The sequence below is a fragment of the Mesoplodon bidens genome (genome assembly GCF_964165515.1).
Source record: "Mesoplodon bidens genome assembly, contig: HAP1_SCAFFOLD_960, whole genome shotgun sequence".
NCBI lineage: Eukaryota > Metazoa > Chordata > Mammalia > Artiodactyla > Ziphiidae > Mesoplodon > Mesoplodon bidens.
The window spans coordinates 28,715-100,527 of NW_027671442.1; the positions used below are offsets into that span (position 1 = coordinate 28,715).

The following is a 71,813-nucleotide window of genomic DNA, read 5'->3' on the forward strand; positions in this document are numbered from 1 at the left end:
CGGTTCAAGTGTGTCGCTACCGGACTGTACGCAGACTCCCGTCAGCTCAGTCGGGAGGAGCGGGCATTGCAGGTGAGCCCCCACCACCCGAATTTCAGGAGCCTGACCAGTTGTCAGGTTTTTTTAATGTGTGAAGAGGAGGGGCCGGGGGTATGATAGGGCAGGACACTGGGCTGATTTGGTTAATGAAGCTTAGGATAATTTAAATGTTTGAAATGTATCCAGTAAGGGGACGTAAGTGGATACTTTAAGTTATTCTGTAGATTTTAAGCGAACTCCACTCGAATGCTGATAACGGAAGTTTTTTTTTTTTTTTTCTTTTTGCGGTATGCGGGCCTCTCACTCTTGTGGCCTCTCCCGTTGCAGAGCACAGGCTCCGGACGCGCAGGCCCAGCGGCCATGGCTCACGGGCCCAGCCGCTCCGCGGCATATGGGATCCTCCCAGACCGGGGCACGAACCCGTATCCCCTGCACCGGCAGGCAGACTCTCAACCACTGCGCCACCAGGGAGGCCCGGAAGTTTTAATTATTGCAAAGGATGTCTAAAAGACTGCATGACATTTACCTATCAATCGCTTTGATTTCTCTGCCGTTACTGTACGTTAACAAATATACCTAAAAGCGCTGCTTAGAATGCCTTACGTGATACTTGGTGGAGGTGTGTAGCGGCCGCATGTCTGTGAGATTCGTGCAATTTTTTTTTCCACCCAAAAAACAAACAAACAAACAAAACAAAAACACAAACCTTCCTTAATGGGATAGAGTATGTATTTAACTTGCTAGTGAATGATAGATGTTGTATAGGAATTTCCTTAAGATATTTTACTTTTAATTAAAACACAAATAAAGCCAAATTGTTTTGCAATGTTAAGAAAAAAATTGGTTTATGCTTATAAAAATGGCTGAAGTTATCTAAATGATCCATTGAGTGCCCATTTTAATTACATAGATGGAAGGATTACAAGAGGACAGTATTTTATGTCTACCCGCTGCTTACTGTGAGGTCAATTCTTCAAATTTTTATTACTAGAATCTTCCATAAACCTTTTGAGTTAAATTTCATTTCCAAATATACAAAGGGAAGTTTGTGGGCCATGGTCGTCTTTATTCACTGTGCATTTGTTTTCTTTTCTGTTGTGTTTTTGTTTCGCTTTCTTTGCGTTGTGTTTTTGTTTTGTTTTATTTACCTTCGAAAGAGAATGTCTGTCTGTATGCCACAGTGTATGTATGGCTATATATACACACCACATATATCTCTACATACGTATGGCTTTACGAATAAAGAGTGTGTGACTAGTTACACATAGACACTCTTACGTTTTATCGTTCAATTTTAAAATATCTCAGTTGTATCATAAATTGTGGTTGGTTTTGGGCAAACTTTTCTTTGAAGATACTTTCCTTTAAGGTAAGGGCAGTGAAATAGCTTTGGTGGTAAGGTGTGTCTTTTTTCCATCTCCGTTCTCTTTGTAGCGTGCAGTGATGCGCTTCTCAGAGTTGGAGATGGAAGAGCGAGAAGGTGGCCACCCCTCGACCAAAGACTCCGAGGTGCGCAAATTCAGCCCCGCTGACTGGGAAAGGCTGAAAGGAAGTCAGGACAAAAAGCCAAAGTCGGTCACCCCGGAGGAGGCCATTGCCGACCAGAACGACAGTGAGAGATGTAAGTGAACCCAGGCGGCTCGCGTGTGGTACCACGTCGGTGGGAACGGGGCGGTTCCGCTCCCAGTGCCGAGGGAGGTGAGAGGAAGCAGTATGCTTCCGACGGCCCAGCGTCTGGGTGCTGGCTGTTCGGAGAACGGACTGCTCTGGCCACCCTTCCCAGCTGTGGATTGCAAGGCTGGCTGTCCTTTTGAGCGTTGCGGCATCCAGGAGTGAAGCACCTATGAAATGCTGTTCCTGGCACGCATCTCCTTTTTCCGGAGCAATGCTAGTCCTGTAGTTAGTAATAGTCTGATACAGTAGAGCAGAGGAATGGCAGTGCAGGACCTCCGGCGTAGCAGGTATGTGTTCTGTTGTGTAGCAGGTACGGACACGGGTTTTTGGTAGCAGTGGGATGACACTTGCAGCCAGAGCCAGACCCTCCAGAGTGACAGTCTCCTGTGGGAGGGAGTGGAGAGTACTCGGACTCTCCCTCCAGAGGCAGAGGTTTCGTTCACGTGCGATGAGGGCTGATGAAGGCCCCAGAGAGATGAGCATCATTGTGTTCTGTGGAGGCTCGTTTGCAGTCATGAGGAGCTGACACCACGCTCCCAGGCCGTGGGATCAGCGAGGCCGTTCTTCCCACCAGACGGCTGTGTTCTGTTCTGGAGGCCGAACTGGAGAGAAAGCTCGTGTTGGCCTCGAGTCACACTCTGCGGTCCCCTCGGCTGCTCCCCCACTGGGGTTGACTTCGGGCTTTGCCCTCGAGACTTCCTGGGCTAATGAGATGCGTTGGCAGCAAGTGGAGGTCTTTCTCCCGCTTTCTTCAGTGTGCGTGCTTGTGGCCTGTGGCCTGCAGCCTGCTCCGGACCCCAGAAACCTCACCGGTGATGGTGAGTGAGGGCACCTAGGTGAACGTCGAGGACAGGGTGGGCGTGCAATCCTCCTGAGACGGGACAGTCGGGGGTGGTGGGCACGTTTGGGAGGCCCAGGCCCTTGGACCCAGTCATAGGGTCGGCGTTGGCCCGCACGCTTAGGTCGTGGGTGCCTGATGCAGTTCGGGAAAATTGTGGTCAGCAGCAGCGTGTGCTTCTCTCTGCTGCTTGGAGCACTGCCCTCCCCCAGCTCATCTTTGGGGTCAGACAAAGGCCTGTGGCCAGGGTTCTGGGTAAGCCACACCGGGACCGGTGTGTCCCACGTGGCTCCCGTAGAAGGGGATTTCTGGGGCTAGTCAGTGGCGGCCTTACCCGAGGGATGGGGCTCTTGATGTGCCTGGAGTAGACGATTCCGAGCTCCTCCCCCTCGGGATTGGAATGAAAAACGGAGGGTCCAGGCCACCCTGGAGTGAAGCAGCAAGAAGGCCTCCCTCCTTGCCTGTGCTCACAGCTGACACGCAGCCCTTACCCTCCTGAGTGGCCTCATAACTCAGCTCCTAGGGAAGTTTCTCAGAGAGATGTGGTAAAAGTGGGCAAGGCCAAGTTCACGGGGATGCACTTTTCTGAGGAGGGAATCTGCCTGTTGCGGGTGGATGGTGAGGGAGGCTGGAGGAAGGGAGCGGGCAGTTAACCGGCCTCGAGTCTTCTCGCCCTTTTCTCCAGCAACGTGGCCAAACCCAGGGTGGCCGCTGCCCTTCATGTCTCAGTGGCCTCACCCACCCTTCTTCCCAGAGACGTTAGTGTGCGTCCTTCCCAGTCTTTCCTGCTGAGCGTGGAGACGAGAACTCGGTGTGGCTGATGGGGAGCAGGGCCTGAGCCCCAGATGATTCCGAAAGCCCCCTCCCCCCACCGCCTGCCTCCAATCTCAGACCGACCGACGGGTCTCTTCCTGGAGCACCCGGGACGTGGCCCAGTGAGCCATGAATCGCCACCATGGGAGGGCAGGAGAAGGGTTGGGGAAGGTGAGGGGCTCCGTTTGAAAGGTTGGGGCAATGGAGGTGGGTTCCCCACCCACCCTCTGTCTTGTAGAGACGTGGGGTTTGTAAATAGCTGGTCAGGAAAGGTCACCTGAAGGGGCCACTGTTCTTACTGCAGCCTCCACGTCCAAGGCCCAGCAGGTGTTCATTCCATTCAGCTGGATATGAACGGGCCTTCTTGTTCTTGGGCCATCACGTCTTCAGCTGATATGGGCTCAGGTCCTTCTCATGGGTGTCGGTGTGGCCGAGAGCCGAGCTGTGAGCACATGGGAGCTGGGGCGGGGATTTGGGGCGGGCATGGGTCCCAGAGAGGGTCCAGGACGCCTTCAAGATGCCTTCCCCCTTCTGAGGCAGCCCCTACCCATGGAGGGCCCAGGAGCTTCTAAGGTGGTGGGTGCTGTTTGCACGGCCCTGGTTGTCCTGGCGCGGGTGCATCTTGTTGCTAGGGGTTGTTTAAAAAAAGGAATTAACTTGAAAACACAGTGGCCGAGATACTCATTTATTCTTTATGATCACATGGGTGGCTGAGTGAAATTTTTATTTTGGAAGTTCACCAAATGAGTTTGGAGGTTCCTCAGACTTGGAAGTTCATCACTAGGAACCCTCAGTGGCATTTGAAGATGGGGCGGGGCAAGGAGGCATTGGTCCCTTCCTTCTCAAACTTGGAGTAACCATCTCCCTTGCCAACCACTTGGCTGGGACAGGCCTAGGTCCTGCTCAGTGGCAGTGCCTGGCCAGGAGCTGGAGGAAGCCTCAGTCAAGGGGCTTCATGAAACTTCTTTGCTCAGGGAACTTCTCTTCCAGCTGAGCACCTGCACGTTTGTAAACTACTTTGGAACAGAGATCCCCTGCACTCCTTCTGTAGCGGGTGTAACTTTGAACAAGGTTAGCCCTGACTGGAGGTGCTATTACAGTTAAGCTACAGAGAAGGGGATTTTAATCCTGGGGAGCCTTGCAGCGACTCAGAACCCTCTCACCTTGTTTAGGCCTCACTGGGCATGGCTCAACAGTGGTGAGGGTGCTTTGTTGCCACAGTGACTTGTAAATGTTGCTGTGGTGATGCTTCTGTGAGGTGATGCTATGGTACAACCATAATGAATTTGGGATATATGTGCTGTGAGTCATAGGACCATGCTGCAGGGACCACGTTCACATCTTGCTTAGACTGGGTGACCAAGGGCACATGGCTTCCCACTTTTAGAAGGGCCAAAAGTAGCAATGATGGCAAAGCCTGATGGTTAGGATCCCCGTGCATCTATTTATCTCCCCATCTCTTTTGCCCTCAAGGGTCATCCTCGTGTGGGTCGTGGTTAGAACAGTCTTTGAGAAGCTCCAAGTGACACGGAGCCTCTACCCCATAGCTGGTGGCCATGGGCATCTTGGGCAGTCGGGGTGGGTGTCCTTCAGGGTTATTACTGGCCTGGGTAAGGTCACACTAGCGTAAGGTCTTGGGGGGCCTTAGCTGAGGGGAATTGAGATCTTTGCCCTAAAAGGCTCTGGGGTTGGGGGAAGGGTGGATGGACCTAGTTTGGAAAAAGAAACTTTCAACTTGGACATGGGGGTTCTTACTGTAGCCCTTCCATCCCTCCATGGATCCCCTCCCACGGAGCTTTTAGGGAAGGCTGATTGGACCAGAGAAGTCCAATGGTGTAACCAGCAGGGCTCACCTCTTAAAATTTCCTACATTTCAGGCCTGAGATTCAGGCTGGTCTGAAAGTCTTGGCATCTTTTGGTTAAAGGGATTTTTCCAGCCTTTCTCTGTGCTGAGCCCGGCCCGTGATTATGAAGCCCACCCTGGAGGGAGGCTAGCAGTAACATTCCCACTTTTTTTTTTTTTTTTGCGGTATGCGGGCCTCTCACTGTTGTGGCCTCTCCCGTTGCGGAGCACAGGCTCCGGACGCGCAGGCCCAGCGGCCATGGCTCACGGGCCCAGCCGCTCCGCGGCATGTGGGATCTTCCCGGACCGGGGCACGAACCCGTGTCCCCTGCATCGGCAGGCGGACTCTCAACCACTGCGCCACCAAGGAAACCCAACATTCCCACTTTACAAGTGAAGGGGGCCGAGTTGTAAAGCGGCGCCATTCCTGCCCGAGTGTTTAAGAGGGTCACAGAGCAGCCCGAGTGAGAGTTGCAGCACGCCGTCTTCACCGGGCCTGCGGTAGCCTGGGCTGCATCACCCGTAAGCACAGGCCAGGAGTTTGGGGTTTCTCCTGCTGCCATGGCAGGAGACCCTCGCGGTTGGGGTGATTCCACCATTCCGGCAAGACTAGATGGGGATCTCTCCCACCTTGGGATACCCTTGGAGAAAAGCTAAGTGTGTTCCACCCTTGAGAACACAGGTCAGGCTAGCCCAGGCCAGGGTGAGGTTCATCCCCACAACTGGCTGCCATTAAATGCTGGGAATGCTCCCAAGAGAGGCTGATCAGGGGACCAGCCTGCTGAGCAGAAGTGGGAGTGATACTTGAAGTGGTCTAGGGAGAGGAGGAGGAATGCGAGCAGCATGTGAGGGGTGTGTCCATGATTTCATCTAGAAAAACGGGCTGTGGGAGCTTAGCTCAGGTGTTAACGAAATACCAAACTCATACACCCACCCCCACCCCCGGCCGGTGATGGACACAGGGTCATCTTCGGGGAACTCTTTAACAGCACAGTGATCATTATGGAATTATTTGTGTGTTAGAAACAATGTGACTAGCAAAGCAGTTGAACTGTTTCTTTGGCTAGAGCAAAAGTGAGGAGTGATGTTAGGCTGGGGTGATTGGAGGAAAAGCCCTAAGTGGATGCTAGATTGAGCAGAGGGGCAGGAGCAACACAGGCGGAGCTGAGGTGTGAGTACTTCAGCCCTGCCCGCCGCACCCCCCCACCCCACCCCCACGAAGGGGGTTGGAGTCTTGTCTTTGAAATGTCCTTAGATGCTTGTTGCCTGGGAAGGAAGGCGTGGAGACGTGCCAGGTGGGTGACTGGTGTCACTGTGGGCCTTCTTCCTAGACAGGAAATAGGAGCAGCCCCTCGATGGCAGTGAAATGCTTTCCCCCCACGGGTGTGGAAAGAGGACAGACGGACTTGTAGCAATCTGGTTGAGTTCTTTGAAATTGCCCTTGACCCTTGTGTGTGCACCAGGAAGCCTTTCCTTTCCCTTTGCCAGGCTCCTCTTGCCTTGGTCTCCCCAGCTTCCCAGCCTCCCACCATTCTTTCCCTACCCTTTTTCTTCACCCTCGCCCCTGCTGACCCAAGTGAACATTGGTGCTATGTCTGTGTAGATGGCAGTTGGGGGCTATTTGGTCTCTTGATGACATCAGCCTTTTTTGTTGACTAGCAGCTGTTTCCATAGTCATTTGTAGCTCTGCCCTGATTGGTTGGATCTTACTGTGAGGTCACTCACCCCCCGTTGTAGCTCTGCCCTGATTGGTTGGATCTTACTGTGAGGTCACTCACCCCCCCTTTAAAAGTAAGCCACCTTGGAGAGTTAAGCAGTTAGGGAGTGATCTCACATGCCTATAGACGGATGGTGTAGATGCCTCACCTTGACCCTTGAAGGATGGATTGTGAGTGGGCTACGCGCCTCATTTTCTGCTTTCTTTGCTGGTTGTGTTCAGCTGTCCTTCCTTTGGGACGTCTTTCTGAGGGTTTTGTGCTTGCGGCGTGTGAGGCCCCTGGTCTCCAAAGGGGGGTGGTCTGTTGGTAGCAGATTGCCTTGGGCGTGGGGGTCCTGCCTGCTCCTGGTGACCTTTGTTCCCTCCTTTCCGGGTTGTCTCCCCTCCCCTAGGGGAGTGTTATGATGGAAGCAAACCTGACCGCTTTGAAGCCCCAGAAGACAGTGATCTTCCTGAGGATATGGACACGGAGCCCCCCAGAGAGTCCCCCGCCGACCAGGCGGCCCCGGACGCGTCACGCAGCCCCACCCTCCGGCTGAACAGAAAGCGCAAGGTGTCTGGCAATAGGAACCACACTGAGACCACTGTGCTCCCGGAGGACTCTCTGCTGAAAGCCAAGCGGAGACGGGTCTCCAAAGGTGAGCTCGGTTTGGCTTCGGGCCCGCAGGGCACCCTACGGAAGTCCTGGAGCGGAGCAGTGGAAAGTTCCAGTCCCACCCTGGATCCCTGGGGGGAGCCACTCACACCTCCCCACCCCCCACCCCCATCCCACCCCCCACCCCCCCAAAGCCAGGTGGCGGGGCTGGAGCCCAAAGGTGGCCAAAGGCAAATAGACCCCCTCCCGAGACTTGGTGACAAGTTCCAGCCAACACAGTGAGCACACCCCTCCCCTCCCCCACCCCTGTTAGTGATGTGTAAGACAGTTTGTTCCCCGCACCACCACCCCCACCCCGGGGGGCTTCTTCATTAATTTGTAGTTATTTCTCCATTAGCTGACTGGCCTGAGAGGGAAATGACAAACAGTTCCTCTAACCACTTAGAAGAGCCACATTATAGTGAGCTGACCAACCTGAGGTGTGCATTGAATTAACAGGGCTCCATCCCAGAAAGCAGCGCCGCTTGCTGCACCTTAGAGAACGGCGGGAGCAGAGAGCAAACCTGGCCGGCAGGGCAGGAAGGAAGTGACCCAGGAGGTTCAGCCTGCGGTCACCCCCCAGGGCAATAGCATCTCCGAAGAGAAACCTGGCAGGAAAAGGGCAGAGGCCAAAAGCAACAGCAGCTGGTTGGAGGAGTCCCTTAAATGCAGTGACAATGAACAAGGATACGCACGGGGCGGGGGGCGCTCCTGGAGGGTGGATCACCCGCCCTCTGTGGGAAACGGCCCTGGAGGGGACCTGAGCGCCATCCAAGTTGACAAGAGTAGCGTGTGGCGAGCGGGGAGTTTTCTTCATGAGGTCCTTTCAGCCTGCACACTTCCTTATGGAATGGACAGTGAGGCGGGAGCTCGACTTCCTGGGCTGCTCCTCATCACCCAGCCCGCGGCTGGGCAGGAAGGGAAGTCTTGGGTGACCCCGGGCGCTTGTCAGTGCCCTCATTCCAGCCTCAGGCTGTCCCCAGTCGCCCTGTCCCGAGCACCCAGGCCCCCCACGGGTGGGGACGGGAGCGCACGAAGGGCTGGCTTCTGCCCTCTCTTGTGGCCCCTTGAAGCGACTTGCCATTTGGCGTTTCGTGGGTTAGCCTATTTGCCGGTTGAATGTGGGATGATTAACATATTAGCGCTTTGAAAACATAATTGGTATATCTTTAAAAACTGAAGCTGCTCCAACGATCAGTGCTAACAATGGGCTTTTCTTTCCTCACCGGCTACAACTGTGTAACGCCCGCTGCTTTTCCCCCTGACAGATGTGCTGTGCATGGACGAAGAAATGGATTGGCAGCCTTCGCCCCTGCCGCAGAAATACACCGACAACAGCGAGAAACCATCCGGGAAGCGACTGTGCAAAACCAAGCATTTGATCCCTCAGGAGCCCAGGCGGGGCTTGCCGCTGCCAGGGGACTCCTAGGTGGACAATGCGGATGGCAAGGTACCTCTTGCCCCTGGCTCTCCCCCGCCCCCTGGGCCCGTGCAGGCACATCCCGCCTGCCTGCTTCTCTGCTTCTGGGGACAAAGCTTTCCTTTTCCTGAACCCCTCCCCCCAAAACGTCCCTGCCCCTTCCTAGGGGACGTGTCTCCTGGGTGGTGGTGAAGTTTCCAGCTAGTAAAAATGCAACCCCTTCCTCGCGCCCCGCCTCCCCCAGACTGAGAGGAGGAAAAGTGCTTTCCTCCACTCAGGTTTGTAACTCAGGGAGGAGGCGAACCAGGCAGGTGGAGGAAGGACAGCCTGAAATGTGTGCGCTGCCTGGTTTCGTGATAGGTGACCGTCCGGAGATTTTGAAAGCGGCCTGAGCCCAATTCCGGCTATGATCTTTCGCCGGCCAAGCAGGACCAGAAGGCCTTGGACTGTTTGCAGCAATTGTTACCAGCTTCCCAGGCCTCGCAGCTGACATGGTCAAGCTCCCCTCCAGAGACCACCCAGTCCCGCCCGATGCCACCGGAAGCGCGGAGACTTATTGTCAATAAGAACGCGGGCGAGACCCTCCTACAGCAGGCCTCCCGGCTTGGCTACGAGGTGAGCATCCTTGTGGGTGCCCCGGATCAGGATCCACCGGCTGCTGCTCCTTGGGTGGGGGACACACTGGCTGGGGATGGGGGGCGGGTCTCAGAGCCCAGCCCCCTCCACGTGGCGGGCTGGGCTGGGTGTTCCAGCAGGGTGTTTGCGTTGGCTCCCGCTCACACTGCGGGCTCTTTGGTGGCTTGTTCAGTCGTGGTGTGAAAAGAAAGGCAGGCCTCTCTGATGTTCCGTTCCCGTTCAGGCAGGCAGGCTGCTTCGGCCAGTCTGGCTCACTTATCTCTGATATAAAATCTGACCTAACCCAGGGCTTGGCGACCAGGGGAATTTTAATGAGCCCTTTTGGATTCTGAATAGCAAGAAGGAGAGTAGGAGAGTAGTTATTAGCTCTACTAACTTGTGCTGTTTGGGGCAGAGTGATGCCCCTGTGGGGTAGCGGGTGGGAAGTGTCTGTGCAGAGTAGGGGTGGGAGTGGGGCAGACCTGAGCAGTCTCTTTCTGAGAGGGCACGGGAGCCGAGGGCTGATGGGCGGGGAGCAGGGCTTGAGCCTTGCACAAAACTCCCTGTCCACACTGCTGTATCCCAACCCAGCACGGCTGATGACAGTGATGGCCTCTATTGCTAGAGCAACATAGAAAGATAGCTGATATCTGCCTAAGCCCGTGTGATCTGTAGTAACTCCTTTCACCCTTTTAACATGTTCACTTGGGAGTAACGCGTACTAGCCCACTCTCGGATGAGGAAACTGAGCCTCAGAGGGGTTAGCTGATACCCGTACAGGTAGCAATCCAGCAGTGCTCCACAGCCCACCACGCTCCTCAGCAAGACTGGCTCACACTGGAATTGCCCTTTTTACAGTTCAAAACCTCTGTGAGACAGATGACTCTCCATGCCCTGTGCAGTTCCCCCACCATACTTGTCAGTAGCAATTGTGATGTAATAGCCCACAGGGCAAAGGCATTTTTCTGTGCTGGCATCAGCCCTCTGGGAGTTGAATGGTGACAGTAAAACACGGTTCAGCAGGCTGAGCGTGGAGGTGTGGCTGAGCACTGGGGTGGCAGGACCCAGGCTGGCCCGGAGCCCTGGCGCCCACACCCTCAGCCAGCTCTGTGCCCCTGTCCCCCGTCTCCCGTCGTGTCCCCCCACCCCGGTCCATAGTGCCGTGAGCCCTTGGAAGTGTGCCTGCCTTGGCCTTAAGGCATGACTGTGGGTGGGAAGTTGGAAACACTAGGGCTATGCTTAGTTTGGGGTGTTTTGTTGTTGTTGTTGTGGGTTGAATGTGCTGTTGTTTATATCTACACGTCTCTTGGAGACCTCTCCATTAGCTAGAGAGCACTTTCTGGTAGTTAGCGCAGTTACTTGCAGGTGAAGTCCAAGGAGCACCCAGTTGGTTTCCCAAGAGCTGAGAGCGGGCGCCTAGGAGGACAGAGCAGATGTTGCACATAGTGTTGAGCTAGACACCCCCGTGGTTGAGAAGATAGTCTCCTTGCTTCCAGCAAACGCTGGAGGTGGGGGGGAGACCCCTAACCCCAACTTTTGGGTTAGGGTTGAGAAAGTAGACTCCCGCTTCCAGCAAATGCTGGAGATGGGGGGGCGGGGTGCTGCTGCACCCGGCGTGGAGGGCGGGGCTCCGAGCCCCACCTGTGAACTTGGCATCATTTCCAGCAGCCTCCCTTTGGGACCAGAGAGGTCAAAAGACCCTCGTTGGTCCTCTAAGACAGTTTCCATTTTGGTTTGGTGGCTCTGAGGCCTGGACCAAGGGGCACTTGATGCATCCTTTTTTAGGTTACCTGGCCTTTGATTGCACAGGAAGCCTTGGGAATGTTTACGGTGGGATTTGTTTTTTTCTTCAAATGTAAATTTCAATATGTAGATTCCACACATCACCAGTGTTGATGCTGAACATTGTGACAAGTAGATGAACGCTTTCAACTTTGAATCCAACTTTCTGGGATTTCTCTGGGCAGAATTTTAAATGTTGGGATGAAGGCCCAGTTGGGAGATGTGGCAGCTTCAACCTTTTCAAATTGAAGGACAGTTTGCTTAAGCAGATAAGGGTGTGGTTTGGGAGGGTTTTCCTGAAGTTTTGTCTTCAGCATTCTTGGTTATTTTCTTCTGCTTAGCCAAAGATACCATGTGCAGTATAAAGGCTGTCTGAGCTTTATGTCATGATAATGTGGTTCTAGAAGTTTAGAAACACACTCTGGCTTCAGATCCGAGTTAAATAGATCACTTGCGTGGCCAAAGACCTCAAACCTTTCCCTCCTGGGAAAAAGGCTTCTATTTCTTAGGCTAAAACGCTAGTGTGCAACCACATGCTTGTGCCTTTAGCGGTGATGGTTAAATTTTCTATGAATTGAATAAGTCATGTTTTTTAAAAAGTTAATGAGGCATTTAATTAACTCACAACGTCGGGCTTATGGCCTTTATGGTTACATTTTGCGGGTAGTGGCATTCGGCTTATAGCCGCTGAACAGAGAGCTGTCCGACAAAAGCAGTTTGACTTTGCTCTGGAATGGCTGGGCTGCCCTTCAGACACTCCCGTTTATTTCTAGCGGAGAAAATAAACCAAGGAATGTGTTGCGTCGACAGACTCGCCCCGCCTCTTCACCTTTCAGTTAGAGAAAGTGCTGGTGGCGACGGTTGCCATCCATTTAGAGGCCATCACCCTCTTAGCTAGGAGAGTGTAGTTAGCCCACTTGACCCCCAACAGAGAAGGCCTGTGGGGTGCTCGTCACAGCTGGATTGCATCCCTCTAACTGGGGCCCTCTTGGGCCTTTTGAATCTTCCCAGCTGACCAGGTACCAAAGACCTGAGTTTTAGGTCTAGTACTTCATGTTAATTGAACTTGGGGTTTAATATCTCTGGGCCTCAGTTTCCAAGTGTTGAATGAGGATAGTACTACCTTCCTTTCCTGGTAGCTCCTGGGTTCCTGCGGGTGACAGAAGACGTCCTCATCTGGGGAATGAGAAGCACTGTGTAAACAGTGGGATCAACGTGGTTGAGTTAGGACAGCCCGTGGCAAAAAGTCTGACCTGGCCGTGGGGCTACTGCTGCCTTTGCTGCCATCTTCCAGGAGAAGAGAGTTGACTTACCCACCAGCTTGGACGGCCTTTCATTTCTAGGTACCCTTGAATCTGCCCTAGTAGTGATGAAGGTTTCCAGGTGAAGGCCATGATTGTCACAGCAAATAAACCCTGGGTTGAGTAAATTGATGTGTGCACAGCAGTTGGTGGCGTTCAGACCTGATCCCAGAGCCACGTGACAGGGCCTCTCCGTGGCTGGCGCACACAACTCATTAGCTTGCAGCCGTCCACTCAAGTCTGGCTAGTGAGGGCCTGCTAAAAGAGCAGCAGCTTCATGCGGTATCCTGGATACCAGGGCTCGGGGCAGGTGGCCTGGGAGCCCAGAGGATTGTGGGCTTTCTGGCAGGTTGGGATGTAAACGGAGAAATGCATTCGTGGGCGTGCCTTTTCTCTTCCTCCTCTTGTTTTGGAAGGGAGCTGCTGCAGTGACCTGAAGTAACAGGGCACCGATGGCCAGGTTTACCAGCATGCCCCATTAGGTTCACGTGGTAAGCAAATGGAACATTCTAGTTCGCTCCCAAGTGAGTGGTCACCTTTGATTGGCGTGTCCTCCAAAGGGCATAAAAGGTTTTACAGAACCCATCTCGCACTTATGGGCGGCTAGAATGACCCCCGTTTTAGGTTTAACAGATGAGTTACCTGAGAGATGTCACAAGGAGGCCTGTGCTGACCCCATCCCATCCCCCCTTACCCAGCAGACCATGTGTTGGGCCACATGCACGTTCTGCCTACTCCCAGCTCTCAGAACCTGACGGCTCTCTGCTGGGCACGACTTACCCAGTATAAACAGTATAATGTGTTTTCTGGTGGCAAATGCTTTCGATGTGTCTGAAAACTTTCTTAAGGTAATAAAACACTGAATAAGTTCCTGCTCTGCTTACTGGGAGTGGTTCATATTAATATTTTAACAAGCCAAAGAAATAAGGTTAATAACAGTGATTCTAATGCACAGTGTTGACACAGAACATCTCCGGGGGCGGGGGTGAATGTTTTATTTGATTCTTGAAATGTGGAGGTTGCAGCCTGTGGTGTATCAGGTTCCTGTCATTAACTTGAGTAAATATGAGAATATTAGACTGATTCTGCCCCGAGAGGGTGGAGTGAGGCAAAATAGAGGGTGGGGTTATTGGAGGCATTTTGTGTCATTCCTCGAGGATGGAGGGAGAGAGCTTCTCTTTAACTCTACTTAACGTACAGACAAGAGCATCTGAGGCCCAGGTTCTGATTTGGGGTCTTAACAGGGGGCGCGAGGATGTAGCTGACCTGTGTGTCCCTGCTTCTCTAAGCTGGGGAATGTTCTCTGGCTGATTTAAGCTCTCTTTAAGTGTTGGTCATCCATACTTTTATCTAAACTTGTGTTATCGTCCACTGCCACTGACTGAACAGACCCATCAAGTGAGAATGGTCTGTGCTTGGCAATGTGTCATCTAAGATGTTAGCAGCTGTGACACTTCTGTACTGGTCACGTCGGCCCCTGGGCTGAGGGCTTTCATCGCTATCCGAATGCGTCCTCTCAGCAGCCCTGTGGAAGCTTGGAGAAGTTCAAGGGTAACTTGCCCATGGCCAGGCCACTGGTGCAGCAGAGCCTTAGACAACACTGTCTGCATCTCCAAGCCCTTCTCACACACTCTCACCCCCGACCAGGATGCCTGCCGCCTGCCCGCGCTATGGTGGGCTTTTGGCCCCAAGGATGTATGCCTTTGAAAGTGGGCACCGCCAAGCTATGGGGAGGTCACCCTTACAAGGTTCACTGTATGGTTGACTGATGGTATCTCCTCTCCTCTCCTCTCCTCTCCTCTCCCCGTAGGAAGTGGTCTTGTACTGCCTGGAGAACAAGATTTGTGATGTGAACCACCGCGACAACGCGGGTTACTGTGCCCTGCACGAGGCTTGTGCAAGAGGTTGGCTCAACATCGTACGACACCTCCTTGAATATGGCGCCGATGTCAACTGCAGTGCCCAGGATGGAACCGGGTCAGTGGCGGTCTTGCTCTTGGCCTGGCCCTGCTGGGGCATAGGCAGTGGTTCTCAGGGTGTGCGGGGAACCCCAGAAGGAAAGATGGAGAGTGAGTGCCATGTAAGCACACTGGTGGTGGAGTCCTCTAGAATGGAATCGGACAGATCTTTCTGGCAAATTTACATAGAACTTTAAAACTCTGTGACACTCTTATGGACAGAGGTCCCTGAAAATGTTGAGCCTGCATGAATAATCAGGGGTGTTCTCTTTTAAGACCCTGGACTCTTCACCAGCGTCTGTTGAATCTCACTCTTGAACATATATGTGAGTTGAAAGTTGCAGGAGTACAGACAGGTCCAGTGGCAACTGGCTTGATAGGACCTGCCGTGTCCACCCACATCCCCGGGCCTGGCCCCCACTCTGTCCTTGACCTCGGTTTATTGGCCAGAGGCCCAGGTCTGAGTCAGCCCAAGCATCTTCCTGGTTGTACCTGGGATGCCACCACGAGGCAGGGCACTGGGGCTTTCCTGACGGTCATAACATTAGCAAAACTGTAAGGTATTTGGTGGTTCGTGGTTTCCAAATCGCATCCTTTCTGGATGGGACTGCGGACAGTGTTCCTGACCCCAGCGGACACGGGCAGGAGGACTCTGTATCCTCCTGAGAACTCGCCCTGCCTGTCGACTGCTTCTGGGCGAGAGGGTTGATCACTCATCTCCAAGTTGGTTTCAGGAGAGGTTCCACTTTGCCCCCAGTTTCTTTGACAAACTGCACTTTTTGGGTTTTGTTTGTAATGGTATAACAATGGCTTGTCGTATCTGCTTCCGTGATGCTGGGATTCTTCCCCCCACCCCTCCGTACGTTACCTTCTTACAGTCTGTCACTATTTAAGTTCATTGGAAACGTTTTCATCTAGGCCTGAGTTCCTCCTTGGGCCATGCATTAAGAGAGATTTGCATTGAAGAATTAGGCCTGAGATGGTCCCTTCACCTGTCCCGTAAATGGTTATGTGTTGAAATAACAGAGTAATTTGTCACAGCGACCGTACACTCACCTCCTCGGTGAAATAGCGCGCCTACGAGGCTTGGCCGCACACGCTCGATATTGCCCCGTGTCTTTAGAAGCAAGCGTCGCGTGCACGGGTGTAGTCCCCCGCACCTCTCCTAGGCCTCTCCACGATGCTGTCAAGAATGATCATCTCGAAATTGTCCGCTTGCTCCTCTCCTACGGTGCTGTTCCTACCCTGGCTACATACTCAGGTAGAACCATCAAGAAAGTGAACCACAGCGAACTTCTGGAGAAGTTCTTAACAGGTAGGGCAGAGGTCAAGACACGGTCTTGTTCAAGCATCTAGACGGTGACTTCACAGCCTTTCACCTGGGTTCCCCCTACCCCCACCCCCCCGTTTACTCTAAGTGACCCTTTACTGGGAAAAGCGGCCCAACGTTAGTCTGTCAAAGAAGAGATACGTACTTTGAGTTTCGCGAGGTGGGGGGCTGGAAAACTCTTAGCTAGCCAGGCTAGCTTTTGTTTGGCAGGCTGGGGCGGTGAGGCGGGCAGTACCTCAGGAAGGCGGGTGGACGCGTGGGGAGGTTTCAGTCAGATACCTGGAGGCGTGTGCAGTGGGACTTGTCAGGAGGTGACACCAGCCCCAGCGTGAGATGTTCCCGAACTCCAGCAGCATTTGCCTCTTACCAGCAGGCGTTATCTTGTTTCTCTCTCTCTCTCTCTCTCTCTCCCCCTCTCTCTCCACACTGTTGAAATAACCTGCAGGCTCCTGACGACGGTAACCCCGGTTGCTCTTCGGAGTTCTCTGGCAGCTGTGTGTGTGGTGAGCAGCCTTGTTCGTTTCAGTTGGGCTTGTGGGGGTGGGGGTGGGGGTGGGGGTGGTGCTGTGAGCAGGGCTTGCTTGGGAAAGAATTTTTCCAGGGTCCTTTTTGGAGAACAGCTGGAATCTTGCTCCAGCTTACTGACCTCTCTCTTGTTTGCCCCCCCGGTTAGAACCAGATGATGAAAGTGGTTACGATGTTTTAGCAAATCCCCCAGGACCGGAGGACCAGGATGACAGCAACGAGGCCTATGGTGACCTATTGGAATCTGAATTTTCCGAAGACCCCGTTTTGCCGTGTTATAACGTCCAGGTGTCCGTCGCTCAGGGGTGAGCGTGGCCAGCGTGTGGTCGAGAGCCAGCCCAGCTGCTCTGTGGGGTGGCAGGAGTTAGAAATCCCCTTCAGCAGATGAGGGTGGATGGGTTGGGGGGTGAGTGAATTCCTCACCAAGTGTCCACCGACCTCACATAATGCAGTGGAACTTTTCCAGAAAAGTTTGGGGGATGGGAGGGCTCCCCAGCCAACTGCCCTCATTGGAACACACCCCTAGAGCCCAAAGGACACGGGAGTCAGCGACTGCAATTGCACAGTTTCAGTCACTAAACTCTTGGGGAAGGGATCCTCCCCAAACGGCTACCATAGGGGCCTTCCAAGGCGCGTGAGGTCCACGGGACAATACTGATGTGTACCCTCTTCTCGTATAAGATTAGAGAAAGCCGTATGTGGCACCTGGGATCTTATGTGTCTTCAGATTTGCTTAGATCGAGTCTTGTCCCCACAGTCGGGCCACTGTGCCCCATGACCAACCCTTCGGAGTGAACACATCAGGAAACCTTGCTCTGCTGTGTGTTGACCCCGGTGCTTAAGGAGTAGCATCCTCCTTGGACTCTGAGGCTGGGACCGTGTCTGCCTTTGTGGTGACATTGTATTCGGGATAGAGATGATAAAGCGTGGCAGGGTATCAGGAAGGATTGTACCACCTCCCTTCTCGAAAAAGCCTCACTCCCGGCAGCATTGAGGGGCGGGTTGGAGGTGTGGGAAAGGCAAGGAAAGCCAGGTGACCTCGAGTGTTTCTCATGCTCTCTCCGTGAGGGCCGGAGGAGAGGAGAGGTCAAAGAGGTGTTTGCCATCTCCCTTGGGTTGGCATACAGACTGGTTTTCCCCAGTGACTAGAACGGGGTGCACTTACTTGGAGAGGGGTGACCTGAGTTGTGGCCAGAGCCAAGGCAGCACTGGGGTGGCCTGCAACGAGGCTGGTTCAGGGGCGCTGCTCCTGCTTTTGTCTAAGTTGGCTGATCTGCCCTAGGTGGTCTCTTAACACATGCACATGAGTCCAGAGTTCCCCCGCTAGAAGTAGATCTTCTGGGCTTCCCTGGTGGCACAGTGGTTAAGAATCCGCCTGCCATTTCAGGGGACACAGGTTCGAGCCCTGGTCCGGGAAGATCCCACATGCCACGGAGCAACTAAGCCCGTGCGCCACAGCTAATGAGCCTGCACTCTAGAGCCCGCGAGCCACAACTAGAGAAAGCCCGTGCACAGCAACAGGCCCAATGCAGCCAAAAATAAATAAATAAATAAAATTAAAAAAAAAAAAAAGTAGTAGATCTTCTAAGGACAGTGAGAAGTGGGGTGGGGGTGGGGTAATCAAAGTGGAAGTAGCAGGCCCTTTCACCGCCAGGAGACGGGTAGTTTATAGTTGGGAGCGCCTCTAATTTTGCCGGAAACTCAAACCACTGTCCTTTCTCTGGTGTAGGCCTCGTAACTGGCTGTTGCTCTCAGACCTGCTCAAGAAACTGCAAATGTCCTCCTGCATAGTCCGCTGCAATTTTCCAAATGTGGAAATTGTCACCATCGCGGAGGCCGAGTTCTACCGGCAAGTGTCAGCAAGTCTCTTATTCTGTTGCCCCAAAGACCTGGAGTCCTTTAATCCGGAAAGTAAGGAGCTCTTAGATGTGGTGGAGTTCACGAACGAGCTTCAGACTCTGCTGGGCTCATCCGTGGAGTGGATCCTCCCCAGAGACCTGGACTCAGACGACGCCTGGTGAGCTCGCCGGGGCCCGCCGTGTACAGTGTGTCATGGTGTTAATCCTTGTGCATATGTGTCCTAATACGACTATTTCTGTAAAGAAAGGACACGATGAGACACGACTCCAGTCGGAAGGACTTTGAAACATGTTTTTTTCTTTTTAAACTTTTAAGTCAGTTTTTATGAAGTTGTTAATAAAGTTTCTTTACTTTTCAATGTACACATGCTTCGGAATATGTTTGTTTTTACTCGGAACAATTGTTTCTTTTCTTTTTTAAGGAGAAAAAAAAAAAGGCAAAGGAGCTCCACACTTTGACTTAATTTCATACAAAGCTCCGACGACAGAGGCCATAACTGTTGAGAGTTGCTTTGGGGGCAAATTAAACCAGTAAAATTTTAAACTCTTCCTCCATATTAAAGGGATTGAATAAATTGGCCACTTTGGTGCACCTGTGTCCTGCGAATTGTCCAGTTGGAGATGGAGGTTTAGGAAGTGAGTTTCAGTCTTGTTTAAGTCTCTTCCCATCAGACTGGTGTCGTGATTTCCTACACACCATGTTACTTCCTGTCTACCTTTCCTTGGTGTTGTTCATGCCTGGATTATCTCCTGTACCTGCTCAAACCTTGGTCCATTCTCATTTGTACCATGGAAGTTTGTCATGCTGGATACTGTCAGAACTAATTTTACTTAAGTTTGTGTTAAGGTGCAAAGCACACGTTTTGTATATTTTCTGTTTTTTGTGTTTGTCTATATTTTATGGTTTAGCTTCAAGAAATATTATGGGAAGGGAAATAGCAAGATGTAAAGAGCAAAAAAGTCATCATTCTCTTTCAATTGTTAGAACATCTATCTGCAATCATAATTATGATGCACTGTGGTATGTGTTAAAATAGTAAATACATGTAACGTCCCGTAGGAGCAGCAAACTCTGGTGTTGGTGAGGGTGTGTCATGGAAGTAATCACAAAGCAGGTGACTGTTGGTTGGGGTCCTGAAACATTAGTGTGCCTTCCCTGTGTCCAGTAGTGGTCTGGAGGGGTCAGGAAGCCTGCCTTTGAATTTGAGGGAACAGAGGGTTTGAGGTCCTCTCTCTTCTATTGCTCTAGTACACTGCATAGCAGCAGTATACTGGGTTTACAGTTGACGTTTAAATCGCTGATTGATCATTAAGATTGGGATGTATCTTTGGAAATGAAAATAGGAAGAATCGTATGCTTTTTTTTTTTTTCTTTTTTTTCCTATATCTGAAAAGGTATGTAGTACTTTGCTGAGTGGTTGGGAATAAAGTTTGCAGTATTCAGTGTATTCAGTTTTAGTATCTAAATAGAATTAAACTGTTGCTGTAAAGTGGAATAGCACTTTGTTATTGACAAGTTTTAGAATGCATCTGTTCGTCAATTACCTGTTTGGGAAGATTGTAGTTAATGATTTTGAGAATGTGGCTATAAACCTCCAACTGACTCAAGAAAAGCAAATAAGTCAAGATTGACAAATGTATAGGCTCTTCATCTTTTGTGTGTGGGGGTTTTTTTTTTTCCTTTTAGTTATTTGTCAAGGTATAAAGAATTCTATCACACTTAAGACAAGTTAAGTAAACGTCACGGGGTGTATTCTGACATGGCATGGAGCAGATCACATGGCCTAGATCTTAAAGGTGATTTTATGTTTAAACTTTCATGAAAACATATGTGATTGAAACACATTAATATATTGATACAGAGGGCAGTTAATTTTTGTCTTTTTTTGTGTGTGTGTGTGGTACTGTTGTGGCCTCTCCCGTTGCGGAGCACAGGCTCTGGACGCGCAGGCTCAGCGGCCATAGCTCACGGACCTAGCCGCTCCGTGGCATGTGGGATCTTCCCGGACCGGGGCACGAACCCATGTCCCCTGCATTGGCAGGCGGACTCTCAACCACTGCGCCACCAGGGAAGCCCTAATTTTTGCCTTTTGATACATGTGAGCACAGCTTTCATTTTGCTGAAAGAATATGACCAGTTTTCAGTTTGGGATTCTACCATTTAGGAAAGATAGTCCACTTAATTTTAGAAATAAGAGATTTAATATATAATACCTAATAATACTTTTATGTATTTTTTTACTGAAAACATTTATTGTAATACTGTGAAGAAACTATGCCATTCTAGTCTTCAAGACTTAAATGAATCAAGTGTTTATTAGCTGTTGTAGTTTTTAAACTAATAAAAGTCAGTACATCAGCAATTTGTAAATACAGTTTTTGAAATAATGCCTTAACAACTTTACAGTGGTTATAATGACTGTATTTAGGCCTAAAGTTAGTTAATAATTTGACATGAAGGCTTTTTAATAGTTTGATGGTGCAGATCAGGGATAGGTAAACTCTGGCTGGTGGGCCAGATCCAGCCCGTCGCCTGGCTTTGTAAAGGTAGTTTTTCTGGAACATAGTCGCACCCATTGTTTACGTGGTAGTTATGGCTCCTTTCACCCTACACCAGTGGGGCCGAGTAGTTGCAACAGAAACTGTATAGCCCACATATCTGGAAATGTTTAAATTTAGATTTTAAAAATTGAAAACTTCTTTGAGCCTATACAGGGCAAGTCCATTGACCCCTGAGGTATAAAACAGGAACTTGGGTGCGGAAGCCAAATGGCCTAGGTTCAAATTCCCTTTCTCCCATTTCATAGCTAGTGACCATGGGCAAATCACTTAACCTCTATGCCTCATTATGAGGTTTAAATGCACTTATTTGTATAAATAGTGCCTGGCACATACTAAGCTCTGTGTAAGTGATTGCTGTTGTTTCTGCTTGGAGCTTTAATAAGTTATTGTTAATAGAAAAATGACACTAATGATTTTCCTTATAGAGTAACAAAGGCACTTTGAGTCTTTTACATTTTCAGGAATGTAATAAGACTTTTTTCATTGACAGTCAGTGTTCCCTGTTACCAAAATTTACTTTATGAATATAAAGAATTGAATATCTTCAAGACAGTACTTTTGCTTAAATGTCAAACCATTATTTTCCCAAGGCACATCAAACTGGCTCTGCATAGTCCAGGCCTCTAAAGCTTGTGTGCACACCCTAGGTAGCATGTGAGATACATTTTGTAAATATAGTTTTTTAAATAATGCTTGAGACTTCCCTGGCGGTCCAGCAGTTAACACTATGTGCTCCCAATGTAGGGGGCTTGGGTTCGATCCCTGCTCAAGGAACTAGATCCCACGTGCCTGCCATAACTAAGAGCCCACATGCCACAACTAAAAGATCCGGCATGCTGCAACTAAAGACCCGGCACAGCCAAACAAACAAACAAGCAAATAAATAAATAAATCTTTATAAAAAAATAAGTAAAATAAAATAATGCCTTAGGAGTTAGGAAAAGAAAATATTAGAACATTTTTACCTTTGTATTATTTTTAAAAATCTGTGTAGTTTATCATGTACATAAATTATATGTATGGAACTTTGTGTATATAATTTGTTAATAAATAAGATGCATATTAAAAAGTTTTCTTATGATTTGCCCAGTCAGGTGTTTGGAGGCCATTGGAGGACAGGATGATGAAATATAGGGCCTCAGCAAAGATAGAATTTAGAACCAATTCCCTGACTTAGAAGATAAGGAAAATAATTCATAGACTGTAATTGAGTTGTCCAACTTTACATAAGTGTTCAGAAACAGGAAATGCAGTGGCTAGAATCTAATCACTGACCGAGCAGAATCTGGGTCACTCACTGGACTCGTAAACCAGAAGTGACTGTTGAAGTTCTCAGGTTGATGCTCCTGGCATATATGCTTGATCTGTGTGTGTGTGTGTAAATCTCTGACATAAGAAGCCATACTCAGGCACACCCTGTTTCCTTATTCAAGCATCTTAATTTCATCCCATTAAATCTTTGAAGTATCAGACTACCAGAAGGCATGAAGAAACCTGGGCTGAGAGTCTTCATTCCAGGAGACGTGATCTTGACTGCATGGCTGGTTTGAGGCGCATCACTCTGAACTGCAACCCGCTCATTGGTGACCTGGGTGCAAGTGCTTTGGCAGAATCTCTTAGTGAGGATTTATGGCTTAGAGGGAAATTCTAAAATTGAAAATATTGAATTTTTAATATGCTTAGCTTTTGGCATGATACTATTGTGATAGGATGTTTTAAAGCCTCATTTTACTGATAGCTTTTATTTTGCTTTTCAACTTTCTCTAAGAGTTGCATATATCCTTTACAGAAAATACAGAGTTACAAGAGAACCTATAATTTTAATACCCAGATATAATCACTGTTCATTTTGGCGTATATACTTTCAGTCTTTTTTTCTTCTACAAATATATATGTACACTTAGGGATTACAAAAATAGAATTGTAGTATACTTGCTATTTCACATTCCTGCTTTTTTCACTTAAAGATGTATCATGTAGTATTGCGTCGTATTGATGTCCCATAGTTTAATCAATTCTTTGCAATTCTATTTAGACAGTTTGCTTTTCCCTGTCAGAAACAATGTGAATACGTTGTATATACATCTCTGTGTCCATCGGGATTACTTCTGTAGAATAAGGTACTACAAGTGGAATGACTAAGTGTGACCTATTTTTAAGACATTTGATACACATGGCCAAATTACCACCCAGAAAGGCTATGCCAATTTGTAGTCCACCCCAACAGTAGATGGGAAGCCTGCCTCTCACAAACACTGGCCTGTAGCACTTGTAAAAAAATGTAAAACTACAAAAATGAGTACCTGTCCATTTTCTATGCAAGTGGGATTACTCCAAATTTTATAACTTTTTTCAATTAATTTAGTATGAGCATTTTAGCAAGTCAGTAAATTTGCATCTCCTACATCATTTTTTGTGATTGTTCAGTATTCCATTATATGAATATGCCACAGTGCACATAGCTTATCCATTCTTGTATATAAGCTTTGTCCAGTTTTTCAGTTACAAATAGTACTCTGATATATATCCTTACCTATATCTCTGACTATTTCTTTTGGTTAAATTCTTAGAAAGAGAGTTGTTGGATCCAAAGGGTATAGACATTATTTAAAGGCTTTTCTTACAGAATCTTGGCTTCATCTGATAGGAGAATAACCACATTTTGTTTTATTTTGTATTCATCTGATTGACTGGTGAGGTTTACTGGCTGTTTGTATTAATTTGGCTATTTGGTTAATTATACCCTGTGTCCATTCTTCTGTAGTGAGAGTTTGTAAGGGTTGTATCATATCCTGTCAGATCCGTATGTCTGACTTGCTATTTCTATGTGTCATGGGGGTGTTGAAAGACTCCAGTTATTTTAATGTGATGGTCCACACAACACTTAAACAAAAGACTCATGATAGTTTCCTTTCATGTAATAGTTTTTAATCCCTGTGCTTTAGTGATGATCCCTTTGGTTTAAATGAGTAGGTTGTTCAGCCCCAGAACTATTAGAATTCATGATCAGTTTTTCTGGGTTTTGTCTGACCTTTTACTGCGAGGGTTCTTGACCATCCTACTTTCATGATAGGTTTTTAGTATGTATTCTCTATTCACACATTGTTGAAAGTTTTTATTATTTGTATCCTCTTAGATTTGTCTTTTTTTCCTCTAAAACTAACAGTTATTACATTTCTTCTCTTTTGTTTTCCCCTTTGAACTAGTTTCAAGTGTGATTTGGAGCTGAAGATCATGATCAAAAGAATGCAGTGCATTTCTGAGCTCCACCAGGTTTTGCTTGTGAGGTTTACATGCCCCTGCCGCCCTTGCTAATTATGAACTGAGATTCATTTTGTGATGCTTTTTGCTCATAGGTTATATACAGTTATTCTTCAGTTCTGTAATTGTAAAATACGTTGTATGATTTATTGGTACTAAAGCCAGGGTTATCACTGCACATCCAAGAAGAGGTTTTTAAATTGGATTATGCATTATGTGTGTGCATATATGTTTCTGTTTTTTTCCATACCCAAAATTACAAACCTGCCATGACTTGTCTTGTGCAGGACTCTTCCACACGTGAGAAAATGAGAGTTGTCTATATGTTAAATCTGTAGAGTTAGCAAGTGACGTTTGTCTTTCATCGAAAGCACTTGACCTGCAGCAGTGCGGCCTCACCAGTGAAGGAGCAAAGGCTTTACTAAAGGCCCCTGAAACCAACAGAACTCTGCTCGTTCTGGATATAAGAAAAAATCTGCTTGTTGGTATGTGGTCACTTTTTTTAAATTGATGAACACATAGCAAAACAAAAACAATTTGTTCAGGTATTGACAGTTTTTTAAAACTTAATGTGTTTAACTTTCCTCATCATATACAGTTGGCCCGTGAACAACGTGGGGTTAGGGGTGTCGACCCCTACACAGTTGAAGATCTGGGTATAAGTTTATAGTCAGTGGTTCCACATCTGTGGATTCAACCAACCTTGGATCATGTAGGACGATAGTACATATGTATTGAAAACTATGCGTGTGTCAGTGGACCCGCGAGGTTCAAACCCATGTTGTTCAAGCTTCAACTGTACTTTTCTAGTGTTGCACTTCCCTTATGTTTTTAGCAGCTACTGTACTAACTAAAGTGAATTATACTTGTCAATTTTTCTTATCTCTACTCTGAATAGAGGTGAACCTAGATACTAAGCCTGCTTCCACCAAGAGCATTCTTTCTTTCCTGTGCAGCCTCTGAATTCTTGCCAGGAGTACTTTATTCATTTGTCAGATTCACAAGTAATTTTGTAATCATCTTCTGTGTGCCAGATACGGGTTTAGGGACTAGGGATAAAGCAGTGAACCAGACAGACAAAAGTCTTGCCCTCATGGAACTTACATTCTAGTGAAGGACATCAGATAGAAATGAGTAAACAGATAAGTCATATAATTTTAGAGAGTAGGAAGTGCAAAACTATCTTAATGTAAGGAGAGTGAGGGAGAGCAGGTAGGACTCCATTGGATAGGTTTGTTAGGGGACAGCTTCACTGGAGAAGTGGCATTTGAACGGAGACCTGAATGAAGAGAGGAGCAAGCCATGGAAGATGTGGAGTAAGCACATTCCAGGACAAGGAGGCAATGAGTATGTAGGCATGTAGGTGGGTGGAGTATTTAAGGAAAAGCAAGGAGGCCAATCTGGGCAGAGTACTGAGTGAAGAAGAGTGTGGTATGACATGAGGTCAAGGAGCTAGCCAGGGGTCTGCTCTTGTAAAGTCTTGAAGGCCAGAGTAAAGATGTGGATTATTCTAAATGAGTAGAGGGGTTTGAACTGGAAAAAGGCATGATCCAAATCGTATCTGAATAAGGTGACCTGGTATAGAGAAGGGACTTGGGAGGATAAAGAAGAGGAACAGGGGGCTTCCCTGGTGCCGCAGTGGTTGAGAATCCACCTGCCGATGCAGGGGACGCGGGTTCGTGCCCCGGTCCAGGAAGATCCCACATGCCGCGGAGCGACTGGGCCCATGAGCCATGGCCGCTGAGCCTGCGCGTCCGGAGCCTGTGCTCCGCAACGAGAGAGGCCACAACAGTGAGAGGCCCGTGTACAGCAAAAAAAAAAAAAAAAGGAAGAGGAACAGGGAGACCAGTTAGGAGACTATCACAGTGCTCCAAATAAGAGATGTTTATGGCCTAGGTTAGGTTGGAAGTTTGCAGCAAATGAAAAGTGGTTGAATTCAGGTTGTGTTTTGAGGGTGTAGCTCTCAAGACCTGCAGATAGATGTGAGGTATGAAGGAAATAGTAACAAGGAGACAAGTCGTTGATGATTATGTGTGCAACTGGGTAGTATCACTTAGAAGAAGGGAGCTGATGGGAGGAGCAGCTTTTGAGGGAATATCAGGACTTGGTTTGTTATCTTGGATGCCCTGGTTTGATATCTTAGATGCTCTTTAGGTATCTAAGCGTCTGGACGGTGCTCAGACTGTACTTTGTATCCAAAGGTATCCAAAGCCACTTCAGATGCAAAATGTTTCAAGTTGACCTTTGCTGCTGCCAAAATAGTAGCCACTGTGGGCAGTCTGCAAGATGGCATCTTAGGTTTCTGAGGAAGAAATTAGAATACACAAAGGGGGAAATAAGTGTATAATTATATAATGTAGATTTCATATTTAAATGTCTGGGAAAAGCAATAATTAGTTGCCTTTTGGTTTTAAATGGAAATAGCCACTCATTGGAAAATAATTACTCTAATTTCAATTCATTTTACTTTAGATCATTCTGTGATGAAAACAGTTACCAAACAAGTTCTCCAGATAGAAGGAGTGCCAAGTCAGAGGTATATAGCATGTTTCAGTTCTCTTGGAAGAATTTCTCTTTAATGGCTTGGTTTTCTTTCTTTCTTAAAAGAAAATTATCAAGGTACTTTCTGCCATCTTAAAACTAAGATTTGAGTCAAATCAAATGGCTTTTCTGTTTTTGAAAATGTTGTGTGATGCTTTAATTTAGGTTCCCAGATATGCAGATTGAAAACCTTTTAACTTTTTATTTTCTGTAACATATTATCGTTAGTCACAAATAGTCTTTTTTTTTTTTTGGTGATAAGAATGAATAGCAGGAGCAGCATTTGTGAAACCAAATCTAATATGAAACTGACTCTTTCTTGTGAGTAAATTTGAATATTGAAACAGCAAAACAATAAGGTTTAATAAAAAGCAAAATAAATTTTTTATGTTTATGATCTGCCAATTTCCCAGAAAGGGTTTTGTGGTGACTTTAGTTATATACCAGATACATTAAAATCACCAGTGGACAACACATCTTTTATTCAGGTGCCCTCTGAAAGTTTTAAAAATTTGTTGACTTCGTAACAATGAACGGTCCACTTTAAAATGGTTAAAATTATAAATTTTCTGTTTTGTGTCGTTTACCACAATTTTTAAAAAATGTGTTGTTTGAAGATTTTTGGGTTTTATAAAGGTATTAGCATAAAAATGAAAAATTTAAAAGACCACCTCTAATCCCATTATCCTATCAAGCAATATTTACATTTTAATTTTCTCTTCCTGCTGTCTATAAACATAATTCCACATAGCTTCAATATAATTTGCCATTCTTATCTTTTCATACTAAATTTAAATTCTGTGATTCATAGTTATACTTTTTAACATTGCATTCACATGGTTTCATTGAGTAGGTCAATTTTTTAAATTGGTGAAAAATTGGAAATAACCTCAAATAAACTATTGTAAACATCTTCATAAATACAGCTTTTTTTTTTTCTACTTCAAGTTGTATGTTTTTGATTCTCTATTAATCAACTTGCTTGGACAATAGTGTATTAAATAAGTTGTTAAGAGTGTTTATGAAGTCAAAAAAAAGCTTATGATCGTCTGCCAATTGTTATTTCAAGAGTGATATTTTATTTTTTTTAAGGTGAAAATTACTTGCTTTTATTTATTGTTAAAACAACTTTATGAAATGATTTGCAATGCAAAATGTGGAAAACTGCTTTGAATAACTGGGAAAATAGCTACAGCATGGGAAAACGTATGTAAACAAACTTCACTGCCACCAAACTAGAATCTACTAATTTATCTCAGATGGCATCACAGAGTAGCAATGGCAGCTTCTGGTAAACGGAGAAACAGCAGCAAAGTCCTGCAGTGAAGCTGTGATTAATTACCAAACTGAACTGTTCACTCCACTAATCCTACAACTTCCCTACATTTATCTGTCTATACATTCCTACTTACTACAGGACAAACACCCACCGAAGTGGTTCCAAAAAACAAATGAGATAGAAATTCACAATTATAAAACAAATCCAATAGAAGGCAGTGGAGGAAACTGGGAACTACTGCAAAGTTTTACTGTCTAGTCCAGGTGATGAAAACAAAGTTTTTCTTTCAAGGCTGACCACTGTCAGGAATGAAATTAAGTATCAAAACTCTCCTCACTTCTCTAGGAGTGATTCTAGCTCTTCTTGCAAAGAGCTGAGCTGCTCCTTTTCTCGGTCTTCCTTTTGTTTCAGTTCATCCAGCACAGCCTGAAATCTGTTCTTGAGAGCCAGGTTCTCCACTTTCATGATGAGATCCTCCTGTCGCTTTGCCCTGTCCTGGGTCTCTTGGAGCTTGCCTTTCATGTTATCAATCTGTTTCTGAATTCCCATAACCAGCTGATTAGTTCCCTCGTTTTCTTGGTGGTGTTCATCTGACTCATTTAGCTTGTGCTGTAGCTGCCTTTCCAGATCTTCCTCAGTGTCAATGATGTTTATATCTTCTTCATCTTGATGCTGTGTCTCATCTTCATCTTCACTGCTGCTGCTGAGGTCATTGAATATCTCCCGAAGCTCATCATGTTCTAATGAGTCATGGCCCTGCCTGTGGCCAGACATTCCTGGGGAAGAGATATCAAGGCCTTGACTTTCTGCTTCTTTTGTTTCATCTTCAGCAATTATTTCCCAACGGGTACTGACAGCTTCAGCATCTGTGCTCAGCAACCGCTTTACTTCTTTTTCCACATCTGGAGACTCAATATATTTCTTCTTTGCTGTCTTACGGAACCTTCTCTTTCTGACATTTTTTAGAGGCAGAGTAATTCCATGGTTCCATATAAACTTTTTCTCTTTGTCCTTATCCTTTTTCTTGCTTGCTTTGGGATCAGCAGTGGCAACTGGTTCCTCAACAGGAGGATAGAGATCACCATCAGCTGTACAGACAAGCATCTGAGAGATATCAGCTGTCTTGTAAAAGGTTTTTTTATCAATGGTTTTCAAACTTTCCATAACACATGGCAGATCTACCAATTTTGACGCCAATGGGACCTGGTCCACTCTGACAATTCCATGACGCCCATCAGGGTGTAACTCAATTGTCAGTCTGTCCTTCAGGTTGACATGACCAGACTGTATCGCCCGCCTCACAGTAGAGGCATACTCCGGAGGTAGGCGTAAGATAAACTGGCTCTCTACTTCGTGAGGAGCATCATCTTTGCTCTTACTCATCTTTACTTCTTTGTGACTCAGTTTTTCTCTAATAACCACTTGTTGCACTAAAAAATTTCAGCTATTTCAACAGAAAGACCAGTTCTTTATAAATTGACGTCTTTAATTACAAAGAGTTCTAGGTAGAAGAGCAACTAAGCGTCTATTCGGAATTAAGTTCCAAGTCTTTCTAAATATGCTGTGACAATACCAGTCGTTAATGACGCATTGCCTTACTCAGGTCCATTTAAATCTGTTAGCTGCAATGCCAAGTTCCAACCTCTAGATAGAGGTTGTCCTGCCGCTGCAGGACAACGCAGGGAAAGCAAATGGCGGCTCCTACGGAATGATTTTCGGCACAGAAAGTAAGGCTCAGCAGATACTCCCAATCCACAAACTCTCCCGGAACAAAGATACGCAAAAAGCGGGGCGTAGTGAGCTCTCTTCGCCTCGGGTACTTACAATCCAGTGACGGTTATAAGTCCAGTTTCTCCGGACAGGCGCGAGCGGGAAACGAAGCCACTCAGAGAAAGGCGGCCGGGAGCCGAGAGTCTCCTTCCGAATTCCTTTGTTCTTCCCGGCACTTGGCAAAGCGATCCGCTGATTATCGGTGAAACGGCTGAGGACGGGCAACGCGAAATCTCGCCAAGAACCGCAGCTCCGAACGCCAGATTCTGCAACTCCGCAGCTCAGGCGGCCTCCGTCCGTTACAGCAGACCTAGCCGAGAAAAAACAGCTGCGTCACCACGCGAGACCGGCAGCTGCTGTGAGTCGCAACACGCCTCGGGCGGAAGTGCGAGCTGCCCCAGCGCGCGCAGGCACAACGTGCGATTAAGCTATCCGGCGTCTTGTCGTCTCGCGAGAACTTAGCCTTAAAGGGATGAAGACTTTCGCCAAGAGCTGTTGGTTTAAAAGTATTTAGAGGAAACGGTTCTAAGAAGGACATGGATTCTCCCGCGCGCCTCCGCTACCCCCTCCGCTAAAGAGAGTGATATTTTAATAATCAAATAGTACATTCAAAGAAGTTAAGATTTGTGATATCACACTAATTAGATATTATTATTAAAAATTTATATCCTATGTAAAGCATTCTTAAAATAGCTACATTGACTTTTGCTATGATATTAGAAATGGAAGGATATATAAATAAAACATGTATATGTACAACGTATTTGGAATTCTGTAAAATTAGTACAGAATAATAGGGCATCATGGAATGAGAACAGTTAAACATTTTTTTTTAGTTAGCATGATTAAACAAAGTGGAAATGTAACTGCAGTATACAAGCTCATTGAGCTCTTTTAAGAGTAATTTTATTTCTTGGGCTTTTTTTTTTTGTATTTGCCTCAGTTATTTGGAGACATAGAGGTAAGCCAAATCAGTATCTGGGTATATACCTAGATCCAGGGGAGTATAGGGGTGAAATAATGGTGTGAATTGTGTCACATTTATATTGTACTTATGTATGCCTAATAAAAGATGGGAACTTTTATTAGAAATTTTTTAATCTCCTAACAAGAAAAGTGTAATTTTAAAAAATTTTAATACATATATATATATATATATATATATATATATATATTTGTGTGTGTGTGTGCGTGTGTGGTACGCGGGCCTCTCACTTTTGTGGCCTCTCCCGTTGCGGAGCACAGGCTCAGCGGCCATGGCTCACGGGCCCAGTCGCTCCGCAGCATGTGGGATCTTCCCGGACCGGGGCACGAACCCGTGTCCCCTGCATCGGCAGGTGGACTCTCAACCACTGCGCCACCAGGGAAGCCCTCCTATATATTTTTAAGAGGCATGTAAATCACAGAGGATCGTGTGGTGATTATCAATAAGCTACACTCTATGAAATATTTGTCCTATATTACCGAATACACTCCATTTTACCCTGCATCCTAATGCTGCTAAAATATAGTAGAAAGCAGCAGCATAGCACAGGGAGATCAGCTTGGTGCTTTGCGATGACCTAGAGGGGTGGGATAGGGAGGGTGGGAGGGAGGCTCAAGAGGGTGGGATATGGGGACATGTGTATGCATATGGCTGATTCGCTTTGTTATGTAACAGAAACTAACACAGAATTGTGAAGCAATTATACTCCAATCAAGATCTATTAAAATAAATAAATAAAATAACATAAAATATAGTAGCTTTGAAGGATAAATATAACCATTTTAACCTATGATGTTTGTTTTCAGTAAATTCAAATTAAATATTTAAATGTGAATTTTAATATATGGCTTGTTCTAAGTAAAATATTAACACGTAGGTCTAGTTTTTGCAACCAAATGTTTCCTATAAAGATACTTGCCTCTTTACTACTGAAATATAGGGTAAGTCTCCACATTTCACTCTTTCATCCAGTGGGTTTCATTTGTTTTTTTGTGCGTTTTCTATATGAAATCAAAGGGGCAGTGAAGGTTGACAGGCTTATAGGAGGGTAAAATTGACTCACCTACCCCCCAGCAACTTGCAGCCTTATAACTTGTATTGTTTTTACATAGAAAAATTCATCTTAAATTTAACTTTTGGTCTACTTCTGAAGATTCTGTTTGGCAGAAGTCATGGGTGTATCTGTGTTTCTGTGTCCTTGAGATTCAGAAATGCCAAAGGTGTTCTAAGATTCAGGAAACTTGAGTGTTTCTGCATGATACATAAAATGTATCATACTTTGGGATTTTTTTTAAACTTTTATTTTTGCATTTCTGCACATCTCAATACTTTTGTTTTAGTTAAAATAACTTGTTACTGTAGAGAACTTATGTTTTTTAAAAATGCTGGCTTATGGAAAACCTTTGTACAAAACCGATCCTCTTTTTAATGGGCTTGGCATCGTTGTCAAGTGCCTTTTTGATTCCTTTCGACGTGTGCACGTGTGACATTTGCTCTGTAGACCTTTGGTGCATCTTGATTCCTTCTTTTCATGCTTTGTCAAACGTAGTCTTGGCCGCAAAGAAGCCTGTAAGTAATGGAAGGAAATACTCTGCTGGTAAAGAATGTTACCCTCCTGAAGCGCTACCACCTGGAGTGTCTGGTTTCCGGCCATTGTGTCCTGCAGAAAGTGCAAAAAGCAACAGGTAACCTGTTTGCATTCCCTGTCTTTTTCAGTCATTTAGAGTTCTTTATTTTGGAACTTGTATTATGTGGGTGGTCTCTGGTATTTTGTGTAGAGGAAAAAAGGTAACTCACACATGGCTTCTGCCTAATGAGCCCTCTAAGGAAGAAAAATTAAAAGTAATTGGGAGTTTCAAGTTGTTTCTCAAGTGTCACAACAGAGGTAACTCCGTGGGAGTCTTGAGGAGACTAAAATGATCACCAATTGTGCATGTGAGAGAAGTTTGATTAAAGGCAGGTGTAGTTGAGCGAAGCCCTACAGCACAGAAGTAGGAATTTGGATACGTATGAATGGGAAAAAAGACATTTTAGGCATGGGAAATAGTTTAATGCAGAATGGATGAAAAATGTGCATTAGACCTATTCTAAATCAACTGGCTTATTAACTCAGTAAATCAGATTTAGTGAGTCAAACTAGCATTAGCTGATTTCTTATCCAGGGGATAGCTGTTCATAGTAATTTTTGTCACAGAACAGTAAATAAAATGGTTGAATTATAGCTTTAGGCTTGCTAAGTGAAATAGATGGCTCTAGATGATCTTCAGGTGACTTACTTGGTAGTAATCAGGAAATTGGGGATTAACAATTGCTTAAGAAAACAAAGAGAATTGATTTTAAATAGTACTTGAAGTAGTTACTGTGTAAAATATCTGTTCAGTTGCTCATGTTAAATGGATGTTTCTAATCCCCACTGGACAACCGACTACTTTTTTGCAAATGGTAATGTGAATTGCTGTTGCATAAACTATAGTGTTGAATCCCCAGTGTTTGCACTTGAGTTTCACAGCTCTGTGGTTTCCTGTCTTCTTCCTGAGACACTTAATCGCAGGTCCATCCTCCTCACACAGGGGGGTAAATTAGAGAACGATTAATATCACCATTTAAAGAAGTGAGACTGAAATCTCAACCATCCTGAACATAGGAGCTGAAGGGGCCTCTCAGCAGTTCAGAGAGTGATTACCAAGCCAGTAGGCTGAATTCTGTTCTGTTTTCTCCGTAGCAGAGCCCTCCAGGTCCTTGTTTTGAGCTTATTTATTTTTATACACAATTCTGTATGGATACTGTTCATACTACTAAATAGTTGTATTAACTGGGTTTAACTGGTGATGTATTTACATGAAGATCTAACTTCGTTTTGTTGCTATCTTTTTAGGGGCTTTCTATTCATCAAAGCTCGTGATGTATGTAATCAGTTGGTGGTGTGTAGCTATCATATTTATGATATATAGGGCTTGAATTGGGAAAGGTGGATGGTCATTCTTCTTGCTTTTTAAACTGACAGAGCCTTACATGAAGCATTTCCCTCTCTGAAATAAATCCATGTAAAACATGTTTGGTCGCTCTCCCAATGCAACTGTGTAGTTGTGTGGATTTGGCGCACAACTGGCAGCCTTGTGGTTATGTCTGTAAACAAGGAAGCCTGTTTTCCAGTCCGCAAATCAGCTGTTACCCAGTGAGACGAACTTGACTGCCATTTCTGACCCCTCACATGGAGCTGTCATACTCAAGAATGTTCACATGTTTTCAAGAAACGTTGTTTGCGGGCTATATGTACAAATTCCTGATCTGAAAGCCAATATAAAGCAACATCTCCCAAACCTCTGCTCTCTCACCAAGACCACACACATTCCCTCGCTTATGGCCTCGTGGCAAGCTAATACTGTCAGTATCAGACTCTCCTTCCCAGTGGTCTTGGGAGACTGCATAGTTGCTCTGTGAAAGGCACCACTGCTGAGGTTGAGAGAAGAGCATCTTGGGTGTCAGTCCTGGCCTTGCATTCCCAGAGAGAGGGGTGTGCACCTCGTTCTCCTGTTAGGGTTTTCCTATGCTGCAGGGTTTGCTGCTTGTTGTCAAAATGATGTCCTAGTGACTTGTCTTCTGCGTGGTTTATAATCCCAGCACAGTTCTTTATGATCTGTAGACTTTTATGGGGTTGTGGCCAGGTCAGTTTTTAAATGTTTGGAAATGTCCTATTGAACAACATTGCAGTGGCAGTGAAGCTTGCTGGGAGAATTGTTGCCGTAGTTTTGGCTTAAGGGTGGTGAGAAGATGAAATTTTTGATGGGTCAGTTTTAGTTGTGTATGTGTATGTGATTTATTTTTTTAAATTCTAATGTCTATTATTCACAGCTTAGATATGTTGACTTCCTGATTATTCATCAGTCCCTTTACTGATGTATTTTCCTCTGAAAAACTACATTTTCTTCCAGACTGTTTTTGTCTGATGGTGAAGAATAAATTTTTCATTTGCAGTATAAAGTTGATCTGAGAAAAAATGTTTACCTTGGATCTTCACTTGGCTTCTGTGAAAGAAACGTAATAAAATAATATGGGCAATTCCCATTACTAATCCTAACCACGTACAACAGAGGTCTGTACAGTAACATAGCAAAAATAAGTTCCTGTACTTTTACTTAGTCATTGCCTGTTTTACACTAAAGAGCAGTGAGAGACATTTATAAAGAATGATACCTCAGATCACTTTTGTTAAATGTCCTCTAATATTTGGATATTTGGTATCTGGCTTGTGTTGTCTTTTATACAATCTTGTCTTCTTTCTTTGCACTTTAGTTTAACAACTCTGTGGTTTCCTATCTTCTTCTTGTGACACTCAGGTCCATCAGAATTTCCTGTGACTGTGACAGTAGAGAGTCCTTCCTCCTCAGAAATCGAAGAGGTCGATGATTCCTCAGAACGTGTTCAGGAAGAGCCAGAGAAAATCTATTTGAAACAAGAAGTATTGCAGGTACAAAGTTATCACTTTAAAGCTATAGAGAAGATTATTTTTCAAACGGAAGGCTGATTGCAACACAGCACAGCTTGTGTGAGGGTTCTGTTTTCTCCTCCCATCTGCGTTGTATCCCCTTGAATGGTTCCTTAAGCTTAGACCAAGGTGAATGGTGGACATTTGAACTCTAAGAAACTAAAATCAAAACATGTCGTTAGTAATATATTTTCCTTTGCTTAGAAGCTTAGTATTTTAGATTTAGGGAGAAGCTTAGTGATCATAAGATAAGGAAATTGAGTTCTGAATGAATACAGTCAGCTGATTCAGTGCTCTTGTTTTACAGATGAGAAAATAGACAGTTCTAGTTGAACTCTCTTTTTATAAGAGGAAAATATGGCCTCATTTTAAATAAAAGTAAAGTTGAAAAAAGTTTTGATGTTGATATTCTCCTTTCCTAAAATCAAAAATATCAAGAAGCTACATTCTATTGCCAAATAAACCTGACCTCTAATGTCATTCCATACTTTTGTTTGTATGGACAGAAAAGAAAAATTGATTTTTATAAGAAATTTTTGCACCTCAAAATTAATATATTTATTTTATTTCAACTTTAATGCAGAGCTGAACATTTCTAGTAAATAAAGGAACACCATTTGGGGGGGACCTTGTCTTTGTGCTACAAAGTCCATGTTTAATTTTTTAAAATTATTTAATATGATTTTCTCTTCGTATGAAACATGACACTTGACAGGTTTCAGAACTAATTATCCCATTATTGTAGGACTAGGGGAACTACTCTTTGATTTTCAAAAGAGAAAGTTAGATTTTTATTTTTTAATTAAAATTAATGATAATATAGAGAAATTTTAAGAAAAGAACTTAGAAAATTATGAAATGTTAGAGTAGGAGAAATCTATAGTTCATGTAGAGTTACTCCCTTTCGTTTTATAAATGCGCACCTACAATTTGTAGAACGTAAGTGGTTTATTAGTAAATGGCAGAGTATGACTAGACCCTAGAGCATCTAACCCGCATTCCTTGTTATTTTAGATGTGGTATATTCATTTCCTTCACGAATAGACCATGAGATTGTATTTGTAAAAGCAGTAATAGACAGTGGGGAAGTCCAAGAAGTTTAAACACTGGGACCACAGAATAGCAGATTCAGAATGCACTGAGAACCCTTTTAGCTCTTCTCTGTTTTGACAAGACACTACAATGATGGTATCAAAGTGTTTAAGTATATATGCACACAACTATCAAGAGATTTCAACATAGTTTTGAAAGAAGACAGGTGGAAGAGTGTGAAACGGAAGCAGTAGAACAGAGGAAAAGCATCACCTAGAATATGCACAGGGACCACGTGCAACTGAGGAGGATTCTGACCCCACCTGAAAAAGTAGCCCCATGCTCAGGTGCGCATGTAGGAGAGAGGGTGGAGTTAGTTAAAAGTGTGACCAATAGGGGAGCTCATTGAAGGGATGTGTTTGGAGGAGTGGACTCCCTGCCCCGCCCTAACCCTCCTGAAATGAGATGATTTCATTTTGAAGACAGTGAAACTGGCGAGAACTGGGGCAGCTACTGTGAGTTTTTACACCCTAGAAAACTGTTTTTGGGGGAGATCCTGTTACAGTTACTCCCCGCTTCTTCCTGCATAAGAAGCCAATCAATCGTTGACTTCAGGGAGCTTTCTGCGCTCATTCTTAAATAGAAAATAACTGTCATTTGCCTGTTAGTTGAGTAAAGCTTACAACATGAGAGAGGGGGAAAGAGTGCAAACATATCCTAGTAGGACCAGGGACAATTTAGGGCACAGAATAATTTAAGAAAAAACCCTAATTAGCATCCTGAGAGAGGTTTAAAAAGAGCTAGCAACTATAAAATAAGACTAGGGTATTAATGAAAAGGAGAATGGTCAGAAAGCAAGAGAGGTCTCCTGGAAATGAAAATATGGTTGCTGAAATAAATTCAGTAGGAATTTAAAAAATTTCTCAGTATATAAAAAAGAAAGACCCAATGGAAAATGTGATAGAAATATGTTAGAGAGGCTGCATCTGGGAGATCCCACATGTTACTATTAGAAAGTCCAGACCCAGAAAAAAAATGGAGGGAAGCTGTCAAAGGGCAACAAAATTCCCCACAGCTGAAAGTAGACATCAGGCCTCAGATTGAAAATAGTTATGCAAGATGAGTAAGAATAGACTCATACCTAGGCACCCTTCATTGTGAAACTTTCAAATACTTAAAAAACTAAATTAAAATAGAATAAAATACTGAGAGGATACATCCATTCCAGAGAGAAAAATACTGGTCACCTAAAAAAAAAGGTTACAATCTGACTTTATCATACTTGTCATGAGCACCATGGATCCTGGAAGGCATTAGAAAGATACCTCCAAAGTTTTTCAGGCACATAATTTTCACCCTAGGGGTTTGTATCCAGCCAAACTATCAGTCATAAGTGGAGGCTGAAGAAGATATTTTGTACCCAAAGAAATTTGAAAAATTGACCTCCTGTGCTACACCTTAAGCTATTTATAGACATAATCCAGCAAAATGAGGCAATAAACCAAGAAGGAAGGTAATAGGGGATTCAGTACAGATTGCAGCTAGTCTAGAGTGGAGAGGCTTCTATTGATTGTGTGATTGAGAGCTTAGAAACACCTTGAGGCATATCGTACTTACTAGGTGTTAGGCACTGTTGGAAGGGAGGAGGGAGAGGAAGAGGAGAAGGAACTTGAACTCCAGAGGAGAAAAGGCTATACGGACATAAAGCTGAAGCACACTGAACTATGGTTGATTTTTAACCTACTATTGGTGAGGAAGGGAAGAATCCACTTCAACTTGACACTATAGATGTCCCCCTTTTCAGTGACACACAGGGGTAATGACCACCTATCTAATTTGTTGTCCAAACCGGAACTTGTCCAAACTCCTTACACTTCAATAGTGTAAGGAGGCACTCTAATGCTGTAACATCAGGACAACAGGTATAAACTGGAACAGCCCAAGGCGGCTTGGGGTATGTGGTCACCCTGCACAAGGGCAGTGACACTGGCACAGTATGGAACGAGGTATAGTCTATACACAGAGACACAGTACATATGCAGTGGGCAATATTAATTTCATTGTAATAATGGCAATACTGTCTTGGTTTGCAGCTTTTATTGCCAACTTGCATGTAATCACAAATAACTAAAGTAAACTATACTTAGTATGTATTAGTATTAACTTGGTATGTACTGAAATGTATTGTGTACTAGTATGTACTTAGCATATATTAGGCTCTAAGTGTTTTTGCATATATTAACTCATTTAATCCTCTGAATAGCCTTATGAGGTTGGTGCTAATATCATTCCCACTTTTGAGAGCAGGAAGCTAAGTCAGGGAAGGAACTTGCCCAGGCTGTACCTAATTTAAGGTTGGATCGAGGCTTTGAGTTTAGGCTCTCTGCCTGTTCTCTTAAACCTTACTCCGTACTGACTCTCAAGTAACAGAAGACTTAACTGCACATAGAACAGAATATAAATTTCAACTTTGACAACGTAACAGCTGGGTTTGGAAGGTAGACAGGAGGTAGAAAAAAGGGAAGATGGTAAGAATGTCCTCATTTTACAAAGCGTGATGTTGAGAGAGCTTCTAGTTGATCAACAATGTAGGTTTTTAAGTATATGACTACAAGTCAAAGAGATCATGAGCAGTGGAATAACTCATGATGACATAACTTTACTGAGCAGTGTGGACATAGGAAAGAGTGTAGAGGAACTAAACCCTTACTTATTAGTAAGTTAGAAAGTGAACAGATAACGCCTCCAATTTAGTGAGAAAATAGTCATGTAAGAGTATTACTTGGACATGGAGAAGAATTCAAAATAACAATAGTTGGACCTCCCTGATGACGCAGTGGTTAAGAAACTGCCTGCCAAGGCAGGGGACACGGGTTCGAGCCCTGGTCCGGGAAGATCCCACATGCCACGGAGCAGCGAAGCCCGTGCACCAGAACTACGGAGCCTGTGCTCTAGAGCCCGTGAGCCACAACTACTGAGCCCATGTGCCACAACTACTGAAGCCTGCGCGCCTAGATCCTGTGCTTCATAACAAGAGAAGCCACCGCAATGAAGAGTAGCCCCCACTCGCCGCAACTAGAGAAAACCTGCACGCAGCAACGAAGACCCAATACAGCCAAAAGTAAATAATAATAATAAAATAATAAAAAATAACAATATTTGATGTAAACCTCATAAAAAAGGAAATCCATACAGCCAGTAAACACAGAAAAGTGTACGACTTCATGAAGTAATAAGTGAAAAGTGAGTCAAAACCAAGGAAACTACATGTCAATCAGATTGACAAATACATAAATAAAAAGTCTGGTAGTATCAGGTATTGTAGACCTGAAGTACTATGGGAATCTTCTACCCTCTTTATACTGGAGTATAAATCGACACAACTACTTTGGAAAGCATTTAGCACTCTCCATCAACTGAAGGTATATAAATAGCCTGTGAGCCAGCAGCCCTCACCCCCGCCCTGTGTAAATGCACCAGAATAACGGGTACAGCAGGATTCCTGTCCATGATTTGCATTAGCACAAACTGAAAGCAAACCAAATGTCCATTAAGAGTCAAAAATTAAATAAATGATGTGTATTTGTACAGTGGGAAAACTATCCAGCAATAAAATTGAATGAACTAGAGCTACAGGCAGCAATGTGGATGAATTTTTTAAACCAATGTTGAGAGAAAGAAATAAGATAGAAAAGACTTCATATACTATGATCCTGTACATAAAGTTAGATGTTGACACAACTAAACTCTTTTGTTAGGGATGCATGCAGGTTAAAGGAAATGACTGTCAAGAAGTGAGGTTGGTGTTTAACCGGGAAGAGGGAAGGAGCTTGTGATGAGAAAAGGATATGGGGGGTTTTTGCGATGCTGACAAGTATCAATACTTTCAGCTTCGAGTAGTGCTTATGTAAGTATTCTCTTTTTCTTTGTCACATTGACAGTTTTGTTCTGTGCACTTCTCAGTACACATATCGTATTTTACAATTAAAAACTGCATAAAGAATCGGTCGCTTCTTGAGTGCTGGATGTGGGAGTGGGATGAGACCGTTTCATTTGAAGCCCTTCACTACTGTTTGCATTCGCATGTTCATTCATTCAGCATTAATTGCACATATTCTATGTACCAAGCACTCTTCTAATTTTATATGTGTTTTAACTCATGTAATTCTCACAAGAGCTCTGTAATATGGGAGCTTATCTCCATTTTATAGATGAGGAAGTTGAGGCCTAGAGTTATAGAACTTGTCCAAGGTTATGTAGCTAATGGGTAGTGCCAGGCCCATTTGCCTCAGAGAATCTGAATATTTACAATATAATCTAAAAGAGAAATTTAATGACTAATTATAAGCAAAAAAATTGCACATTAAAGAAGATGACAAGTTTTCATCTATCCAGTTAGAGAAAAACACACAGTCTGTCTTTCACACACGTACATCTTATATGTACGTGTGTGGCAGGGATTTTCCTTATTAAGCAATTATTTATTGACCGTCTACGTTGTGCTAGGCACAGGTGCTGGGGATAAACACTTAATAAAATACACCCCCTATCTTCAAATAACTTGCACTCTAAGTGAGGAAGTAAGCCAACAGTTATAGTAGAGGTTATATACCAAGTGATACATCGCTGATGGCAGTGTAAAATCTCAGAAATCTTTTGGAAAGAAGTCTGGAGATAGGTAGCTCAGAGCCTTAAAAATGTTCATTTGCTTTGATCTCAAACTCATTTTTATGGATTTATTGTAAGAATGTTATTCTCAATATGGAAAAAAGCCTTCATGCATAAAAACGGTTATTTTGTCTGATAATACTGAAAAGTTGGAAAGAATTTAAATGTGTAAAATGGTTAACCAGTAAACCCACTCAGTGGAATATTTTGTAGCCCGCACAAAAAAATCAAGGTTATGAATCCCCTGATTATATGAGAAATGATTGATTTCAATGTTAAATGGAGAAAAGTTGAACATAAAATTTGATATCCAATATGATGGGAGCTTTGCCCCAGAAAAATCACCCTAGCCGGTGTACAGAAGGGTGGAATGGAGAGCAGATGGAAGGAAGGAAAATTATTCCAAAGCCTTATCATTAGTCTTACTTAAGTAATAGAATATCAAGCAATTTTACTTTCTAACTTTTTTGGTTCCATATGTCCATGTAAGGGACATGAATTCTGAATACTTTGTAGGAGGAGGGTACACTTTTTCACAAAAATTGAACACTGTGTTCTAATTCCCTCCATTAGAGGGAGAAACTGTTGCATGTAATTGCACTTTGATGTGCTATTTAGAACCAGTCAGGAATTTTAGTCTACTTTCCTCTGACCGTGCTGAGGGTTTTTTGTTTTTTTGTTTATTTGTTTAGAATTTCTTTGAAATCAGTTTTAGAAGATTGACTAAACCATTATATTAAAAGTAGAGGAATTTTGCAATTTTTTCCCCTTTTTCCCCATTGAAAACTTGACTGGCTTTAGTAATGAAACATTAAAGAATTTGAAGTTCTTAGACTGTCAATTTTTTAAACATGTTCTGAATATAAAAATATATGTTCATTGAGCAAATGTTTGAAAACAATGAATAACTTCTTGAAGGAAATAAAAGCCACCTCTGCATGTACACACACCTAATCTGTTCTTTTGTCTTAAAAAAGTATCAGAAATATTTTGCCATGTCACTAACTACTCTTCTACATCAGAGAATTTGATTAAGCTTATGCATCATCTCCCAGGAAAAACGCACAGATATATTTTGAATGTAGCACTCCTGAAGCCCATTCATGAACTCTGGTTGAGACCTCTTGTCATTCTTAGTGGCTTCATAGAGCATTCCTTCAGACGATGAGCTGTTTTTATTTAAACCAGTCCCAATTCGGAGGCTCTTAGCTTTCTTCTAGGGTTTGGTTATCAACAATCTTATGACATCATGTTGGTAGATAAATCTTTGCCCACATCTTTGATTTCCTTAGGGTAAACTCCTGATGTAGGATTGTTGTTAGGTACCAAAAGCTACTCTCCAGAAAGTGATACCAGCTCCTCTCCCAATGATGGCAGGTAATAGAGTTCCTCATTCTTTAAGTGATTGTTCAAAGCAGTTAACATGTATAAATATACCTTACTGTTTTCATAAGTATAGGTATTATGATTGTTTATCACTGCATAAGAAACCACCCCAAAACAGTGGCCTAAAACAATGACAATCATTTATTTTGTTCACGAACCTGGAGGTTGAGTAGAATATTAATTCTTTTACTACACTCTTACTGACTGAAAACAATACCTATTTGACTAGCTCAGAGTTCTGTAGGTCAGAAGTCCAGGCACAGCGTGACTGGGCTTCCTGCTCAGATACACACGGGAACATGTGGGTTCCCTCCTGAGAGTGTTAAAGCACGTGAAATTTAAGTGTAAGATATTGAGCCCCAAACGTTGGATGTTCACCATAGTTTGTGTGGGCCACAGAGCTGAAATCAAGATGTCAGTCTGGCTGTGTTAGCGTCCAGAGGCTCTGGGAAAGAATGCCTACAGGCTTCTTCCGGCTTGTTGGCATAATTCAGATTCTGGAGTTGCAGGACAGAGGTCCCCATTTCCTTGCTGGCTGTCAGTCGGGGGAGAGTTTCAGCTCCTAGAGGCCTCTCGCTTGCCTTCTCTGCCGCAGCATTGGACTTCTTCAGAGCCAGCAATGGAGAGTCTCCCTCTTGTCCATTTTGTACTTCAATTCAGGAAGAGTTCAGGTCCTTTTCGTGGGGTGCCTGAGTAGGCCACATCCACCTAAAGTAATCTCCCTATCTTAAAAGATCAACTGATTTTGAACCTTAATTCCATGTGCAAAATCCCTTCACTACAGCACCTACATTTAGAGTTTGATTGGATAAGTGGAAGGTTTGTGTACTTCAGTAAGTGGTCATCTTGGAGGCTCTGTCAGAATTCTGCCTATTGCAAGCAGTGTCCCCACTTCAAGGACCGAAGTGTCTTAGCTCCTAAAACTCCTAAGATAGTTTATCAGTGTTCATTTTATTTCAGTGACCTTGGTGAAGGGAAGACTACCACCGCCGTGAGCAGGAATGGCAGCCAGCTTCCTGAGTCCACAGTGTGGCTCTGCTACTTAGTGGTGTGACCTTGGCTGTGCTGCTCTACTTACTCTACTTCTCTGCCTCTGTTTCCCTCATCTGTAAAATAACATGGAGTTAGTGATCGTTCTTTCCTCGTAGGGTTTTTTGTTTTATAAATTTATTTTTGGCCGCGTTGGGTCTTCGTTGCTGCTCGCCAGCTTTCTCCAGTTGCGTCGAGCGGGGGGCTACTCTTCGTTGCGGTGCGGTGGCTTCTCTTATTGCGGAGCACAGGCTCTAGGCGCGCAGGCTTCAGGAGTTGTGGCACGTGGGTTCTAGAGCGTAGGCTCGGTAGTCGTGACGCACAGGCTTAGTTGCTCTGCGGCATGTGGGTTCTTCCTGGACTAGGGCTCGAACCCGTGTCCCCTGCACTGGCAGGCGGATTCTTAACCACTGTGCCAGTAGGGAAGCCCCCTCTTAGGGTTTTGATGATTCGATTATTTAATACCCAGGGAACTCCAGGAACAGTGCTTGACTGTAAATTGCTTTAAAAGTGATTACTTTTTTAAAACATGCTTTTGAATCTGCAATTATGCAATTCAGGTATGCTAAGCAGGTTCGTTAATAGGACTTCCTGCTATAAAGAGACCCACAAATAAAAATAGAATTTTTCTTTCTTGGTCGTAACTTCTTATTTCTGACTTACTATGTTATATGCATATGCCTTTTATGGTGGCCTGCCACAAATTTATGTTGGAAAGAGTGGAATTTAAATAAATCTTTGCAAATTTGATAGATTTTGATCATTCATTTCACTGGCATGGTATAATATGACCAGTAGCAGACTAAAATCTGAGTTCACTTCTGGCTCTGCCCCTAAATCCTGATGAGACCAATAGCTGGAAAGGCTTTTGGATATTATACTATGAATTACTTATAATATTGACTCTGTTTGTTTAGGAAACCCTGGAGGAGTGCCTAAAGCAGTTAAAGGAGGAAAGAGTAATAAGACTGAAGGCTGATAGACGAGTCAGTGAGGTAAACACGTTTCATCTGCTTTTGAGAGTGTTTTGGTTTTATTTTGATTTGATTTTAAGCCATATACACATATTTTGTAAGCTTTAAAACTGTAATATGTTGCAAATCGGTGGTATCATATGGACTTTTGCACTTACTGGTATTTAGTGATCATATGATCTATATTCCAGAAAGCATGTTTTTAAAGATGTGAAAATCTGGTTTTGTGTATGTGTGTGTGTGTGTGTGCTTTTATATGACATTAGCTTATTTCCTGTTCATGATTCTTTGATTCAAGAAGGCACTTTCTGTGCATGTATTGTATATACAGTAACATAAAAGACATGATGAGACTCTCCTGGCAATGAATTAGGAAAGTGAATCATTTAAATAAATTTAAGATATTGGAAAACTTCTAAGAATGCAATGAAAGATAAAAATATATACTATGAGAATTACATTAGGTAATGTGCATGAAAGCAGGGCATAATCTAAAAAGTTCTATCTAAATATAATTTATCACAGGGTGAGTGTAGGGAGGAATTTTTAAAAGTGCATCCAGTGGATTGGCAGACACTCATTCAATAAATGTTGAGTACCTGCTCATGTAAGGCAAAAGGGGCATCATGAACATTAACGGCCTTTCTGAGAAATACGAGAGTTGAGCTTACAGGGGGTTTTAAGTGCGTAGATGCTGAGCGGAAGGGGAAGAGTGCACGGGGGTGAATATGTTCAAGAAGCCAAAGAAAATATTGGTGATCGTACATTTAATAAATTGGGTTGGGTATGATTTAGGACTTTTAAACGTAAGCATTAGATATTTTACTCACTAAAGTTAATTCTTAACATTCATCAGAGTTGTAATATGTTTTGTTCAAATCAGATTCTATAATTCACTTTCTAATTTAAGGGAAACTTAAAGCAGGTCATTTTCTAATGTGGAATGAGGCTCCATTATGAATTGAACCAGTTAGAAATGTGATCTTTTGTGAAAGATCATTAATAAAACGGTAACTTGGGTTTATTTATATACCACCTAAGTGTTATATAGGAAACTTTGTTGGGTGCCTGTGGGCTTTGGTTATTATGTGATATGGTCTCTGTCTTTACTGGCGGAGGGTTACATTAATTATAAAATAATTACATTTTGAGTGTTTTAGTTTTGTTCCTTGAAACTAGGCAAGACTACTTTTTCTTTGTTTGTTGTTTTTTGGGTTTTTTTTTGCGGTATGTGAGCCTCTTACTGTTGTGGCCTCTCCCGTTGCGGAGCACAGACTCCGGACGCACAGGCTCAGCGGCCATGGCTCACGGGCCCAGCCGCTACGCAGCATGTGGGATCTTCCCAGAGTGGGGCACGAACCCGTGTCCCCTGCATCGGCAGGTGGACTCGCAACCACTGCGCCACCAGGGAAGCCCAAGGCAAGACTACTTTTGATGACAATGAGAAAAAATCATGTCAGACGTTTTCAGTCTTCTTGTATAGCTGGAACATGAAAATGCCCAGTTAAGAAACACAACTTTCTCTTTGTCTGAAGCCCTTCATGCCCACTCATTGACAAGCATGATCCTGGATGATGAAGGTGTTTGGGGCAGCACTGAGAATTCTTTTCAGAAGTTCCATGCTTTCCTGGTTATCCTTAAAGATGCTGGGTTAGTTCATTTCTCTTCATGGCATTCTTCTCTTTGCGACTCTAATGGTAGTTTGCTGAGGAACTGGAGCAATTTTCATCACTTACGTGGCTATATTTAGCCAAATTTAGTGTAATTATAGGTAATATAGTTGACATTTTAAAATGAGGAATTAAATTTTTTAAGAAATGCAAATAGGGAAGCCTGCTTTGGTAGAGTGGGGAGCCCATTATAAAAGAGTAACCTGTAGACAGAGTAATTAGTGGGTATAGTTGTTTTGTAAAGACTAAATTAAAGGCAGTTTTCATTGAAAATAGTCGGGAATGCATAAGAATTTTCCTATCTTTCACTTCTTTTGCTTGTTTGATAAGTTTGAATTAAAGTTATCTTTGCCTTAGACATAAAAATGATTATTAATCTGCAGGGGAGATATAGGTCAGTGGTTCTCAACCGGGAGCAATTTTGCTGAAAGAGGGAAGTGGAGATTGATAGTTGATGGAGTGGTGTTTTGTCAGTGAATGAATTGGTGTTGGTGTTGGGAAGGAAGGAACAAACACATTCTTGGAAACTGGAGGAAAGGTGGTAAAGAAGTGTAGGAATGGAGGTGTGACAGGCAGTGGACAGGGTGCATGGAACATATTGAAGTTTCTAGTGAGACAGTGGGATGTCTCCTAGAGGATGAATCTGGAAATGGCTGAGGATTTGGGGGAGAGAGAGGCTTGTAGTCTGGAGTAGGATGTTAGCTTTTAAGATTTTAGAAGTAGGGCTTCCCTGGTGGCGGGGTGGTTGAGAGTCCGCCTGCCGATGCAGGGGCTATGGTTTGTGCCCAGGTCTGGGAGGATCCCGCATGGCGCGGAGCGGCTGGGCCCGTGACCATAAGCCGCTGAGCCTGCGCGTCCGGAGCCTGTGCTCCGCAATGGGAGAGGCCACAGGAGTGAGAGGCCCGTGTACCGCAAAAAAAAAAAAAAAAAAAAAAAAAGATTTTAGAAGTATTTCATGATTGTAAGTCTGGGGAAATCTAAACTGCTCTTCTGTGATTATAATAACCTTTGTCTTTTCTCCTTTCCTCCTCTCGTCTAGGCTTGGGCAGTTGGCCACAATGGCTGGTATAGATCAGTCAGATTTTCATTTACTAGGTCGTCCCCAGATGAATTCTCCTGTTAGTAGTCCACCTAAAGAAGAAAAGAAGGCACTTGAAGAAGGAAAATCAGAATCAAAACAGGGTGCCCCATAACAAATGCAAAATAGCCAAGTAAATGGACAGAACAGCACTTAATGATTCTAAGAGTGATTAGCAAAAAGGAAATGACCAAGTCAGCGAGAAAACAATAACGATCAGTCTCTAATAATTCACATGCTCGGGAGCTAGAAGACTCTGGAGTCCTTTCCAAATCTGAGATTAGTAAATGTGGGCCCATTTCATGATACTGTACTTTTGTAAATAAGGAGACTGGAAGTTCTTGAGAAAATTTATGAGTTAAAGCAAACTATCCTTAATGAAGAAAGAAGACATTAGAGAAAATATTCCAGATTTTAAATTGTATAAATGTCTGTTCTGTTCATATTTTATCTAGGTTTCTATTTGTATGCAGTCAGCTTACAATGAAGGAACACTAATGAAGGTACACATACTGATATAATTTTTAAAATAAGTAGTCCAGACATAGCTAATAGGTAACATATTAGAGTGAATCACCTGGTTATGGGAATGGGAGGGGAAAACCTGTCAGCTTTTCCTCCAGCCTTACTTGGAGCCCCCATCAGCCCATCTCAGAGTGGTCTTGGGAACTGACAGCTTGAGAACACAGTCTGGTCACAAACTATATACGGTTTACATGTGCCTGGAGGATAGAAAAGACATTAATTATCCTACAGAATAGGGTTTTATTTTTAGTGAGGGAAAGGAAATGGGTAATAACTACCCCAATCACCAAAGTCTGAAAACGTAGCGGACATAGCCTTGGATATAGCTAGGTTAAGCTGAGAATCACTTGGCAAGATATAATTACAAAAAAAACTGGCTTTGAAATCTTCTGATTCATCAATTGACTGTGTTAATAATAAGATTACAGAGTAACATTGAAGTTTTGAACTCTACTTTTTAATGGTTGGCTTTGTTCATCACTGAATTTTTGTCTTGTCTTTTGTCTTCCCCTCCACTTTCAGAAAATTACAGGTGATGCTAGGATTCCTTTGCCTCTCGACTCCTTCCGTGTCCCAGCGTCTACTCAGGAGGCCTTAGAAACTTCCAAAGACAACCTGGGGGTCCCAGTCACAGAGCAGCGGCAGGAGTCTTTTGAAAATTTCATTGCTAGAACATGTTCTCCTTCAGCAGACGTCATTTCTGGAACTGGAATTCAAAGAAAAGAAGAGGAATTATCTAGAAATAGCAGGTCTTCTTCAGAGAAAATGAGCAAAGCAGGTGAATAGACCAAAAACTACTCTGCTAAGAAACAACCTGGGAAGGACCTGCATTCCTGCTCTGACTCACCTGTAAAGCAGAAAAGCAAAGGAATTGGGCAAAATAATTCTTTGGTTAATAAACCAATTAAAAGTGAGTCTTCGAAAAAACACATTTCTGTTAAGAAAGAGAGTAGAATAGTGACTGTGTCATCAAAGACAACTAAAAGGGGGCTTCCCTGGTGGCGCAGTGGTTGAGAGTCCGCCTGCCGATGCAGGGGACACGGGTTCGTGCCCCTATCCCGGAGGATCCCACGTGCCGCGGCCAGCCATGGCCGCGGAGCCTGTGTGTCCGGAGCCTGTGCTCCGCAACGGGAGAGGCCGCAGCAGTGAGAGGCCCGCGTACAGCAAAAAAAAAAAAAAAAAAAAAGACAACTAAAAGTAAACTCAGTCTACTAGAACAGTCTGAAAGTGATACTCTTGGATCTGATTGTGTATTTCAAGAAAGCATCCATACTCTATCACACCTAACGTAGGTCTAAATCTTTTAAAATTATGTTTTTGCCTTCAAATTTTCATAAATTACTTATGTTATTATTATAGCATATGGTGTTTTCAGTTACTTGACTGGAAGCCATTAGAGAAAGATTTTTTTATCTATACTTTTTTATTATAATAAAAGTTTGGGTGTACTTTTCCTTGTAACACTTTGCACCATTCATTCAGCTAGTGTTTACTGAGGGCTTCATATGTACAGTACTTTTCTGGGTGCTGTTGCTTTCAGCAGTGAACAAAATAAAGCCTTTACTCTCCTGGAACTAGCACTCTGTGGTGGGAGAAAACATAAACAACAAAGCAGGCTAAGGGTTAAAAAGAGATGGGAATAATAAATGGAATAGTTTTACCATTTGGTTAAACATCAAACTATTATATAAATCACACGGGCAGAAGCCATTGACATATTTTAATTCATAATAACCAGAGAGCCTCAAACATTTACCAAGGCACTTAACCGTGTTCATGGATTACAGCAACGCTCTGAGGTAGGGAACTCTTACCATCCCCATTTTATAGATGAACAGTCTGAGGAGACATTATGTGAGTTGCCCAGAATTACACAGCTATAAGTAAGTGGGAAGTTGCAATGTGACCCGAACCCATGCTCTTTTTTTTTTTTTTAAATGTATGGACTTTATTATCTTTCATTTGTTTCTGATTTATGTGAATTTTTTCTTTAAAGATTTTTTCTGATGTCAACCATTTTTAAAGTGTTTATTGCATTTGTTACAGTATTGCTTCTGTTTTATATTTTGTTTTTTTGGCCTCAAGGCATGTGGGATCTTAGCTCCCCGACCAGGGATTGAACCCTCACCCCCTCCACTGGAAGGCAAGAGTCTTAACCACTGGACCACCAGGGAAGTTCCCCTTATGTGACTATTTTTCTGGCAATTTTTTTAAATTTTATTTTTTATTGACATACACTTGAATGACAGTGTTGTGTTAATTACTGCTGTACAGGAAAGTGACTCAGTTACACATTTATGTACATTCTTTTTCATATTCTTTTCCATTACGGTTTATCACAGGATATAGAATATAGTTCCCTGTGCTCTACAGTAGGAACTTTTTGGGTTTTTTTTAAATACATGCACTTTTTAAAAATAAATGCATGTATGTATTTATTTTTGGCTGTGTTTGGCCTTTGTTGCTGCACGTGGGCTTCCTCTAGTTGAGGTGCACATGCTTCTCATTGTGGTGGCTTCTCTTGTTGCAGAGCACGGGCTCTAGGTGCCTGGACTTCAGGAGTTGTGACATCCGGCTTAGTTGCTCTCTGGCATGTGGGATCTTCCCGGACCAGGGCTTGAACCCATGTCCCCTGCATTGGCAGGCGTATTCTTAACCACTGCGCCACCAGGGAAGTCCCATGTAGGACCTTTTTGTTTATCCATCCTGTATATACACCAGTTTGCATCTGCTAATCCCAAACTCCCAATCCAACCCTCTCCCACCCCCTCCTCCTTGGCAACCGCCAGTCTATTCTCTATGTCCCTGTTTATGTTTCTGTTCACACATAGGCTGTAACCAGGCTCTTAATTACTTTGTTATCCTGTTCCCTTGTTAAGAAGGGTTTAAGGAAGGCACTGAGAGAGAAGCCAGTGACCACTAGAAGTGCAAAAACAGTGGGGCTGTCAGAAAGCACACCTGTCTCCTTCCCCCATCGTGAGCAGAATTTTTAAATGGCAGAGTATGTAAGAGTATGTGATGACACATCTCTGGATTAAATTATGTCTCCCTGGTAAAACATGTACACGTAAGTCTTTAGTTCAATCAGAGTGAAAGGTGAGATCAGAGAAAAGCTGGAGTGTCAGATTTCTTGTAGAAGGTCCTGCCTGATTGTTACTAAGAGGGCTACTACAGTACTAGTTAGTTCATTAGTCATGGGTTGAGTGTTAGAGGAGTGAAACAATTGAGCAAGATGTAGTGTTGGCCCTCTAGCAGTGGAGTCAGAGGGGAAGACGCACAGCAGATGTCTCATCCTGCACGTGACCTGCTGTGACGGGCATATTCAGGGCGTTTAGTCAGTGTTTGTGGAAGAAGAGGGGGAGCCGTGAGGCAAAGAAAAGTCATCAAAAGGGGCAGTCCCTAAGCTAAGTCTTAAAGGACTCGTGAGAAACTGGTGAGTCAGCCGGTGAAAGGCAAGGATACTCAAGGCAGAGTGGACAGCGGAAGTCCAGAGCCTTGAGTGTGCGAGGGGTGTGTTACAGAGCCACAGGCACAGGCTCTGGAGAATCAGTGCAGTGTCCCCAGGCAGCGGCAAGTGCCCCTAAAGGAGGCAGCGAGGAGGAGGGGAGCAGGTCTTAAGCATCCATGTGCGTGGAGCTGGTTTCCTCAGAAAATAGCTAAGAATGGAAAGGACAAGTTCAGGTGGCATTTTAGACCACTGACGTCAGTATGGGTGAGGAATCTGAAGAAGCCTGGAGATAATTATGCCCCACTCTTCTGAGGAGCAGTGCTTTATATTTTCAAGTGGGATTTTCACGCTGCCACCTCCTCTCCTGTCCCTACTGAAAGGTTTATAGGCTGGCAGAAGGGAGAACCTGGCTTAAGTAAAGTTAAGCAGGTTCCTTTACTGTACAGCTTCTCGGGGCTGCTGTAGGCTAATGTTCATTCTGGATCGTCACAGCAGGCGTATGGTACACAGCCATCCTCAAAGCTATTTGACCCTAGAGTCCTTTTTTAATAGAATGTCTAACAACTGGTTCCACCGAAGAGCAATTTCGTAACTTCTAGACCAGGTAATAGCAAGAAGAAAGGGGTCTGAAATAAGGTATAGATGAAGGGAGGAAATAAGTTCTAATTGTATTTAGGAAATTACCAGCAAGACTTGACCTTGGGAAGTAAGGAAGAAGTAGGAGGCGGAGGCTGAACCCCCATCTGTGTGACTAAGGTTGGGTGGTGGTATCATTGAGTTTGGAAATAGGGGATAAAGAACTGAAGTGGGGAAAAGACTTTAGTTCTGGACATGTAGAATTTTGAAGCACCTGTAGAATTCAGAAGACAAACTGGTAGATAACTGGACATGCACGTGAAGACATGGAAAGATAAAAATTTGAATGTCCTCAGCACATATCAGCAGTCATTAAAATCATGAAAATGGATGAGATGTCAGAGAATTGTGAGTCCTGACAACGTTTAAGTGATAAGCAGAGAAAGAATTCTGGGAAGGAGAGAGGTGACAGAGATTCAAGAAGGAGGAAGGAGATGCCAGCGTCGTCCTTCAGAGACTGTGAGTGTCCATTGGATTTGGGCAGTTAGGTCCCCAGTGACCTGAGAGCAGTGCAGGGAAGTGGTGGACAAAAAGCCAGATGGCAATAAACTGAGGGCGTAGGGCTGCCTGTCGGGGCCAGGCGGGGCTAGTGAGGGCAGTGGGAATAGGCTGCTCTCAAGGAGTTTGGATGAAAAGAGAAAATAATTAGCAAAAAAGAATTTTTTAGAATGAGAAGGACTTCTATTTTACATGTTGAAATGAAGGAACCAATAAAGGAGATCCTGAAGATGTAGATAATAATTTAGAGAATTGGGGAAACATGGACATATGAATAAGAAAAAAACCTTGCACAGTATATAAAAATCACTTGTATCGAGCTGGATGGATACTGGTAAGTTTGGGAGGAAATAAAGGTAAGAAGAGATAGAAGTTAAAGAAGTTTATACTGATAGCCTCAGTTTTCTTCGACAAAGATTTTTCAGAGACACATATATACACATACATAATTACCGTTCGAAAATTCTTTCATAGTTACATGTTTTATTAATCATGTCTGAGAAAAGTCACTGATTTTCATTTTGTACAGCATTATCTTGTAAGGACAAGATACACTGACAACTTCCATGCTTTTTGCATATCAGAGCTGACACTCAAAGTATCTGCATAATTGAATTTTCACTTCTTATTTGTAATAAGTTTATCCTTAGGAGGATACTTTCATAGTGTTTGATCACAGATGAGTTTGGGCATTGCTATCACTCAATAATGTGAAGCATCTGTCAGGTTCTCTCCTACACTATATATTCATATTTTGTCCGTTAAGCAAATATTTATTGGCGGCCTGTGGGAATAAGATACACCTAGGTCCTCTTTCCTTGGTATATTCACAAAAGCCTCTGAAACTAAATTTCCAAGTCAGGCCATACTAAGGCCTGGCATAATAAGTTTTCATTGTTAACAGTTTTTTTGTGTTTGTGGGGGTTTTTTGTTTTTATTTTTTTGAAGCAAGGATAAGACACTGTCTTAACTCAGTAGTTGTCCATTCATTAATAAGTCAAAGAAGACATTGATGAAGCATGGTATTTTGAATATCCTTTCCACAGAATAGGTAATGGGCCATCCTGAAACTCTGGTGAGATGCTTATCATTTTCAGATTTTGGAGTGGCTGAGAAAACCCTATTACACCTTGAATTATCACTAGAAACATGAATTCAGCCAAATAAAAACAGTGCCTCTGCCTACTGAGGTGGTCAATTTCCATCTCAACAAAAGTGACCATTTCTCCTTTAGATTAAAATCAAGAAAATCCCCTCTGTCCAGGATGCAATAATGGGGTGCACGAAAGAGGAAAACTGAAGCTATTCCCTCTTTACACCTGAACAGTGAATTCATTCTGATATCAAATATTTGTTATGATTCTGTTATGACCAGGTGCTTTATTGTTTAGAGATCAAGTTACTGTTCATTCTTGGTAAGTAAGAAAAATCCACGTTTTAGGACTCTGAATAGTAACTTTATATGTATTATATATATATATATTAAAAATAAATATGTATATTATATGTAATATATATTCCACCTATTCAACAAAATTGTAACTTTCATCATCTCTTACGAATGATGAACTGTATTCACTCTTTGGAAAGGGCTTATAGGGAATTAAAGTCTCCATATACTTTTTATATAAGACCGTGGAAACCAAATTCTCAACTGGGAGCAAACTTAGGTTTTGCTATGAAGGTTTATGCTTGCCTGGCCTTAGAGGGGTAGGCCAGGAACTCAAGTTTTTTTCCTCTAAGTTACTTTCATTGATGCCACCCTGAAAAAATTTGGAGGGAGTATTTTTGAAATAGCTTTATCTCAGTAACCCTTTAAAAAGGCTTCAGGGTATGGGGAACATAACTGTCAAAATGTTCAAGCAACTCTTGTTGATTTAAGTGTAATGGATCAGGAGCAATACAGGAAGGAGCTGGGTACAAAAGACAAAAGGCGTGAGGCTATTTCATGTATTGTTTTGGGCTTATTGTACAAAACAGAGAAAGTCTCATACACTCGCGCAGCCAAGGTCCCCTACTGTTCTCTCCTTTTAGTAGAAATAAAAGAGAGCTCGTTTCTCAATAGCAGCATTCTATCCTTAAGTGGGTAAACAGTGATATTCTGATGGTCTCTGGAGCAGAGAATAATTCCGTGGCAGCTCTGACCTCCAGTCACCGGGTTCTCTGTAACTTAGTCTTTCATGGCCAAGGACTATAATCATTATTTCGATTTATATTTAGCATCTCAAAATGGAAAGGATTCCATGGACAACAAAACAGGAAGTGATTTCATGAAGTGTTTTAGTATGGATAAAACAATAAACTATAAAAATACAAATCATCAGTAAAGCTTTTTCTTTCCGGAGAACTATATTCAGAAATTAATGTAAGCCTCTAAGGTGCGCATGTGTGTTTTTTCACCCATGATCATGTTTGTATGTGTGCGCATTCCACTGCTACAGGAGACATGCAAAATGATATCAGATTTGCTACTATATGCAGTACTGGTTTCTCCCAAGAACTGTGTGCTCGCAGGGTTCGTTCAGGAAGGTGAGTGTCCTACCACCTCATCACAGTCATATCTCATCACCTTCGGCAGGAACAGTTGACACTTTAACCTCACATGCAGGCTTATTAAATTAGTATTACTCATCAGAACTTGCTTACTAATAAAACAAGCTGAATTAGCCACTGCAGAATCATATTTGGAAATTCAATGAAAATCTTACCTTTTTAATAAAGGCCCAGAAATATTATTTCAGAGCAGGTGGTACAGAAAACTGTGGTCAAATTTGACATTCATTAATCATTGAAGTGTGGAACGTGACAGGTGAAAATTGATATTGATTTCCTTCCTCTAATATTTGGAAGAGTTCTAACACGTAAATCAAATGAGATAACAAGACATATCAAGTCTCACTCATTTCTATGATCACATCCTCCCCACATATCACTCCTTCGCCTGCCATGTTTTGAATAATTCAATGCCCATAGTCTTTCCAGTCCAGTGTATTATAAGACACACTCAAGCTGGGTTTCAATCATATTAGACTGAAAGCTGAACATTTTAGGAAGGATTATTTAAAACCAAATGCGTCTTGAGCCCAACAGCCTATGAAACCAAACAATCCTGGGAGTTCAGTTGGATTCAGAAAATTCAGTAATCCTATTTGATGTATGTTCACCATATCAATATTAACAACCTTCCACTGGATTTCAGCACTGATTTGAGAGCTGAGTTACTACTGGTCTTGTATTTTACCTAGTTGTGAAAGCACTGAGAGAGTTGTTCTTGGGTTGGACTTGACCTGCCTCTGGGAATGCTCTCTGTTATATCCATATTGAAAAGCTTTATTCAAGTGCCATTTCTCTGCCTGCCTTCTCTTCACTTGCACCCCTTGGGAAAACGAAAGATGCTCAAATATAGATGTGAACACTGCAGGTGCTCTGCTTGGCAATGGTGTCTTTCAGCTTCCCAATAAAAAATTATATTGCTGACCACCCATTTGACTGAAAAGTGACTCATTTTACTGACAGATATCTGGATTGAGATGCCAAAAGAAATAGGTCATTTCAAATTTCCTTTTTAAGTCATAGCTTTGTGTTGCAACACTACTTGTTCAAAACTTAGATCATGAAGGTTCCTTCCTATGACCTCCAAATAATTAAAATGTTCTTCAATACGCTATATAAAAAGCAAGCAGAGGGCTTCCCTGGTGGCGCAGTGGTTGAGAGTCCGCCTGCCGATGCAGGGGATGCGGGTTCGTGCCCCAGTCTGGGAAGATCCCACATGTCGTGGAGCGGCTGGGCCCGTGAGCCATGGCTGCTGAGCCTGCGCGTCCGGAGCCTGTGCTCCGCAATGGGAGAGGCCACAACAGTGAGAGGCCCGCATACCGCAAAAAAAAAAAAAAAAAAAAAAAAAAAAAAAAAAAGCAAGCAGAGGGGCTTCCCTGGTGGCACAGTGGTTGGGAGTCCGCCTGCCGATGCAGGGGAGACGGGTTCGTGCCCCGGTCCGGGAGGATCCCACATGCCGCGGAGCGGCTGGGCCCGTGGGCCATGGCCACTGGGCCTGCGCGTCCGGAGCCTGTGCTCCGCAACGGGAAAGGCCGCAGCAGTGAGAGGCCCGCGTACCGCAACAACGACAACAACAAAATAAATAAAATAAAGCAAGCAGAATATTCCTAATTATCAATCTTTCTCTTGAGTCATATAGTTCTTGTAATTTCAAGGAAGAGAAACTCAAATGTAAAGTGTTACAATAGCCAAGCATACCAGCACTATTATCTAACCATTCAGCAATTTTCTCTGCCAAGTCACTCTGAACCTTAGACTACTGAGGATGTCTTCTTAATTAATTTTTAAGGTTCTCCTCTTTTGAATTAAAAAATGGTCACAATTTTATAAGTAAAATTAAAGAAAAATACCAAAGAGAACATCTGAGATGTTTCCATTAGGCATTATATATATATACATAAATTTAATAGATATACATATATACATGCACTGGGATACATCTCCATCTTCTGTGTCAGTCGGACATAGGTCCATTTTCTTAGGAATAGGGAACTCCTTTCACAGTGGAAGTGAGGAAATTGGCTGGACCATCCTTCTTGAAAATAATTCTGTGAAGCCGCCATTCCTTCTAGCAATCTACTACTCCATCAGTGTGTAGTTCATCAAATTCAGGTCTTCTGAAGCCAGGCTAGAAATACAAAGTGAGGTGGACGACTAAGGTAACTGACCAAAAAGGAGGAAAGGAAGAGGAGCAAAACAATTTCCCAATTTCATTCTTTCCCATATTCTCTGTGCTTGACAAGGGAAAAAATATTCGGGTCTCAGTGCCTCTCATTCTTAGCCATTGTTAGTTCAAAGTCTGAGAAAAAAAAAAAAGGTAAAAACGAAAATATGGAGTCCAGAATTCCCTTAGCTCTCTTGCATGCAATATCACAACTTAAAAGGCCTTCCAAAATGGAGGGATAAACTTTTAAAAATATAGCCCAATCTTTTCAATCTAAACAAGTAAACACTAAAAATATATTTTAGAAATCCAGCAAACACACTAACCACAGTCAAAGCAAAGGAAGGCTTATGGCTTACCAAATGACAGTGGCTGTCTACAAGAGAGAGAAAGAGAATAGTCCAAAATTCTATATGACCTGGCAGAGCTAGGAGGGTGCCCTGGTTAGGGTCTTTCATATACAGTTATTCAAGCTCAGACTTGATCATCTGTCAGGGATGCTACAGTAGGGAGAGATTTGCCATAACTGTGAGACTCAGCAAGATCACTTCCAACTCTAAAACCTACAACTTTAATTTAATCACCAACACCAGCCATCATTAAGAGCGACCTCAAATAACTCCAAATCTCTTCATCTACTCACATATTCTTTACACAGTCAACAGACCTCGAGTGATTACTACATGCCAGACACAGTTCTAAGACCCAGAATAAGGGATAAGAAAGGTAGCAACCTCTGTCACTGGGGGGCTTGAGTTCTTTGGGAAGAAGTTCATCTAAATACAAAGAGACACCAAAGATAATATTTGGTTTGATTATTATTCTGTGAAAGAAGTAAGGTAATCTGTTAAATTGGGACTGAGTTAGGCTAGTAGGACAATCAAGGAAAAAATATCTTTAAGAGATGAGTGCCAAAGAATAGAAAGGAATCAGTTATGGAAAATTTTTCTGGAAATAATATTTCCAAAACATGGGAACAGCGAATACAAAGTCCCTGAGGCAAGATGAAGCTTAACTACAATCAAGGAGCAAAAAGAAGCTAAAAGGTTAGGTCAGGAGATAACCACACAGATTTACACCAGCTGGTCCCTAACTTCAAGTCTACGTGGGTATATTCTTCAGGTGAGTTACATATATATCATCCAAAAAACACACAAAAAATGGACTCCAAAATTACCCTGGAAATTCTGAGTGAGATTCTTTACAAAGGCACAACCATATTAAAGATCACAGCCATCATTCTCCAAACTCCACTCTGGGCATCACTTGCAGGCATTTAACGGGGGTGTTTCATATCCTCTCTAAAATATTGGGCAGGAAGAACAAACACCCTAGCATGTCTGCACTGTGCACCTAGTGTCTCACAATTGAAAAGTAGCCGGAGCTCACCCTGCTGATGGCTTTGCTGGGTTTTTTAACCATTTATTAAGAGTCCCACCTCTTTTAAGAACTGGGATATATTTTTTGAGGAAATAAACTACAGGAAAATTCAACTGACAGAGATCATACTGTAGTTGACTTTTCTGTTCTTTGTTACATTTATTCGTTGAGACAAACGTCTGTTCTTAGCCTTTCTTTAATGGCTCTGTTAAATAGAACGGACACAGTAGACTGCACATACTTAAAAACACAATTTAAATTCTGAAATATGCATATACCCATGGAACTGCCAACACAATCAAGAAAAGGAACATATCCATCACTTGCAAGTGTTTATGCCTCATTCATAAAGCCCCTTTTTTCCCCTCACATTCCAGCCCTCCACATCCCCAAGTGAGCACTCATATGCTTTCTTTCATTAGAGACGTGTTTGCATTTTTCTAGAAATTTAGATAAAGGGATTCACACACTGAGGACTCTTTTATCTGGCTTCTTTCACTCAATGTAATTATTTGGAGAGTAATTCATGTTTTGGTGGGTGTCAATAGTTTATCACTTTGTTTTGCTGAATAGTGTTTCAGTGTATGGGTATACCACAGTATATTTCTTCATTCTCTTGTTGATGGGTGCTCGAGGTTGTTTCAATTCTGTCTATTAGAAATAAAGATGCTATGATGATCCATGTACAAGTCTTTGTGTGCACATACGCTTTCATTTTTCTTGCGTAAATATCCGGGTGCAGAAAGGCTGGGTCATACGGTAGGTGTACGTTCAACTTATGAAGAAACGGCCAAACTGCGGACTGAAGTGACTGCACTCTTGCCCTCCCACTAGCATGTAAAAGCCGCGCAGTTCCTACACTGCCTCACCAGTACTCGGTGTGGTTGGACTTTTCTAATTTTAGCCATTCAGTAGGTGTGTAGTGGTATCTCCTGGGGCGTTCATTTCCATAGAGCTAATAATGGATTACATTGAGCAACGTCATGTGCTTATTTGCGTCCGTACACCTCCTTGGCAGGATCTCTTTTTAAATATTCTTACCCATATTGTTAATTAAAAATTTTTTTTCTAATTACTGAGTTTTGAGAGTTCTCTACGTGTTAGAGGCACAAGTCTTTTCAGGTGTATAATTTGTAAATATTTTCTTCCAACCTGTGGCTTTTCTTTTATTAATAATGGCTTCCAAAGATGAAACCCAATTTATTACTTTTTTTCTTTTATGGATCTTGTTTTTGGTGTCATCTCTAGGAAATCTTTGCTTAACCCAAGGTCAAAAAGATTGTGTCCAAGTTTTAGAGATTTATGTTTTGATCTACATTTAGTTAATTCTTTATATGGTGTGAAGTAGGGATCAAAGGTCATACTTTTGCATATGGTGAACTAGGCACTATATCCATGTACGACATGCTTCCAGCACCATTTGTCAAGAAGACTATCCTTTCTCCTCAAAATTGGCTTTGCACCTCTGTTGAAAAATCAATTGTCCTTATATGTGTGGATATGTTCCTGGGATCTACATTCTATTTGATTGACCTATTATATCTGACTCTTGGTTATAATATATTCTTTCACTGATTTCTTTTCACTTGCTCATGTAAATAGTCTCCCAGTGATATAGCCTTACCATATGACTGGACATACCTAGATATACCTGAAATGCATTTGATAAATCGATGGAACTTGCACTCAAACTAGGGTTACTTTCCAAAAACTCTTAAAATGTTGAGGTGTAAAAACGATGTACTCTACAGCCTTCCTGCCTCAACCAAGTGTATGTTAACACATCCCCACACAAGCTATTTTGCATGTGTATGGGGCTGTAGAGTCTGGGGAGTATGAGAGTGGTATGTGCTGTCTATCCCAAAAGATCATCATAGGAGGCAAAGGAAACATTAAGGAAGTAGATAAGAATAGTCAAATGCCGAATGTTAACATATTTCTCATGCGTTTTTAATATTTACATTGAGATAAAGAAGTAAATTATTATAAAATAAAATACAAAACTTTAGAGAATATTTCAAAATGCTCTTTTTTGCCAGATGCAACAAGATACTAGGAATAGAGGGATTTTCTGGAACCGGCTTATCTTTCCTTTTCTTATCACCATCGAGTGATGGGGTTGTATTTTATTCAGTGTATTGTACATGTGGGTGTGAAGAAGATGGAAGTTGTCTCAAAAAGAGAAATGAGCAAAGAATATATGTCGTCAACTTGTCTAAAACACTTTTTCATGTTCTGACTCATTTTTCTTTGTATTGGCATTTCAAGGCATTTTGTTTTTTAGTGACTATTAAAAAACCTTGATAATTTCAGTGAAATCCCATGAAGATAATATAAACAACAGTCATGGAAAATGAAAAGATGATAATAGCAACCAGCACTGTGCTATTTCTTGTCAGTGTTCTTTACTATTTAGAATAGTAACAAATCCCATATTAATTTGACTTTTTGAACTTCGGCCTTTACTTTGGTGGAAGAAATTCCTTACACTTTGCTTATTATCTGTTTGCAATTAAAAACAATTAATGACCATACTTTGATATGATCATCTTAGAGTTGTATAGAGGGAGGATAGTTATGCAACTATTTATATATCTATGGGTTCAAGGAAGTTTAAAGGCTTGATATTTGAATCCTGTGGAAAGTAGCCTCCTTTCCCAGAGGGAAATGAACATATACATGTACTTAATGTAGTTTAAACTAAAGCAACACCTGTTCGTAGAGGCACCTTCTATTCCAGGTATGTTTAGGTATAGGGAAGGGGAACAAGAGCTATAAAACATAATTCTTGTGTATAAGAAGTTTACAGGGGCTTCCCTGGTGGCACAGTGGTTGAGAGTCCGCCTGCTGATGCAGGGGACACGGGTTTGTGCCCCGGTCCGGGAGGATCCCACATGCCGCGGAGCGGCTGGGCCCGCGAGCCATGGCCGCTGAGCCTGCATGTCTGGAACCTCTGCTGCGCGTCTGGAGCCTGTGCTCCGCAACAGGAGAGGCCACAACAGTGAGAGGCCCGCGTACCACAAAAAAGAAAAAGAAAAAAAAAAGTTTACAGTTTAGGGGGGTTGAGGGCACTCAATGACTCAATGCGGATGAGCCTGATGCAAGTTACGAAAAGGTCACCCTTGAATAAACTCTGCTTTAGGAAAGACCAGCCTACTCTTATTCTGTTAAACTCTTTAATGTGGTGCTCAATATACCTGAATATCAATGTCAAAGGCCACTTTAGAAATGTTTCCAGGGGTGCTAACAGCCAACAAGTTAATATGATTCCTATACACTTGACACAACTCACCAGAGGTCTTGAATTCGGTGAGCATATTGGCCTCCTTTAAGAAAGATCACCCGTTAAACTTCGAATGCTAAGTGCTAAGAGAATGAAGTAAGTAATAAGTGATATTCAGGTTCAGAGGCGGAAGAGAAAAGACGTCTCACCTTGAGTAGAACATTTTGTTGGATTCTCCAAAGTGGCAAACAATAAGGAGAACACTCAATAACTAAGACTGAATAAGTTGAGAAATAAGATGAAAGCCTAAGATGGAGGTCAAAATGTCCCCTAGATTTAAGGATACATTTAGGCTGAAAGGGAAACTATTGAAAAAGATGTAGAAAGTGCTAAATATTTCACAAAAAATTATTAGAACAAAAAATGTATTAGAATAAACTTAGCAAAGTTTGTTTGCAGAATATGAAATCAACATACACACATCACTTGCATTTCTGTACATTAACAATGAACAATCTGAAAAAGAAATTAGGAGAACAATTCCATTTACAATACCATCTAAAAGGATAAAATACTTAGCAATAAGCTTAACCAAAGACATGAAACACTTGTACACTGAAAACTACAGCAGTATTGAGAGAAATTAAGGAAGACATAAATAAATGGAAAGACATCCCATGTTCATGAACTATTGTTAAAATGTCCATGTTACACAAAGCTATCTACAGATTTAATGCAATGCCTATCAAAATCCCCTGTTTTTGCAGAAATAGAAGAAACCACTCCAAAATTGATATGTAACCACAAAGGACCCTCAATAACGAAAGCAAACTTGAAGACCTCACACTTTCTTTTGAAATGAAGTTTTCTTGTTATTGTGGGTTAAAAATCCAGTCCTAAGTCTCCATAAATTATCCTCCTAAATTTATATTTTGGTTCATTCTCAGTGACAGGGCTTTCAGTGCCTGAGTGGTATTGAGGGCCCCTTCAATATCTGTAGCTTGGACTCCTGTCACTGACATGGTGTGGGTATCTCACAGCCTTGGCTGTTTTTACCAGTTTATCAAGTCCCAGATGAACCATGCTCAGAAGGGCCCCACACTTGCTTGGTTTCATGCTCTGATATTGCTGTCTTAATATTCTTAATGATTTTATCTTTGAACTTACGTTCTGTAAGTAAAGTTTATGGGACAATAAAATATACGCATGAGCAGAGGAGACGTGTGCAATATGTGTGTCTGCCACCATTCCTGCTGCCCCATTCACATCTAGTTTTCACCCTGCTTGTGGTGTGCTTTCCATGACATGCTTATTTGGTACCCATTTGGAGTCTTGCTGTGTTCCACCAGAATTCTGTGCTACTGGTCACATCCAAGACTAAGTGAAGGTGTTAACAGATGTGGAGGCCATGCTTTCCATTTGAATCTGAACTTACTTCTAACACAGAAAGAAAGTGTTGTTTTTTAAGAAACAAGAATGTCCAAGGAATCTTATCATATCCTTTCTTACTCGTGTTACTTCCCAATATTAGCCAAACAGTCTGCTGAAAAAGATGACATGTATGAAAAAGAGAAGAGAGAACAACCCACAGAACCCATTTAGGACTCATCCTAATCTAGTATGATGTCATCTTATCTTGATTCTATCTGAAAAAAGAATTTACTTGGGCACATTCACAGGTTCCAGGTGAACATGAATTTGGGGAGGACACTATGCACCCCAGTGCAAATACTTTCAACAAGACTTTTTCTTTGCAGTTTGAACAAGAGGCACTATATTTTCATTTTGCACTGGAGCCCACACATTATGTCACTTGTTACTGTTAGAGCCCATGTTGGAAAATGGGGCTTCATGACATAGCCAAGTGAGTCTGTCAACTGAATTCTAGAGTTATCCAGACTTACCCACTTTGTTGCAGCAAGTTGGTTCCAGGCAAAGCCAGGTGAGAGGGGCATGTCCACAGTGGAGCAGAGAACTTCTGTCTCTCTATCACCAGACTCACTCCCAAGATGAAGGAAAGAAGAGCTTAGCAAAGCATGGCCAGTTATTCTTCCCAACTTTGCCCGTCAGGTAGGTCACCTCACCTAGCCAGTGTCAGTGAACATAAGAGCAGGGAGGTTAAAAGTTACACTAATCAAATTCCCTTCACATGCTGGTACCCGTAAGAATGAGAAGGGAAACTGTCACTAATGCTCCCCTGGTGTTTTCAATCTCTTAACCCACTCAACGATGCTTTTAAGCCTATAGTTAATGGAATATGGCTCTCCCTTCAGGAAAGAATAGACCTTTATCAGGACAGTCCTGCTCACACTTTTATGGGGCTACTCGTTTGAGTGGCCTCCAGGAACTGCTGGTGGATGCCTTAGAGTTTCATCCCAGAAGTCTCTGATATGGGTGAGAAATTGCATTAATTCAAATGAACTCCAAGGCTACTCATATCCAATGATCAGAAACAACTTTTTGTTCTACCAGCCATCCACAACATAGCTAACCATAGACATTTGATGAGGTCAAATGACAAACTAAGATTAAATACATAAAAGCATCCAGGAATACAATTCAGAAATCATAGAAATGTTGCAAATTTGTAAGTACACCTTTGCCAGTATCAAATTCTTCACAGACGAATTAAAAGGGCACACATGACACGCTCTTATGAATTAAGGTTCCAAAGTATTAAATCCCAATTTTGAAATCAAGTTTCCTTGTTACTCTGGGTTAAAAATCCAAAGTCCTAAATGTCCATAAACAATCCTCCCAAATGTACATTTGGTTCATTCTCAGTGACAGGGCTTTCATTGCCTGAATGGGACTGAGGGCTCCTTTAGTATCTGTAGCTTGGACTTCTGTCACTGACACGGGTGTGGGTCTCTCAGGGCCTTGGCTGTTTTATCAGTTTATCAACCCTCTCATGAACCATGCTTTTAAAGAGTCTAAAGAGTTACTAAGATACAATTTGATTTTACAGCACTATCCCCAACATTTAAAAACAATCTCAAAAGCAAGCCAATCCCCGACTCTTAGAAGAGTGAAACTAGGCACATTTTTGTTCCCGGAATCCAGTCAAGACTTTGATCAAAGAACATAGCGGAAACTCAATGGCATTTGAGAGAAAGAGAAAGTCTCTTTGGTTTTAGCCTCACTAGAATGTCCATTAGTCTATGCCATTTAACTGAAATTTCTGACCTGCGAACTTCGAACCAGGAGGAAACTTTTAGCTTGACATTGATTTGTCACTATGAATTTGCCATGTGCAGTGCACAGCCCTGAGCATCTGTCACACATGGACTCTTGCGTTATCCTTCCTCTTTGATGACCTTGTTGTTTACACTGCAGTACTGAGCTGTTTATGGGTTCTGTCGAGTGACATTACACCTCCAGGTCTGAGGCGTAGATTTGACAGTCCTATGCCGCCATGGCCATTTTCACTGCCTCCTGCTATGGAACTACATAGACCAAAGGCGGCTGCCTTTAGGACAACATTTCTTTCTCCAATATAATTGACAAATCCAGTGTCAGCTTGGGTCCACATGTGAAGGGCGTCACTTGAGCCTACGGTAGACCATATGTGTCAGTGCCGACAAGTTCTATAAAACATGTTTTCCTTATAATTGAGTCTTTGTCTCAGTCAAGCCTGCTTGGGAAAAACTGTACCTGAAGAGTAAGGCAAGGTGGACGGCTGCCTGAGACTTTCCTGCCCTGTAAACTCCTGCACACTCTCAAGTCAAGTGCCAGGTAAAGGTCTCTGTATACTAAAGACCCTCCAGGTGCCTTATTCATTCCGCTCCAGGTATTGCTCAGTCACCTGCAACTCCCTAATGCCCCTTTTCTTTATATCAGACCTTTACTTAAGTGGCTCGAAAGAAACAGCCACTCTCCCACACCATAAGCTGCAGCCATCAGCCAAAATCAAAGTATCTTATGGCTGGTGTACTGGGTTGGATGGTGGCCCCCAAAAGGATATATCCATGTCCTAAGCCTTGACTGTTACCTCATTTGAAAAAAAAAAGGGTTTTGCAAACGTCATTAAGGATCTTGAGATGGGATTTCCATCCTATATTAGCTGGATGGGTCCTAAATAGAATGACAATTGTCCTTAATATACAAGAAGGGCAGAGGGATATTTGAGACACACAAAAGAGAAGATACAGACACAGAAAGGGGGTGATGTGAAGACACAGACCAAAACTGAGTGACGTGGCCTCAAGCCAAGGAAGCTGGCAACCACCAGAAGCTGAAAGAGGCAAGGGATAGAATCTCCCCTAGAGCATCAGTAGGGAGAGCAGCCTTGCTGACACCTTGACAGCACACTTCTGGCCTCTACAACTGTGAGATCGTAAATTTCTATTGTGTTCAGCCTCCAAGTTTATTAGTCTCCCAGCAAGCACGGCACATTTATACAGCATGCATTAAACGTTTTCTAAGCTTCAGCAGTTTACTGCACAAACCTAAATATTTTCAAACAGTCAAAGGTTTCAACATCCCACCATACATTAAAGACCAAGGCAGTAGACTACCTTCCTTGGCAGTAACAAAAGATTTTCCACATGGACATTTTCCTCTCCAAAATGTCTGCTCCTTTCTTTTTATTTCTCAGTGTTCCCAGGTAATGCACCAAGTGTCAGGAACTTCTAATTACCTTTCAGCAAGTACAATGCCTTAATTCCATTTGGTTTGGAATAAATTAGGAAATAAGAGAAAAGAGAAAAGATGGAGGGCCGAATATTCCTGTTACTCTTGATAACCCTGGCTTGAGAATCCAGTTTGAATGAAATGATCACATAACTGAACCCCAGAATTGGGCAGATTTACTAACTAGTAATACACAGAATGAGAGAAACAGAAGACACTCACACTCTCAAGGGAGAGAACAGAATTAGTCAAGGCAAGCATGCTCACTTCATTCTTTTCAAGCTTTCTATATAAGTCACTTGATCACCCTGGGGCAGAGTCAGTAAAGAAGCAGCGCTGATAGGACCCTACGAGCTCTCTTGACAGGACTGAAACATCAGGAGCAGGAAAGCAACATTCCCTCACTCCCCACCACCGCCACCCCCAGCAGTAAAAATATGATCATCCACATAGACAATGTAAAGAAATCAGAAACTACGCTAACTCTGATTCACTCTTAGTATACCAACAGCTAATCGGGAGCCTTGTGAAAAAACATCTTGATTACTTGCTAATAAAACTCCTTAGGGGCCTGGGGGAAGATGGTGGAAGAGTAAAACACGGAGATCACCTTCCTCCCCACAGATACACCAGAAATACATCTACACGTGGAACAGCTCCTACAGACCACATACTGAACGCTGGCAGAAGACCTCAGACCCCCCAAAAGGCAAGAAACTCCCCATGCACTCTGGGTAGGGCAAAAGAAAAAAGAATAAACAGAGACAAAAGGATAGGGACGAGACCTGCACCAGTGGGAGGGAGCTGTGAGGCAGGAAAGGTTTCCACACACTAGGAAGCCCCTTCGAGGGCAGAGACTGCAGGTGGCAGAGGGGGAAAGCTTGGGAGTAGCGGAGGAGAGCACAGCAACAGGGGTGCGGAGGGCAAAGCGGAGAGATTCCCGCACAGAGGATGGGTGCCGACCGGCACTCACCAGCCCGGGAGGCTTGTCTGCTCGGCCACCGGCGCGGGCGGGGCTGTGAGCTGAGGCTCGGGTTTCAGGTTTCTGTCGGGAGCACAGGGAGAGGACTGGGGTTGGCAGCCTGAACACAGCCTGAAGGGGTAAGTGCACCACGGCTGGCCGGGAGGGAGTCCGGGAAAAAGTCTGGACCTGCCGAAGAGGCAAGAGACTTTTTCTTCCTTCTTTGTCTCCTGGTGCACGAGGAGAGGGGATTAAGAGCGCTGCTTAAAGGAGCTCCAGAGACGGGCGCGAGCCGCGGCTAAAAGCGCGGACCCCAGAGGCAGGCGTGGGATGCTGGGGCTGCTGCTGCCACCGCCAAGAGGCCTGTGTGCGAGCGCAGGTCACTGTCCACACTCCCTTTCCGGGGAGGCTGTGCAGCCCGCCACTGCCGGGGTCCCGGGATCCAGGGACAGCTTCCCCGGGAGAGTGCACGGGACACCTCGGGCTGGTGCAACATCACGCCGGCCTCTGCCGCCGCAGGCTCGCCCCGCACTCCGTACCCCTCCCTCCCCCAGGCCTGAGTGAGTCAGAGTCCCCGAAGCAGCTGTTCCTTTAACCCCATCCTGTCTGAGCGAAGAACAGATGCCCTCCGGCGACCTACATGCAGAGGCGGGGCCAAATCCAAAGCTGAGCCCCGGGAGCTGTGCAAAGAAAGAAGAGAAAGGAAAATCCCTCCCAGCAGCCTCAGAAGCAGCGGATTAAAGCTCCACAATCAACTTGTATCCTGCATCTGTGGAATACATGAATAGACAAGGAATCAGCCCAACTTGAGGAGGTGGACTTTGAGAGCAAGATTTATGATTTTCTCCTCTTTTCCTCTTTTTGAACAACACAATAAGTGAAATGAAAAATACTCTAGATTGCATCAATAGCAGAATAACTGAGGCAGAAGAATGGATAAGTGACCTGGAAGATAAAATAGTGGAAATAACTACTGCAGAGCAGAAGAAAGAAAAAAGAATGAAAAGAACTGAGGACAGTCTCAGAGACCCCTGGGACAACACTAAATGCACCAACATTCGAATTATAGGAGTTCCAGAAGAAGAAGAGAAAAAGAAAGGGACTGAGAAAATATTTGAAGAGATTATAGTTGAAAACTTCCCTAATATGGGAAAGGAAATAGTTAATCAAGTCCAGGAAGCACAGAGCGTCCCATACAGGAAAAATCCAAGGAGAAACACGTCAAGACACATATTAATCAAACTGTCAAAAATTAAATACAAAGAAAACCTATTAAAAGCAGCAAGGGAAAAACAACAAATAACACACAAGGGAATCCCCATAACGTTAACAGCTGATCTTTCAGCAGAAACTCTGCAAGCAAGAGGGGACTGGCAGGACATATTTAAAATGATGAAGGAGAAAAACCTACAACCAAGATTACTCTACCCAGCAAGGAGCTCATTCAGATTTGATGGAGAAATTAAAACCTTTACAGACAAGCAAAAGCTGAGAGGGTTCAGTACCACCAAACCAGCTTTACAACAAATGCTAAAGGAATTTCTCTAGGCAAGAAACACAAGAGAAGGAAAAGAACTACAATAACGAACCCAAAACAATTAAGAAAATGGGAATAGGAACACACATATCGATAATTACCTTAAATGTAAATGGACTAAATGCTCCCACCAAAAGACACAGATTGGCTGAATAGATACAAAAACAAGACCCATATATATGATGTCTACAAGAGACCCACTTCAGACCTAGAGACACATACAGACTGAAAGTAAGGGGATGGAAAAAGATATTCCATGCAAATCGAAATCAAAAGAAAGCTGGAGTAGCAGTTCTCATATCAGTCAAAATAGACTTTAAAATAAAGACTATTAGAAGACACAAAGAAGGACACTACCTAATGATCAAGGGATCGATCCAAGAAGGAGATATAACAATTGTAAATATTTAGGCACCCAACATAGGAGCACCTCAATACATAAGGCAAATACTAACAGCCATAAAAGGGGAAATCGACAGTAGCACATTCATAGTAGGGGACTTTAACACCCCACTTTCACCAATGGACAGATCATCCAAAATGAAAATAAATAAGGAAACACAAGCTTTAAATGATACATTAAACAAGATGGACTTAATTGATATTTATAGGACATTCCATCCAAAAACAACAGAATACACATTTTTCTCAAGTGCTCATGGAACATTCTGCAGGATAGATCATATCTTGGGTCACAAATCAAGCCTTGGTAAATTTAAGAAAATTGAAATTGTATCAAGTATCTTTTCTGACCACAACGCTATGAGACTAGATATCAATTACAGGAAAAGATCTGTAAAAAATACAAACACATGGAGGCTAAACAATACACTACTTAATAATGAAGTGATCATTGAAGAAATCAAAGAGGAAATCAAAAAATACCTAGAAACAAATGACAATGGAGACACCACAACCCAAAACCTAGGAGAGGCAGCAAAAGCAGTTCTAAGAGGGAAGTTTATAGCAATACAATCCTACCTTAAGAAACAGGAAACATGTCGAATAAACAACCTAAACTTGCACCTAAAGCAATTAGAGAAAGACGAACAACAACAACAAAAAAAACCCAAAGTTAGCAGAAGGAAAGAAATCATAAAAATCAGATCAGAAATAAATGAAAAAGAAATGAAGGAAACGATAGCAAAGATCAATAAAACTAAAAGCTGGTTCTTTGAGAAGATAAACAAAATTGATAAACCATTAGCCAGACTCATCAAGAAAAAAAGGGAGAAGACTCAAATCAATAGAATTAGAAATGAAAAAGGAAAAGTAACCACTGACACTGCAGAAATACAAAAGATCAGGAGAGATTACTACAAGCAACTCTATGCCAATAAAATGGACAACCTGGAAGAAATGGACAAATTCTTAGAAATGCACAACCTGCCAAGACTGAATCAGGAAGAAATAGAAAATATGAACAGACCAATCACAAGCACTGAAATTGAAACTGTGATTAAAAATCTTCCAACAAACAAAAACCCAGGACCAGATGGCTTCACAGGTGAATTCTATCAAACATTTAGAGAAGAGCTAACACCTATCCTTCTGAAACTCTTCCAAAATATAGCAGAAGGAGGAACACTCCCAAACTCATTCTACAAGGCCACCATCACCCTGATACCAAAACCAGACAAGGATGTCACAAAGAAAGAAAACTACAGGCCAATAACACTGATGAACATAGATGCAAAAATCCTCAACAAAATACTAGCAAACAGAATCCAACAGCACATTAAAAGGATCATACACCATGATCAAGTGGGGTTTATTCCAGGAATGCAAGCATTCTTCAATATACGCAAATCAATCAACGTGATATACCATATTAACAAATGGAAGGAGAAAAACCATATGATCATCTCAATAGATGCAGAGAAAGCTTTTGACAAAATTCAACAACCATTTATGATAAAAAAACCTGCAGAAAGTAGGCATAGAGGGAACTTTCCTCAACATAATAAAGGCCATATATGACAAACCCACAGCCAACATTGTCCTCAATGGTGAAAAACTGAAAGCATTTCCACTAAGATCAGGAACAAGACAAGGTTGCCCACTCTCACCAATCTTATTCAACATAGTTTTGAAAGTTTTAGCCACAGTAATCAGAGAAGAAAAGGAAATAAAAGGAATCCAAATCGGAAAAGAAGAAGTAAAGCTGTTACTGTTTGCAGATGACATGATACTATACATAGAGAATCCTAAAGATGCTACCAGAAAACTACTAGAGCTAATCAATGAATTTGGTAAAGTAGCAGGATACAAAATTAATGCACAGAAATCTCTGGCATTCCTATACACTAATGATGAAAAATCTGAAAGTGAAATCAAGAAAACACTCCCATTTACCACTGCAACAAAAAGAATAAAATTTCTAGGAATAAACCTACCTAAGGAGACAAAAGACCTGTATGCAGAAAATTATAAGACACTGATGAAAGAAATTAAAGATGATACAAATAGATGGAGAGATGTACCATGTTCTTGGATGGCAAGAATCAACATTGTGAAAATGACTCTACTACCCAAAGCAATCTACAGATTCAATGCAATCCCTATCAAACTACCACTGGCATTTTTCACAGAACTCGAGCAACAAATATCACAATTTGTATGGAAACACAAAAGACCCCGAATAGCCAAGGCAATCTTGAGAACGTAAAACGGAGCTGGAGGAATCAGGCTCCCTGACTTCAGACTATACTACAAAGCTACAGTAATCAAGACAGTATGGTACTGGCAGAAAAACAGAAAGATAGATCAATGGAACAGGATAGAAAGCCCAGAGATAAACCCACACACATATGGTCACCTTATCTTTGATAAAGGAGGCAGGAATGTACAGTGGAGAAAGGACAGCCTCTTCAATAAGTGGTGCTGGGCTTTTGCAAGGAGCCCGCGAGGGGGGTTGGCGCGCGCTAAACGGGAGAAGCACTGGTTTGAGAAAAGCATGGGTCGCAAGTACACATTGGGACCCTGCCATTAATGGAGGGGAAAAGCGGGGAGACGCCAGCAGATTCCATCCTGTAAGCTGGTAGGAAGCCTGAAGGCTTGATGGGATTCCAGTGTGATAGGAGGCAAGGACATGCTTCAGGACCCCGGAGGAAGATGGCGGAAGAGTAAGACGCGGAGATCACCTTCCTCCCCACAGATACATCAGAAATTCATCTACACGTGGAAC

The 71,813-nt window shown here is 43.2% G+C and overlaps 2 protein-coding genes and 1 pseudogene across 3 annotated transcripts in view; 2 read left to right on the forward strand and 1 right to left on the reverse strand.

The window, feature by feature from the left end:
• Window positions 1–11,394, forward strand: part of LOC308611336 (BCL-6 corepressor-like) — a gene marked incomplete at its 3' end in the record, with an annotated part of 11,596 nt that extends 202 nt beyond the window's left edge. The window contains exons 1-4 of the mRNA XM_081260159.1: window positions 1–72; window positions 1,474–1,660; window positions 7,317–7,542; window positions 11,379–11,394. The exon at window positions 1–72 is cut by the window's left edge and continues 202 nt beyond it. Coding sequence (XP_081116285.1) covers window positions 1,483–1,660; window positions 7,317–7,542; window positions 11,379–11,394 — 420 coding nt within the window. The 5' untranslated portion in view covers window positions 1–72; window positions 1,474–1,482. The remainder of the gene's footprint in view (window positions 73–1,473; window positions 1,661–7,316; window positions 7,543–11,378) is intronic.
• Window positions 11,395–18,875: 7,481 nt separating this feature from the next.
• LOC308611337 (centrosomal protein of 78 kDa-like) lies at window positions 18,876–48,886 on the forward strand (annotated as a pseudogene). The gene is made up of 14 exons: window positions 18,876–18,984; window positions 20,036–20,145; window positions 22,376–22,550; window positions 24,543–24,656; window positions 26,644–26,707; window positions 29,640–29,718; window positions 29,823–30,178; window positions 35,089–35,214; window positions 44,265–44,342; window positions 45,805–45,971; window positions 47,031–47,202; window positions 47,525–47,572; window positions 48,111–48,592; window positions 48,802–48,886. The product of its transcript is annotated as a centrosomal protein of 78 kDa-like (transcript).
• LOC308611338 (transcription initiation factor TFIID subunit 7-like) lies at window positions 27,460–29,545 on the reverse strand. The gene has a single exon (XM_081260160.1). The coding sequence runs from the start codon at window positions 29,372–29,374 to the stop codon at window positions 28,325–28,327; it is 1,050 nt and encodes a 349-aa protein (XP_081116286.1). The 5' UTR covers window positions 29,375–29,545; the 3' UTR covers window positions 27,460–28,324.
• Window positions 48,887–71,813: the final 22,927 nt, after the last annotated feature.

Bases quoted from the DNA above. Each gene is read 5' to 3' on its own strand.
- LOC308611338 (XM_081260160.1), bottom strand. From the start codon at position 29,374: ATGAGTAAGAGCAAAGATGATGCTCCTCACGAAGTAGAGAGCCAGTTT.